Here is a 71,851-nt window from a genome sequence, read left to right as displayed (position 1 = left end):
TGTAGTGGGTGGTGGAATACAGTGTAGTGGGTGGTGGAATACAGTGTAGCGGGTGGTGGAATACAGTGTAGCGGGTGGTGGAATACAGTGTAGTGGGTGGTGGAATACAGTGTAGTGGGTGGTGGAATACAGTGTAGTGGGTGGTGGAATACAGTGTAGCGGGTGGTGGAATACAGTGTAGTGGGTGGTGGAATACAGTGTAGTGGGTGGTGGAATACAGTGTAGCGGGTGGTGGAATACAGTGTAGTGGGTGGTGGAATACAGTGTAGTGGGTGGTGGGATACAGTGTAGTGGGTGGTGGAATACAGTGTAGTGGGTGGAGGAATACAGTGTTGTGGGTGGGGGAATACAGTGTAGTGGGTGGTGGAATACAGTGTTGTGGGTGGTGGAATACAGTGTAGTGGGTGGTGGAATACAGTGTAGCGGGTGGTGGAATACAGTGTTGTGGGTGGTGGAATACAGTGTAGCGGGTGGTGGAATACAGTGTAGTGGGTGGTGGAATACAGTGTAGTGGGTGGTGGAATACAGTGTAGTGGGTGGTGGAATACAGTGTAGTGGGTGGTGGAATACAGTGTTGTGGGTGGTGGAATACAGTGTAGTGGGTGGTGGAATACAGTGTAGTGGGTGGTGGAATACAGTGTAGTGGGTGGTGGAATACAGTGTTGTGGGTGGTGGAATACAGTGTAGTGGGTGGTGGAATACAGTGTAGTGGGTGGTGAAATACAGTGTAGTGGGTGGTGGAATACAGTATAGTGGGTGGTGGAATACAGTGTTGTGGGTGGTGGAATACAGTGTAGTGGGTGGTGGAATACAGTGTAGTGGGTGGTGGAATACAGTGTAGTGGGTGGTGGAATACAGTGAAGTGGGGGGTACAGTGAGGCGACTTGTCGAGTACTATGAGCTAGGATATGGAGGTACAGTGAGGACAACTATGGGGGTACAGTGAGGACAACTGTGGGGGTACAGTGAGGACAACTGTGGCGGTACAGTGAGGACAACTGTGGGGGTACAGTGAGGACAACTGTGGCGGTACAGTGAGGACAACTGTGGGGGTACAGTGAGGACAACTGTGGGGGTACAGTGAGGACAACTGTGGGGGTACAGTGAGGACAACTGTGGAGTACAGTGAGGGACAACTGTGGAGTACAGTGAGGACAACTGTGGCTTACAGTGAGGATAACTGTGAACAACTTACGCGTATGGGCCTCGTGGTCGGCTATATCCGGAGGTGTAGGTGGGGCGGGGGCGGCCGCGGTCGGGGAGGTGGGGGCGACGCACCCCTTGCCCCCCACCTCCCTGGAGGAGGAGGAGACCTTCTTGACAAGGTAGCAGCGAGGCATGGCTGCGGCGTCGGCAGCCTGAGGGGAGGACTGCCGGCACGAGGCAGCGTGAGGGGCAGACATCTGAGGGGTCGTGGGGGGTGTAGAGGGGTCGTGGGGGGTGTAGAGGGGTCGTGGGGGTGTAGAGGGATCGTGGGGGGTTGTAGAGGGGTCGTGGAGGGTGTAGAGGGGTCGTGGGAGGTGTAGAGGGGTGGTGGAGGGTGTAGAGGGGTGGTGGAGGGTGTAGAGGGGTCGTGGAGGGTGTAGAGGGGTCGTGGGGGGTGTAGAGGGGTGGTGGAGGGTGTAGAGGGGTCGTGGAGAGTGTAGAGGGGTCGTGGAGGGTGTAGAGGGGTCGTGGGGGTGTAGAGGGGTCGTGGGGGGTGTAGAGGGGTCGTGGGGGGTGTAGAGGGGTCGTGGGAGGGTGTAGAGGGGTCGTGGAGGGTGTAGAGGGGTGGTGGAGGGGTGTAGAGGGGTGGTGGGGGGTGTAGAGGGGTGGTGGGGGGTGTAGAGGGGTGGTGGGGGGCGGCTTGAGGACACGTCAACACGCTGCTGGGGAGGGGAGAGTGGGGGAGGGATGAGGGGAGGAAGAGGGGAGAGGTTTTCTCTCACTCTCTCTCCTCTCACCAGGACTCGAACTCAACACCGATATGCAGCATATCCAACATGTTATCTAGCACTGAGTGTTGGGGTCACATGATCTATCCGGACACTACAGCAGCGGCTGACGGAGGCGCCGACGCGGGGCGCCTCGCATCTGGCATAGCAACAGTATTGTAGCTTTCTTCTTCGGCGGGGCTGTCCAGAGGGCCTCGTCAGGAGCGGGGTGCCCTCGGGCCAGGTGTGTCGTGCATGTTTGGTGGGGGTGAGGTGCCCGGCCACCACCCTGCAGGGGCCCCCAGCGGTCACCACCTCACTACCACCTGTTTCACTGGAAGCAACAATTGTCAGCAGCCGTCGAGGCCAGCCAGCATGGCTCCCCCCGTGTGACTGTGGTGTCTTCCTGTCGGCGTGGCTCCTGCCGGCGGTGGCAGCTCCCGACGCCGCCTAGCTGGCCCCTCCGCCGCCCCTTACGGCCGCCGCTACACCCACCACAACCGCGATCCTGGCCGTAGTTTCGCCCGCAGAAGTACGAGTCTGCTCCCCGGCCTTGTTCGCTCCGACATTACCACCACCACCTCCCTGTTCCGTGGACGGCGCAGGCGCCCCGGACGCCCCGTCCCACAATGATTCACACGTTCCAGATCCTAAGTCAGCCTGGAACACTTGCACAATTCATTGATATATTTATACCCTGGTCTTAGACGCTTCGCGGGTTTCTGTTGTCTCCCGCTAGCTTCTGCAGCTGGGATGTTTATGGAGAGGTACTCTTGTTTATTTTGAGGCGATCAGGAAGACGCTATGGAGTAAGCTAAGCGAAAGAGTTAATAGAATTTTCTTTGGATTTGGTTCCAAATCGCTAGTACAATAGAGACTCGTTCTGGAACGTAGCAGAGCTTATAGGACGGAAAGGAAGCCATGAAATTGTGTATTATTATTTTCTGACTGTAGGACGGACAGGCGGATGTATCGTTGCATATCATAGTATGCTACATTTTATAAATATGTCAGTTAAATGGTTTACTGTTTTAAAAAATGTGCTGACAGCGAGAGAGCAGAGTCATAGCTGTATATTCGAGGATCAATATTTGGGGAGCGCGTCACCTGTTTCTCTGAGCTGGCGCGTGAGCCTACAACACGAGAGACAGTTTAGCCACTCTTGCAAGTAACCCTGCTGTTACCCATTCATTCACAGCATTCACAAAATTACCATTCCAAAGCTTCTCATCTTTTCGAACGTTCTAAAACAATTATTTAAGCTATTCGAAATGCAAGTTTGTGTCATTTATATCCGCGAAAGATATTTGTGTATCAGAACTTGTTGGTAAAGTTGGTTTGGTAACTGTGACTCCGGACCCAAGGAAAACACTAGGTTGCCGAATGCCGCAGTAAAACTTCCCCTCCCCCCCCCCCCTTCAGATGCCACCAAACTTTTAAGATTCAAGCCTTTTTATACCTCTTATTCTCCCTGTTACTAACCCTACGAGGCTGCGAAATCAAGTCTTGACAGCACCGTAGGAGAAGGAAAAGAAATAAGCGACAATAGCCTAAACCCAAAGACATGAACATTACAACTTTAAAGAATCATTTGTGATTATTTTAAAAAACGGACTCTGTGACTTCCGACACGTGCTGTAACAAATACTCCCACTACTAAAAAACCCAAAACAAAAAAATACTCGTACTACTAGCCTAAAAATTTACAATTAATCGTTGTTCGTTATGGAAGAGAAGAAATTGTGGAAAGGGCTACAATTCTCCCTTCGACCAATATAATTGTTATACATGGCTAAGTCAGCGCTATAATGTATCCAGAGGTGTATTATTACTTAATTAAAGTGGTATTAATAGCATCTCTAATGGGGTTCGGTCCGCAAATGAATCTACGGCAGGAACACTTAACTGATTTTTGCACCCACGAAGCCAAGAATGTGAGAGCGAATGTTTTGTAAATGATTGTCACATGGGACAAGAACATTGTATGTGTGTGTGTGTGTTCTGCAACAAATTGTTCTTTTCCAAATTTCTGCAGTTTTTTTCTATTATATATCTTGTTTTTTGTGTTCCTTCTACATCTGTCGACATTCATTTTCTCTCTCTCTCTCTCTCTCTCTCTCTCTCTCTCTCTCTCTCTCTCTCTCTCTCTCTCTCTCTCTCTCTCTCTCTCTCTCTCTCTCTCTCTCTCTCTCTCTCTCTCTCTCTCTCTCTCTCTCTCTCTCTCTCTCTCTCTCTCTCTCTCTCTCTCTCTCTCTCTCTCTCCACTCTCTCTCTCTCTCTCTCTCTCGCGCTCTCTCTCTCTCTCTCTCTCTCTCTCTCTCTCTCTCTCTCTCTCTCTCTCTCGCTCTCGCTCTCTCTCTCTCTCTCTCTCTCTCTCTCTCTCTCTCTCTCTCTCTCTCTCTCTCTCTCTCCTCTCTCTCTCTCTCTCTCTCTCTCTCTCTCTCTCTCTCTCTCTCTCTCTCTCTCCTCTCGAGTTGCTATGAAAAACGTGTATTTTGACACAGGACCTCCAGGTGCTGGTAATCGTTCCATTATGATCCATCAGTTGGTGTAGAGTATGGTGCCTGACTGTGTGGGTGTAGAGTATGGTGCCTGACTGTGTGGGTGTAGAGTATGGTGCCTGACTGTGTGGGTGTAGAGTGTGATGCCTGACTGTGTGGGTGTAGAGTATGGTGCCTGACTGTGTGGGTGTAGAGTGTCGTGCCTGACTGTGGGTGTAGAGTGTGGTGCCTGACTGTGTGGGTGTAGAGTGTGATGCCTGACTGTGTGGGTGTAGAGTATGGTGCCTGACTGTGTGGGTGTAGAGTGTGGTGCCTGACTGTGTGGGTGTAGAGTGTGGTGCCTGACTGTGTGGGTGTAGAGTGTGGTGCCTGACTGTGTGGGTGTAGAGTGTGATGCCTGACTGTGTGGGTGTAGAGTATGGTGCCTGACTGTGTGGGTGTAGAGTGTCGTGCCTGACTGTGTGGGTGTAGAGTGTCGTGCCTGACTGTGTGGGTGTAGAGTGTGGTGCCTGACTGTGTGGGTGTAGAGTGTGGTGCCTGACTGTGTGGGTGTAGAGTATGGTGCCTGACTGTGTGGGTGTAGAGTGTGGTGCCTGACTGTGTGGGTGTAGAGTGTGGTGCCTGACTGTGGGTGTAGAGTGTGGTGCCTGACTGTGTGGGTGTAGAGTGTGGTGCCTGACTGTGGGTGTAGAGTGTGGTGCCTGACTGTGTGGGTGTAGAGTGTGGTGCATTTGTCCTGAGGATTTGTTTCAAGTTGAACATTTTAAAAACAACAGTCTTTACATTTACGACTTCGGCGGGTAGGCGGTTCCGTGGGTTTATAACCCTGTGGGTTTGAAACCATTGGTCCTTGTTTGTGTTACATCTGATCTTTTTAAGACGTGTTAAGACGGATCAACATCTTCCATATTGTTAAATATTTTTGAACGCTTCGATGAGATCAGCCTTATCATGTCCGGTTTGTAGTGTTGTGGTCACTGTGGCCGTCAAGCTGTCCTTCTTCTTGAGAGGTTATCTTGAGATGATTTCGGGGCTTTAGTGTCCCCGCGGCCCGGTCCTCGACCAGGCCTCCACCCCCAGGAAGCAGCCCGTGACAGCTGACTAACACCCAGGTACCTATTTTACTGCTAGGTAACAGGGGGCATAGGGTGAAAGAAACTCTGCCCATTGTTTCTCGCCGGCACCCAGGATCGAACCCAGGACCACAGGATCACAAGTCCAGCGTGCTGTCCGCTCGGCCGACCGGCTCCCTGGTCCTGGTATAAGAGTTGACTTAATTCTGGAATTATTTTTATTGCCTGGTGTTGAATTTTCTCCAGTGAATCTACGTCTTACTGAAGATCAGGGGCCAGATTCACGAAGCAGTTACTCAAGTACTTACGAACCTGGGGCCAGATTCACGAAGCAGTTACGCAAGTACTTACGAACCTGGGGCCAGATTCACGAAGCAGTTACTCAAGTACTTACGAACCTGGGGCCAGATTCACGAAGCAGTTACGCAAGTACTTACGAACCTGGGGCCAGATTCACGAAGCAGTTACTCAAGTACTTACGAACCTGGGGCCAGATTCACGAAGCAGTTACGCAAGTACTTACGAACCTGGGGCCAGATTCACGAAGCAGTTACTCAAGTACTTACGAACCTGGGGCCAGATTCACGAAGCAGTTACGCAAGTACTTACGAACCTGGGGCCAGATTCACGAAGCAGTTACTCAAGTACTTACGAACCTGGGGCCAGATTCACGAAGCAGCTACTCAAGTACTTACGAACCTGGGGCCAGATTCACGAAGCAGTTACTCAAGTACTTACGAACCTGGGGCCAGATTCACGAAGCAGTTACTCAAGTACTTACGAGCCTGGGGCCAGATTCACGAAGCAGTTACGCAAGCACTTACGAACGTGTACATCTTTCCTCAATCTTTGACGGCTTTGGTTACATTTATTAAACAGTTTACAAGCATGAAAACTTGCCAATCAACTGTTGTTATTGTTATAAACAGCCTCCTGGTGCTTCGGAGCTCATTAACTGTTTAATTATTGTAAACAAAGCCGCCAAATTAAGAAAAGATGTACAGGTTTGTAAGTGTTCGCGTAACTGCTTCGTGAATCTGGTCCCTAGTCATCATGCCTGGAGGCAATAATCCACGTAGGAGTTCACCGGAGACCTATATAGGCTCCCGGACGCAAGTTCGAATCCTCGTCACGGCCCTTGTGGATTTGTTCGGAGACTTATACAATTCAATGACTACCTGCTTTTCCTTAAAGGTAAAGGTACGCTTCATTATTCCCATGATTTGATTAGCTTTTTGGGGGAAGCTGCCGCTCCCAAATGTTGTGCAAGTTTCAGTGATTGATGGAGTCTGACTCCAAGGTCCTTTTCGTCATCAATGTGCTGTAAGGTAATGCTGTTGATGGTAGTTGTGGCGTGGGATGTTATGCCCCACATGCAAGGTCTTGCTTTTAGTGATATTAAAAAGCATTTGCCAGTCTTCTGACCATTTGTAGAATTTGTTTTTTTGAGATATATAGAAGAGTTGTTACATTCTTGTAGAGCCACTAGTACGCGTAGCGTTTCGGGCAGGTCCCTGGAATACGATCCCCGCCGCGAAGAATCGTTGTTACAACCAAGTACACATTTTACTGTTGAGTTAAACAGAGGCTACAGTTAAGGATTTGCGCCCAGTCAATCCTCCTCCCCGGCCAGGATACGAACCCATGTCAAAGCTCTCGCGGAACGCCAGGCGAGTGTCTTACCACTGCACCACGGAGACTGAGTTCGTGTAGATGTCTTTGTAAGGCCTCAAAATCATTCTCATTTCCCACTTTACTATAAATCTTAGTGTCATCTGGAAATTTGATGATGTGGTTTGTAATATTCTCCACTGTGTCATTGATGTATATAACAGTCTCCGTGGTGCAGTGGTAAGACACTCGCCTGGCGTTCCGCGAGCGCTATGTCATGGGTTCGTATCCTGGCCGGGGAGGATTTACTGGGCGCAAATCCTTAATTGTAGCCTCTGTTTAACGCAACAGTAAAATGTGTACTTGGTTGTAACAACGATTCTTCGCGGCGGGGATCGTATTCCAGGGACCTGCCCGAAACGCTACGCGTACTAGTGGCTCTACAACCATGTAACAACTCTTCTATATATCTCAAAAATATGTGTACTCATCTAGTTGTGCTTGCGGGGGTTGAGCTCTGGCTCTTTGGTCCCGCCTCTCAACCGTCAATCAACTGGTGTACAGGTTCCTGAGCCTATTAGGCTCTATCATATCTACACTTGAAACTGTGTATGGAGTCAGCCTCCACCACATCACTGCCTAATGCATTCCACTTGTTAACTACTCTGGCATTGATAAAGTTCTTTCTAACGTCCCTGTGGCTCATTTGGGTACTCAGTCTCTACCTGTGTCCCCTTGTTCGCGTACCACCCGTGTTAAAAAGTTTATCCTTATCTACCCTGTCAATTCCTCTGAGAATTTTGTAGGTTGTGAACATGTCTCCCCTTACTCTTCTGTCTTCCAGTGTCGTAAGGTGCATTTCCCGCAGCCTTTCCTCGTAACTCATGCCTCTTAGTTCTGGGACTAGTCTAGTGGCATACCTTTGGACTTTTTCCAGCTTCGTCTTGTGCTTGACAAGGTACGGGCTCCATGCTGGGGCCGCATACTCCAGGATTGGTCTTACATATGTGGTGTACAAGATTCTGAATGATTCCTTACACAGATTCCTGAACGCTGTTCAGGAACCTGTGTAACCCGCCTCTCACTACAGTATTTGAACTTTTGTGCAACCACTTTATTATTTGAGTTTATGCTTTTAACTTTTGCTCTAATATTAGTTTTCTATAAAGGTCCATCGAGTCACAGAACACCGAGCGTATTCCTAAGGCAGACTTAAGAATTGTACAAAACTTTCATGCATAATTCGCTACATACATACATACATACATATATATATATATACGATATATAAATACATATACTAATATCACGCTTCCTCCCCACCATGGTCGAACTACTCACCCTCCCTAGGATACACCCCGAAAGATCCCAGGTACCTATTTACTGCTTGGTGAACAGAAGTATTAGGTTAAAAGGATGGATGCCAAACCATTTGTCCCACCCGGCATTCGAACCCAGGATCCCAGACTGTGAGTTGAGAAAGAAGCCCTCTGTTCTACGAGATCCTACATTAGGTCCTGCGCCGTTCGTCTTAGGGATATAGGTCACATTGTCGAAGACGGTTGCACTGTGACTCAAGTGTAACAGCTACACTAGAAACAATGTAGTAGCTTCTTAAAAGGCCCAGGGATTCCACGAAATACCAATGAGAGCCAATATGCAGGCGATGAGTCACAATAACGTGGCTAAAGTATGTTGACCAGACCACACACTAGAAGGTGAAGGGACGACGACGTTTCGGTCCGTCCTGGACCATTCTCAAGTCGGTTGTGACTTGAGAATGGTCCAGGACGGACCATTGACTTGAGAATGGTCCAGGACGGACCGAAACGTCGTCGTCCCTTCACCTTCTAGTGTGTGGTCTGGTCATCGATGAGATCCAAGTTTCCTATCAACTATCTTACGAGCAGCCAGGATCAAGACACAGGTGGACGGGGACATGAGGCCGCCAAAATCACAGCATCGACTTCACGACTGAAGATCACATTCACTCCAACAAATCTACCACTTACGGATTATTCATGCCCGTGCCACCTCTTGGCTAGCTTAGTCTTCAATCACTTCAATCACAGCATCGGCAGTCACACGGAAGGCAGCAACAGCAACACCCCGGACTTACCACCAGGGAGGGTAGGGGCTTGCATGGTAGCCTGGTGGATAGCGCGCAGGACTCGTAATTCTGTGGCGCGGGTTCGATTCCCGCACGAGGCAGAAACAAATGGGCATAGTTTCTTTTACCTTGATGCCCCTGTTACCTAGCAGTAAATAGGTACCTGGGTGTTAGTCAGCTGTCACGGGCTGCTTCCTGGGGGGGGTGGAAAAAAAATAGTTAGTAAACAGTTGATTGACAGTTGAGAGGCGGGCCGAAAGAGCAAAGCTCAACCCCCGCAAACACAACTAGGTGAATACCATCTAGGTGAATACTTCTAGACCTCACCATCATCATCACCATCATCTTACGACTCGTTCTGTCACGACTCTGTCGCACCATTCAAACAGAATGGATTCATTAGTAACAACGTCAGGAATTTAAATTGCTTCAAACACAAAAGCCAGAAGCCTAGTGAATAACTTTGGTGTATTATGTACATATGCGTAGGCTGAGAATCCCGACATCATTTGATTGATTGATGAAGATTAAGCCGCCCAAGAGGTGGCACGGGCATGAATAGCCCATAAGTGGTAGAGTTTTTCGGAGTGAATGTGATCTTCGGTCGTTAAAGATTGGCTGTGGGTGTAAGGATGAGAGTGGGTGTGAGGGTGAGATAGTGTGGGTGTGAGGGTGAGAGTGTGGGTGTGAGGGTGAGAGAGTGCGTGTGTAAGGGTGAGATAGTGTGAGGGTGAGATAGTGTGTGTGTGAGGGTGAGATAGTGCGTTTGTAATGGTGAGAGAGTGCATGTGTGATGGTGAGAGAGATGGTGCCACATTAACACGCTGCACTGTCGTTGCCATGACAATGAATTACCCGTAAGTGACTGAATCAATGTAAACAAACCCGCCAATGATAGTTGCAAGACGTCCAGCGTTCGTAATTGGAGGAATACACGCTTAATGACACCCTTGTAGTTAAGGCGACGTCGGTGAGCGAGGGGTCAAGCTCGGCCTTGTTGAGCGAATATATTATTCAGCAGGTGAAGGTGGTTGCTAACACAGCAGGTGTTCAAGTCAGAGTGTAGGCTGTCTCGCTCCCTGCTAGTCACCTCACCCTGTGTCCTCTCTTCACCCTGTGTCCTCTCTCCACCCTGTGTTCCTTCCCCACCCTGTGTTCCCTGGTTGTTAAAAATCGCCATCACTGCTCCTTGAAGCTGTGAGTTTGTTTCTCCTATCAAACCCAGAACTGACTAAGCTTCTCTGAAGGCGGCTTTAACGTGGATTAATTACGTGTTTAGGTGAAAATTGTTCATTTAAAGTTTGTGAATTAAAAATATTTAGCCTCTAGTTTGTCTAGATACGCTAGAAGACACCTCTAGAGCCCTCGACGTGCTCTATGGGGGTGATCAGTGCTATGGAATGTTTTCAATCTCTAGAAAAGCCTAATGAAGTATTGTAGGCATTCTAGAATCTTTAGTATCATTTAAAAATGTGTATAACTTCTAGTTAGTCCTGCAAGCTTCGTAGATCTAAGACTCTGTGATTATATTAGAAGCTTGATCATACTAGAATCTCTTTGTATCCTAGTTGTCTTAATATTTTGTATCCACCAGTAGCTCTATAAGCACTTTGATAATCTGTATCCACTTCATTCTCTGTAACCACTTGATATGCTGAAACGACTCTGTACTCTTAATCTATTTATTTATTTGTTTATTTATATACAAGACGGTACATTGGCTTTATTGAGAGTACATAGCATTGATGTTTTTTCATTCCTGTAAAGCCACTAACAAGCCTAGCATTTCCGTCAGGTCCTTAATCTAACACTTATTTTAAGTAGCTAATTTCTAGTAGAATTGCAGAAATCTTAACAGGTATGTTGTAAGAAAATCTGACAAAGATTAATAAATACATTAATAAAGTAAAATTAGAGATTTATCAACCGGTATATTGTAGCATAATTTTAGCATTATTTCAAGGTATAATGCAGTTAAATATGTTTTCAATGGAACAACCATGATATAAGGTGATGACAATGATTACAATGGTGAAGTTGTATGGCTTAGGTACATATATTGGGGGATTGGGTAGCACTAGATACAGTGTGAGTTTAAAGCATTTGGTAGGAAACTATGAGGATGAAATTAGGTACTGTTTGGTTTTATTTTTGAAGAAGGCAAAAGTTGGACAGCTTTTCAATTCCTTGGGGAGTGAGTTCTATAGACTAAGTCCCTTTATTTGCATAGAGTGTTTACACTGATTTAGTTTGACTCTGGGATATCAAAGATATGTTTATTTCTGGTGTGGTGATTATGGGTCATATTACATCTGTCTAGGGAGAGTTTCAGAACAGGATTTCCATTTAAGAACGGGGTTTTGTAAATGTATATGGCACTAGAGAATGTGTGGAGTGAGTTTATGTTTAGGGATTTAAGCAAGGGGCTGAATGTTGTCTGAAAGCAGAGTTTGTTATTGTTCTGATAGCAGATTTTTGCTGGGTGATAACGGGCATGAGATGGTTTGCAGAGGTTGAGCCCCATGCACAGATATCATATGTAAGATAGGAATAGATTAGCGCGTAGTATAGCGAGAGGAGAGCAGAGTTTGGAACATAATATCTGATTTTAGAGCGGTTTACCAACCGTTTTTGAGACTTTCTTGGGTATGTATTGTATGTGGGTGCTGAAGTTGAGTCTCTTGGCTAAGTATAAGCCAAGGAACTTTCGATCATTTTTAATGCTGATGTTAACATTGTCTTCTTTGTGCATATTGAAGCGTTCGTTCTGTAGCAGATGGTGGATGTGAAATGTGTTGGGTTGATAGGAGTGGCAGGCGTCGTCATTCCGGGCCTGGTGCTGCTCCTGGCCCTCAACCACCCTCACCCTCGCCTTACGAACTTCACCTACCAACTACAGGTATACACCTACCCTTTGTTACACGGGCTCGCCATAGCCCGTGCTGCCTGGAACGTTTTGTTCCGAGTAGCGAATCTTAAACAACAACCCTTTGTTAATATATTTTATTTATTTATTTATTGATATACCAGAAGGTACATTGGGTTTATGAGAGTACATGGCTTATTTTTTTGTAAGAAAATTTTTAAATCGTGCATTGGGAGTATATTTGTGTCATATAAGGGGGGTAGAAATAGCCTAAGCTACTCTATCCCTTTGAGATGTATTTATTGCTTATCTCAATAAACATACTTGAACTTGAACTTGTGTCATATAATATAATATTTACATGCTTATCGTCGTTAGATAACATGTCTCTCACGTAATGGGAATCAAATTAATGTGCAATTTCAATAGTAAATTAAATCATTGCACCAAGATACAAAAAGAAAATTATACATTTTAATCTCTACTTCTTTTTATGTCAATTAATAACACGTTTTAGATACATTGCTTCAAATATATATTAAATTTTCACAATTTTAGGTCCTTATCTCTTCTGAAGTTCAAACCACCTGGACTGGTTGGTATAGCGACGGCCTACACTCTTGCAGGTCGGCGTTCGATTCCCGACGGTCCAAGTGGTTGAACACCACTCCTCTCATGCGTCCTATAACAGTTCCTTGTCCTCATATCCCAGCTCCTTGTCCTTATATCCCAGGTCCTTGTCCTCATATCCCAGCTCCTTGTCCTCGTATCCCAGCTCCTTGTCTTCATATCCCAGCTCCTTGTCCTCCTATCCCAGCTTCTTGTCCTCGTATCCCAGCTCCTTGTCCTCGTATCCCAGCTCCTTGTCCTAGTATCCCAGCTCCTTGTCCTCGTATCCCAGCTCCTTGTTCTCATATCCTATCTCCTTGTCCTCGTATCCCAGCTCCTTGTCCTAGTATCCCAGCTCCTTGTCCTCGTATCCCAGCTCCTTGTCCTCGTATCCCAGCTCCTTGTCCTAGTATCCCAGCTCCTTGCCCTCATATCCCAGCTCCTTGTCCTCATATCCCATCTCCTTATCCTCGTATCCCATCCGAGTGCTATATGATTGTGCTGGTACTGTCTTCAGAACTTACCATCTCCGAAGATATGGATGCTGCGTAAGGAGATAAGCGGCCTCGAGAAGGACATCGCGGCCCTGCTCGCCAGGATGAAGAGGCTAGATGGTGAGTTACCGCGGACGGGGAAGGAGGTCGAGCTCCTGAAGAACCTTGTGTTGAGGGTCGAGATGCGCCAGCGAGAGAAGAAGATTCTTCAAGACATGTGTGGAGCTTTGGTCCCTTGTGTCGGGGATCTGGGGGCTGCTGGAACTACTACTCCTGCTACTGCTGATACTGCTGCTACTGGCTCCAGTAACGTTACGTTCCTGCCATGATCCGGTAGCTATGTCCGCCTTCTGTTGTGATATCGTGGGCATTCACAACCATCTGTTGTGATATCGTGGGCATTCTTCACCATTTGTTGTGATATCGTGGGCATGGTTCACCATCTGTTGTGATATCGTGGGCATACTTCACCATCTGTTGTGATATCGTGGGCATACTTCATCTGTTGTGATATCGTGGGCATACTTCACCATCTGTTGTGATATCGTGGGCATACTTCACCATCTGCCAGATTCTTGGCTTGCAATAAATGTATACTCAAGCAATCCTCTTGTATACTTGTAGCCTCGTTCCTGAGCTACAGCCAACGATATACTGGGTATATCATTGTTACTGGTATACTGGATATATCATTGTTACCCTGATATTGGGTATATCAATGTTACCTTATACTGGTTATATTAATTACCCTTATACTGATTTAACTTTCCGCAGAATGCAAGCCACAATAGTTGCCTAACTCCGCGGAACCAATTTTCTGCATTAGTTCAAACGGAACGTGCTCAGTCATTTCCACCTCGCCTGGGGATCGAACCTGGGATCACTGTTTTATCTTTATTGGATGGCAATGCGCTTCTACGCATGCGAGTACAGAACACAGGACATTTAAGCGGTGACATTAGGTTTAGGCAGCGTAGTGCGTGGAGGCGTCTCTACGCCCTCACACAACACCTGGGGCCAGATTCACGAAGCAGTTACGCAACCACTTACGAACCTGTACATCTTTTCTCAATCTTTGGCGGCTTTGTTTACAATGAGCTCCGAAGCACCAGAAGGCTGTTTATAACAATAATAACAGTTGATTGGCAAGTTTTCATGCTTGTAAACTGTTTAATAAATGTAACCAAAGCCGTCAAAGATTGAGAAAAGATGTACAGGTTCGTAAGTGTTTGCGTAAGTGCTTTCGTGAATCTGGCCCCAGTACATCTTTTCTCAATCTTTGGCGGCTTTGTTTACAATGAGCTCCGAAGCACCAGGAGGCTGTTTATAACAATAACAACAGTTGATTGGCATGTTTTCATGCTTGTAAACTGTTTAATAAATGTGACCAAAGCCGCCAAAGATTGAGGGAAGATGTATAGGTCGCGTATCTGCTTCGTGAATCTGGCTCCTGGTTCTCGCGTTCTGACAATCGTTTAGCGTTACCAGAAACGTGCGAACCTCAACATCTCGTCCAGTCTATCAAGGCCGATGCTTGGAAACTTCAATATTACGGTATTTATACTTTTCCGTAAATGCTTTCGGCATTCTTGACAGATTAGGCGATTTAGTTAATAGGAAAATGTAATGCATTGGTGAGAGCCTAAATTGTATATTGACAATGCTGATAGGGTGCTGGTCGGCCGAGCGGACAGCACACTGGACTTGTGATCCTGTGGTCCCGGGTTCGATCCCGGGCGCCGGCGAGAAACAATGGGCAGAGTTTCTTTCACCCTATGCCCCTGTTACCTAGCAGTAAATAGGTACCTGGGAGTTAGTCAGCTGTCACGGGCTGCTTCCTGGGGGTAGAGGCCTGGTCGAGGACTGGGCCGCGGGGACACTAAAGCCCCGAAATCATCTCAAGATAACGTCAATGTTATTGATTAAACCAAACATTATCCTGTACCTTGTGGTTCACGCGGCTCCTCATCTCGAGATAGACGTGACCTCAGTTCCTCCAGAATCATGTTTTGTTCACGAATCTGGCCGACCAGATCCTCGACTAACCTGTGGGTCTGCTCGGACATAACATTACAGCAGACTCTGCATGGGGAGTTGGTGCTGGTCAGGCTGCTGGAAGCACCGGAGTCCACATCCTGTATCTTATCCTGCTGGACTCTCTCAGTCACCCAGCCAACAGTGTAGCGCTTCCTTAATGCTGGAAACCACGACTCAATAGCAAGCAGCAGGTTGACCCGACTAGACAAATTTATAAGCTGGGCCTCATCCTTAGCCTTCTCCAACTCTCCCTGCGGAAGGTTAGTGACTAGATTGATCATTCCAATGACCATAACCGCCAGGAAACACAAGAGGAGAAGGTTGCTGATGGTCGGGTATGGCAAGGGACTCTCTGTGTTGCTGAAGTGGTCGTCGTAACTCAGATCTCCCAGCATCATGGTCAGGATCTTCATGATGGCCCGAGGGAAGTTATTGAAGGCATAGTTCCCTCTCATTAACATATGGAAGGCAAAGGTGAATGCCACCACTTGAAGAAACATGAGTCCAAATAGCTTTAGGATGGTTTTTAGGAAGTCGTTTAGAATGAAGAGGTAGACACCAAATTGGGGCATCATGCCCAGCAGGAGAATGAGTTCATACCATGCCAGCAGCACCGACACAACACCACAGCACCACTGCCAATCCTGAAAAGTATAAAAAACAAAAAAGTTACATTTCGCATATTTTGGAACAGATTTCAAGGGTGATAAAAAACAGCTTGTATTATATGCAGAACAAATAAATGAATCTTGGATCATTATAAAAATCATATACGAACTTAGTATTAATACTAATAACATTTTAATATCAGAAATTTATATTAATTTTGTCTTCATCGTCGGCATTAAGGCAGGCAGCTCTGTCAAGTGTGGTGAGGAAGCCTATTCCTGAGGAGAGAAGAAAAGCTCCACATATATATACGTACAGCGGGTTAAAAATATAATGATACCAGCGTACAATACTTCCATTCACACACTATCACATTCAGCACCATCATTAAACCCAGAACCACCACCAAACTGTCAAATCCCTCACATCGGCCATTACACAGCCTAGGTAAAAATTATCCCTCACCATTTGCTCTTAAAAGACAAGTAAATAATTCACTCCTAACAATTTGCTGCCACTAACCAATATTTACTAACACCTCAACCCGTCCTCTTAAACATAACGCCACTTTTCGCTGGTATGCGCGGCGCTATGTCCAAATTTGGACGTAATTTGAAATGAAATCGACTCACAAAAGTGACGTTCTGTTCCATTTTCTGTTACCTTGATATGTATATATATACATTCCACTCTACCACTCAACCACCATCTATTCATTCAACATGACCCTAATATAGTACATATATGTGTGCTATACTACGCCTAGGAATATTTAAGTTTGTTTTTTAGCTACATTTATATTAAAACAATGCCTTACTAGTCAGTATACTAGTATCTAAAAGCTAAGAACGTACGAATTCTGACTATTGACGATCGTCTCAATAGGTACTATCAAAACAGGTTTGGTTACCATACCACCATAGCAGAGCAAGGCAGTGTCTGGGATGCTCCCAGACGCAGGTTCGAATCCTCGTCACGGCCCTTGTGGATTTGTTTACCATAGCAGAGGCTTGCACTTAACCCTTAAACTGCGCTACATTTCACGCTTCACGTCTTCCAGCGACATTAGGATTGACATTCTATCAAGCCTAACACAAGATATGCTCAATACAGGTTGTTCATCTCTCACTACTTAATTAACACTCGAGGCATAAAAGAATTACCTTTTATTATATATTGACAAAAGTGCTCTTTTATAGGGCCTTTAAGGCACATTTCCTTGTTTATAAACTTTGCAACCAGGGCTTTCATTGTACCATCAACTTTTTAACAGATACTTTCATTGTACCACCATCTTTCTAACAAGGGCTTTCATTGTACCAGTAACTTTCTAAACAAAGTTTTCATTGTACCAGAGACTCTCTAACGAGGACTTCTATTGTACCATCAGCTTTTTAACAAAGACCTTCATTGTACCAGCAACTTTCTAACCGAGACTTTCACTGCTCTAAAATGCTGAATTTTATCTTTTGACTGTCACACTGTCATGGTGTGATGTCAGTGTACACACTGTAGCAGCATATATGTGTTGTCAGTAACTGGATCATAACAGAAAATGGGCAGACGGTAATTGGATCATAACAGAAAATGGGCAGACGGTAATTGGATCATAACAGAAAATGGGCAGACGGTAATTGGATCATAACAGAAAATGGGCAGACGGTAATTGGATAAAAACCAGAAAACGGGCAGACAGTAGCTGTATAAAAACAGAAAACGGGCAGACAGTAGCTGTATAAAAACAGAAAACGGACAGACAGTAGCTGAATAAAAACAGAAAACGGACAGACAGTAGCTGTATAAAAACAGAAAACGGACAGACAGCAGCTGTATAAAAGCAGAAAACGGGCAGACAGTAGCTGTATAAAAACAGAAAACGGGCCGACAGTAGCTGTATAAAAACAGAAAACGGGCCGACAGTAGCTGTATAAAAACAGAAAACGGACAGACAATAGCTGTATAAAAGCAGAAAACGGACAGACAGCAGCTGTATAAAAGCAGAAAACGGGCAGACAGTAGCTGTATAAATACAGAAAACGGGCAGACAGTAGCTGTATAAAAACAGAAAACGGGCAGACAGTAGCTGTATAAAACAGAAAACGGACAGACAGCAGCTGGATTAAAACAGAAAACGGGCAGGGTGGACTAAAGCAGAAAGCGACCTAGTAAGAACTGACCTCCCGTACCCCAGTGGCAGCGGTACACTCCGTCCAGTCCACGAGCAGTACCGTAGCCGTGACGTAGCACACCGCCTGTACCGTCTTCTCAGTCCGAAGATGCGTACCCCGCAGCTGCATAAACAATGACATCATTTAAATTAACAAGCACAGGATAGCGTAAATAATAGTCCAGGAGATAACAGCCAAGATATAACGGATAGACGATAGAACCAGTCTTATAGTGACTGGTTTTTCCCACAAAACCAGTCACTTGCCGGCCAGAAAATACGTGGTAGGCAGCAGGCATCACGTGAACATCGGAATGACCTCGTCAGGAGCTCAGTACTTCCTATAATCAATATATGTGAAGTATATATGTTGATCGCTGCATTCTCTCCATTTTCTGTGGAAATATTTCAGGGTCTCCGCGGGGGAGTGGGAATCACGGTATGCAGGGATGACTCAGTTAATTAGGGAATCATCATTTGTTATACACACTGATGTATAGGTATATACATATACACATATATAGGTATAGGTATACCACTCTTCTCTGTGTATATACACTGCGTCTACTTTAGTCCTGGATTAAAGTAGATTTGCTGATTGATTAATGAAGCATTAAGCCACCACAAGATGTTTTGTTATTGTTTTAGATCCAGCTACTCTGAACAAGTTTCAAGTAGCACGGGCTATGGTGAGCCCGACGTGGACGTTTCACATACACAAGAGGTGGCACGGGCATGATCTAGTAGCCCGTATGCAGACCAGACCACACACTAGAAATTGAAGAGACGACGACGTTTCGGTCCGTCCTGGACCATTCTCAAGTCGATTGTGATGAGGACAGGTAGTATCCCGTAGATGGTAGATGTTTGGAGTGAATGTGATCTTTGGAGTGTCTCTGGAGCCTGTCTTTAACCATCTATATTTGCTGTTTATGGTGGGGTGGATAACCCTCCAGAGGTTGACAAGACCAACACCATACCAGCGACAGCTGGAGCTGGGTTGATGTCCACTACGGGATCACCATAGCCCGTGCTGCTTGTTTAATAAATTTAGGGGGAATAGAAGGCTTTTTGTTCTTATAGACATTGAGTCTATTGTATAATTGACTTATTTGTTTTATAATTATCAACAAAGCCGAAAATATTCTCAAATAATAAATCTATATGAGAAAACTTATATATATATATATATATATATATATATATATATATATATATATATATATATATATATATATATATATATATATATATATATATATATATGCAGAATAACCACATATGAAAAATAGAAAATGCTTAACGCGTTTTCGGCTAATTCGCCTTCATCAGAGCAAAGTAGAATGTTTCTACTTTGCTCTGATGAAGGCGAATTAGCCGAAAACGCGTTAAGCATTTTCTATTTTTCATATGTGGTTATTCTGCATACTTGGATCAGTGTTTTTGTGATCATTGTTGCATATATATATATATATATATATATATATATATATATATATATATATATATATATATATATATATATATATATATATATATATATATATATATATATATATACTAGTTGATTTTATACCCGCATTAGGTCAGGTGATAATATAATGAAGGTGAAAAACATGGGGGGATACATAAGGGATAAATGTGAGGTGAAACATAGAGGCTGCAGAAGGCTTATTGGCCCATACGAGGCATCTCCTATCTAAACAAAGATTAATCCAGTGTAATTGGCCTGTTATGTTGGACATTGTCTTCTGTGTTGGCATCGATATGTTCTTGTCTTGTCCTTACTCTCATGGTGGGTAGAGTAAATAGTTCCGTGATTTGGGTGTTCATGGTAGGTCGCTCTATTCTTATGTGAATTGCCTCAAGAATTTGTAATCTTCTTGAATCTTGGGTTTTGTCTATTATGCAAGTATTCTTGTTCAACATTTCTCTTGTTAGAGTAATGTCATGGGCTTGTCTCATGTGATTCCTAGGGGCACCAGATTGAAGATGACATGTCAAACGCCTCGTCAGCTTGGTCGACGTCATACCTATGTACTTACATTGAAGCTTACATCCTTCGTGGGGGCAAGTGTACATGTATACAACGCTTGACTGCTGTAGAGGGTTCTCCGTCGGCTTCGGGCTGTTTTTGATAAGGAGTTCGGAAGTCTTCTTGGTTTTGTAGAATATTATCAGGTTTATGTTTTGGTTAGGAGTAGTGCTTTTTACTCCTTTACGGATTATTTCTTTCATTATTCTTTCCTCTTTTATATGTTCACTGTGCATGGTTGATTTGTAATATAATTTTATTGGAGGTGTTGTGGTTTCTGTTCTAGGTTCTGAATTATACCTATAATTCCTATATAATTCCTAATTATATAGGAATTATAATTCCTATTATAATAATTATAATAGGAATATAATTATATTATAATTAATTATAATTCCTAATTATACCTATAATACGAATAGACATATTCGTAATAGTAAAAGACTCAGATGAACTAATTGACCTAAAAAGACACCTAGAGAGAGAGTCAGTACTCCGATTTACACATGAAAATAGTGAAAATAACAGTCTGCCATTCTTGGATGTACCAATAACAAAAACAGGAACCTCTTTAAGCACCAACGTATATACCAAGCCCACCAACATAGGATTATGCCTGAACGGTAGAAGTGAGTGCCCCCAAAGATACAAAGCCAGTGTTCTCAATGCTTATATTCGTCGAGCGCTTACCCACTGCTCTGAATGGAGCAACGTGAGTAGAGAGTTTGACAGAGTAACTCAGGTATTGGTGAACAACGGATATAGCAACGCGGAAATAAACGCTGCTATAAGAAGACACTTGGACCGTTGGTATAATTCAGAACCTAGAACAGAAACCACAACACCCCCAATAAAATTATATTACAAATCAACCATGCACAGTGAACATATAAAAGAGGAAAGAATAATGAAAGAAATAATCCGTAAAGGAGTAAAAAGCACTACTCCTAACCAAAACATAAACCTGATAATATTCTACAAAACCAAGAAGACTTCCGAACTCCTTATCAAAAACAGCCCGAAGCCGACGGAGAACCCTCTACAGCAGTCAAGCGTTGTATACATGTACACTTGCCCCCACGAAGGATGTAACCTTCAATGTAAGTACATAGGTATGACGTCGACCAAGCTGACGAGGTGTTTGACATGTCATCTTCAATCTGGTGCCCCTAGGAATCACATGAGACAAGCCCATGACATTACTCTAACAAGAGAAATGTTGAACAAGAATACTTGCATAATAGACAAAACCCAAGATTCAAGAAGATTACAAATTCTTGAGGCAATTCACATAAGAATAGAGCGACCTACCATGAACACCCAAATCACGGAACTATTTACTCTACCCACCATGAGAGTAAGGACAAGACAAGAACATATCGATGCCAACACAGAAGACAATGTCCAACATAACAGGCCAATTACACTGGATTAATCTTTGTTTAGATAGGAGATGCCTCGTATGGGCCAATAAGCCTTCTGCAGCCTCTATGTTTCACCTCACATTTATCCCTTATGTATCCCCCCATGTTTTTCACCTTCAATATATATATATATATATATATATATATATATATATATATATATATATATATATATATATATATATATATATATATATATATATAACGTGGTTATTTTTCATATATTCACAATTTGGAAGATAACATTGTTGCCTCACGTGTTGCAGCTTGCATGCTTCTATGACCACTCTAAGAAGAAGGAGGAAGAGAGTGATGAGTCTGATGAGGCGGTGGGCAGCACTCTGTACCAGTACAGTCTCCTGTTGGACACCAGTGTGGGGTAATAATTAGTGTTAGGTTAGGTTAGGTTAGGTTAGGTTAGGTTAGGTTCGGTCTGCCCGAAACGCTGCGCGTACTAGTGGCTTTACAAGAATGTAATTGCTGTACTATCCAATGTATTCTCACAAACCCAATGTACCTTCTTGTATATATATAAATAAAATAAAATAAAATAAAAAAGGTTAGGTTAAGGTTAGGTTAGGGTTTAAGGTAGGTTATTTTTAATTAGGTAAAGTTAGGTTAGATTAGGGTTAAGTGAGGTTATGTTAGGTTAGGTTAAGGTTAGGTTAGGTTAAGGTTTAAATTAGGTTATTTTTAATTAGATAAAGTTAGGTTAGGTTAGGGTTAAGTGAGGTTATTTAAGGCTTAAAGTTAGATTAGGTTAAGGTTAGGTTACGTTAAATTACGTTAGATTAACACTAGAGTAGGGGTAGATTAAGGGTAAAATACATTATTACTACATTGGAGGAAAGAAGGAATAGGGCAAACATGATAACGACATACAAGATACTACGGGGGATTGACAGGTAGATGTAGAAACAATGTTCAAATTAAGGAACGGTAGAACGAGAGGACATAATGAGAAACTGGAAACACAGATGAGTTAAAGATATGTCAGAAAGAACTTTTGTCAGTCTAAGAGTCGTATATATAAATGGAACGGAGTTGATCAGGAAACTGACCCAGTCAGTTCGATACACAGTTTTCAATGTAAATATCATTAGAAAAAAAGAGTGAAAGAATGGCCACTATATTGAGCTAATGATAGTCGTAAAAACGAGGCTGACGAGGTTGTGTAACACACACACACACACACACACACACACACACACACACACACACACACACACACACACACACACACACACACACACGAGATCAGACTCCATACGCAGCTTCAAGTGTAGATATGATAGAGCCCAGTAGGCTCAGGAACCTGTACACCAGTTGATTGACGGTTGAGAGGCGGGACCAAAGAGTCTGAGCTCAACCCCCGCAAGCACGTGTGTATGTGTGTACTCACACATACACACACACACACTCTTCACCAACGTATATATATATATATATGCTGATTAATTACACATAATAGAATGAAAACCAATACGTCTCCATGTATGCGATTGAGAAGTAGGGAAACCTATTGTCACGACTTACCGGAACAGAAGTGGGAGAGGAGGTGGAGGGACAAGCAGAGGCCCCAAGATCAGCCGCCAGAACACGTCTCCCACGCAGGCACCCGCACACCATGTCCTGCGACACCTTCATCGCCTTCTCCACGTAGTCCCAGTCACTATCAAACACACCCTCACCATATTAATATCTTCCTGCAACTCTTTCCCGATATAACTGTGACAGTTAAGGCTATAATGGGAGGAAGCTGGGACAAAGAATGGGAAGACACCCATTAAATGGGAAAATATGGGATAGGATGAGGCTGTGGAGTGTAACCTTGGGATAGGTAACCTTGGCAAGCTGAGTCCCTCTATTCTTAAAGTATACTCGTCCCCACCGAGTATACTTAAAGTATTACTCGTCCCCACCAGTTGGTCAAGAGGACAGTGGTGCAGCCACAGAGGCAACATAGTAAGGTGACAAATGGAACACAGCCACATGACAGCTCGAACACTTACTAAAGTGACAGTAAGTGATACTTACTTCCTTACTATTCTAAGGAAAATTGGTAAAGTAGACCAAACAGTATTATTCAGTGCAACGAGCAATAAATTGCTGTGCAGTGCAATCGAGAAGGTGAACATAGAGGCTAGGCCATGTAAGTCACTGTGCTGACATAATAAAAAAAAATTAATGTAGTTATATACAAAAAATGACGATTCTCTCATACATAAAGCTGACGATGTAAGATCAGTGTTACGAGATTGTAACAAGGAATCCTTCGGAATACTGTACACTAAATACATAAGACCAATATTGGATTATGCAGCGACAGAATGATCACATATTATTAAACACAAAAACACTTGGGATAGTCTTGAGATTTTCCACCAGACAAGGAAGGTTTAGACAGGTCTAATTCACATCGATAGAGGACAGAAAACACAGAGAAGAGATGATCCAGGCCGTCACCGTGGCCACGGTGACGTACCAGGCCACGGTGACGTACCAGGCGACGGTGGAAGACGTACCAGGCGACGGTGACGTAGCCGGAGAGAGCCAGGACGAATGCTGCGGAGAGGAGGAGGAGACAGTAGAACACAGTAGCCACGTAGCGGTCCCACTTCTCTCTCATCAGCCGCTGACACAAGCGGTGCTTCAGCAGCTCCAGCTCCTGGCACCTGTCAGGCAAGACTCCACTTGTCATTTCTTGGCAGCTGTATCTACCATAGGTAGGCAGCTGTACCTACCATAGGTAGGCAGCTGTACCTACCATAGGTAGGCAGCTGTACCTACCATATCTAGACAGTTGTACCCGTCTGTCATATTTAGATAGTTGTACCCGTCTGTCATAGGTAGGTAGTTGTACCCGTCTGTCATATTTAGATAGATGCATCTGTGTTATTTCACATATATACTATACCCCGTAATCAAAAAAATTTTGTTGTAGTGCTACAATTAGTTCATTATTTAGACCGAAAATCGTATGTGTGTACAGAAGAGAACGTCTGTTTTTCTCTTTGTCCAAGGCTGAAGGTCAGACGCTCGGGGCTAGCCTCACACAACTGTTTAAGCTGACACATAGGTGGTCTGTGACTGGCATAGGCTGGTTAGGGGTTGTTGTGTTGATTTAGGGGCGACGACGATCATGGGATCGGATGCGCCCTGGCTGGTTAGGGGTCGGCCATATTGCAAGAAATGTCGTACGCGTGTGTGTATATGCCCCCCTGACATTATGTCAACACCCACGTACTCGACCATGATGTTGAGAGGGTGGTGTTGCCTCCAGTGATCTTCGTCAGGGGCCTTCATGAGGGCGTCTGGTCTCAGTGTCCCGTCATCACAGTATGGCAGCCTTCTGCGGTTCCCTTCCCCAGAGAGGTTTCCTGTCAAAGAAAACGGCCGTGACAATCATTTTTGACTTTAAAACTATTGTCGTTGTTATTAAATTTAAATCTATCCTCCATTTCTCTCTGAAAATTTAATATTACGATTTTTTTATTTTTTTTTTATTAACACATTAGGTACATCTGCATTAGTGCAGCTGCCCTAGACAATATGAAGTGGAGTACAGTGTGTCAAAAAAGCTAACTACGTGATGCTAAGAAATCCCCATCACACAGGATGGTTAGTCATACAGAGGCATGTGATAAGCGGTCTGCACTGGCAGACTCCGGATGCATTTTGAGGATATCATCAACACAAGAGTGAATAAGGTAGCAGTGGTAATACAAGTCCCCATCTCGCAGGATGGTTAGTCATACAGAGCCATGTGTTTAGTAGCCTGCACTGGCAAATTTTGGGTACACTGTGAGGATATCTTCAAGAACACGAGAGTGAATAAAGTAATTGCAAAGCTCCAGGTACCTCATGCCAACTGGTCTGAAAGGTCTAATAACTGGGCATTCAGTGATGTAGTGCGGGAGATCGTCCCGTAGTTCCTGCTCACAGAGTTTGCAACTGGAGTGCTCAGGATTGGGAGACCCGTCACCTGCAGCCACCTGCCACAGGTAACGGTAACCCAACCTGATCCTTGCAACCGCTGTGTCGCACAGTCTAGTGGACGTTTTGTGCTGTCCATAGATGTAGCTTTCAGGTCTGAACAAATCATAGCTTTTTATGTTTGGTTTGTATTGATCATGAACTGGGATTTATTAGCACTGTGTTACAGTTATTATTCACAATAGTGAATAAATGCTCGTATTATAGATAAGTGTATGATTCATTCAGCAGTTGTTTAAATAGTTACAGCCTAATATGACACACATATATTTAAAGCAGACTTGTCATACACAGCAGTTATTTGTATGAATACCATTATTCATATGTTATACATCGTTGCTAATACAAGCACCGTGTCAGCCAATTGACATGTCTTGTATTTATGTCATCAGGGTCATTTATATCAGAAACTCGTAACTTTGTAAGTGACACTCGCTTGAACATCACTTGAAGGACAATTGTTGTTTCAGTCATTGTAGCTCAGAGTTATGAGAGTGAGAGAACACATACACATACAATCTGAATGAACTTTAGGGACATTTAAAATATTTAAACTAAAATGGAGTTGAAAAGAAACAGAATGAACTTAGAAATCAACCGATAGAGGTAGACTCAGTACACAGATTCAAATATCAGAGCGTTTTAGTACCTCGTATTTTGTCCTTTATGGCAAATCGACAAATCGAGCTGTATACCCAGCCGCTCCTCCTAAGATTTCCCAACGTCAAGAAATTGTCGTACTAAAATTCCCGTATGCAACCCGTTCTCGCACTTGCTTATAGTCAATATTGGCTTATTTAATAAGTGCATATGTGACATACTAATTGATTGTGAATATTTTAGTTTACCTTGAAAAGCTTCATAGAAAACACCGACCTTACCTATCCTTCTTAGTATGTTAAGATAAGCATCTTATTGCTTCTTAATTACAATTATTACTTAACCTATACCGTTGATAGGTATAGGTTAAGTAATAATAATTGTAATAAATTATAATAATAATAATAATATTTGTAAATACGAAGCAATAAGATGCTTATCTTAACATACTAAGAAGGTTAGGTAAGGTCGGTGTTTTCTATGAAGCTTTTCAAGGTAAACTAAAATATTCACAATCAATTAGTATGTCACATATGCACTTATTAAATAAGCCATCCTAATCTCCCAGAGAACCCCAAAACAGAAAACGGTACAGTTCGTCAACTTCGCGAGCCGCTACCATATTTCTAGTACGACAATTTTAGGCTTTAGCTAGAGTATACGTCAAAATGCGACGTGTTCTATTAGGAGGACGGGTTGCACAGCTAACTGACTGTTGGAAACACAAGCTTAGACCCAGGTAACCCCTCTACCCTTCAAGCACAACACACAAATACATTCCTAAAGTGAGCTAAATCCTAGTGATGTTTATACACAAGCACAACACAGAAGCATTCCTAAAGTGAGCTAAATCCTAGTGATGTTTATACACAAGCACAACACAGAAGCATTCCTAAAGTGAGCTAAATCCTAGTGATGTTTATACACAAGCACAACACACAGAAACATGCCTAAAGTGAGCTAAATCCTAGTGATGTTTACACACTTACCTTCCAGACTGTAGTAGGTGTCATCAAGAAGGTAGAACACGAAGGTCTCTTGATCACCACCCACGCATTTGATGCACTTGTCCAGGACTACCTAAGCGCGGGGGATGATGTATCACTGAATGAGTATATAATCAGGTGTATGTAACATATTCCATGAAGCACTGTAACCTTCTTTTATCAGTTATTCCTTTTAGCATGTTGGTTTAGCTTTGGTTTTGCCTTTACATGTTAATGCAAATGTGTCAAATAACTGAAGGGATTTTGTAAGATGAAATGGAGCGAGTCTGGCAGACAGACAGTTAGACAGCCAGCCAGGTAAGCAGACAGCCAGTCAGGTAAGCAGACAGCCAGCCAGGTAAGCAGACAGCCAGCCAGGTAAGCAGACAGCCAGCCAGGTAAACAGACAGCCAGTCAGGTGAACAGACAGCCAGTCAGGTAAGCAGACAGCCAGTCAGGTAAACAGACTGCCAGTCAGGTAAACAGACAGCCAGTCAGGTAAAGACAGACAGCCAGTCAGGTAAACAGACAGCCAGTCAGGTGAACAGACAGCCAGTCAGGTAAAGACAGACAGCCAGTCAGGTAAACAGACAGCCAGTCAGGTAAAGACAGACAGCCAGTCAGGTAAACAGACAGCCAGTCAGGTAAAGACAGACAGCCAGCCAGGTAAGCAGACAGCCAGCCAGGTAAGCAGACAGCCAGCCAGGTAAGCAGACAGCCAGCCAGGTGAACAGACAACCAGCCAGGTAAACAGACAGCCAGCCAGGTAAACAGACAGCCAGTCAGGTGAACAGACAGCCAGTCAGGTGAACAGACAGCCAGTCAGGTGAACAGACAGCCAGCCAGGTAAGCAGACAGCCAGCCAGGTAAGCAGACAGCCAGTCAGGTAAGCAGACAGCCAGCCAGGTAAGCAGACAACCAGCCAGGTGAACAGACAACCAGCCAGGTAAGCAGACAGCCAGCCAGGTAAGCAGACAGCCAGCCAGGTAAGCAGACAGCCAGCCAGGTAAGCAGACAGCCAGCCAGGTAAGCAGACAGCCAGTCAGGTAAGCAGACAGCCAGCCAGGTAAGCAGACAACCAGCCAGGCAAGCAGACAGACATATAACAAAATTAGTGCTTCCCTATGCATGGCTGCATGTTTTCATATGTAAAGGCAATTGTGGGTAACATTTGATCTATATATATATATACTGTATATATTTTTTTGGGTTGCGTCCTTACTGTAAACTCTGCCCTTGCTATAAATTCTTATACGTATATTGGAATCTATAATTACTGGCGCCTGGTGAAGTAAATGTCTATTTTTATACTTAATTTCTGCGCCTATTTATCCAAAAACAGGTTAGTCTATTATTGTACTTAGCTTCCTCAGCATAGATCTGAATCTGGGCCACTTGGGAGATTGGAATGGGCCGACTTGAAGCAGGTGATAACAGGAGGATGAGATGAACATTAATAATATTATATATCAGACATATCCTAAAATCAAACATGTATATTAACCAAAATCTTGAGTCATTGTGTTTTTGGATCATTCACCATCCCCTATGTGCAGTTGCTTCTCTAAACAAGTACGCTTGCCAAATTTTAAGTCAAAATTAAAAAAATGATTTTATTATTTACTTCTCCTAAACCAATTATAACTCCTAACAATTTTAAGAATTTTTTTATAAATCTATTTTTAAAAAATTAGTCAAGTTTCCACCCCCAAGTAAATTTATATCTTAAAGCATTGCTAAAATAATTCTATTTTATATAAATTTGTATTGCATCACTGTAAATGCATATATATATTATATATTTAGAAGTATATACATCGGGCTACCTCATTTACAGCTACCTAGACTGTCATTCAAATATTTAATATTGATAAAATAGATGCTAGTTAGATAATGGAGACATCGTATGCAATCTTGACATACCTTTACTAGTTAGATAGTGGAGACATCGTATGCAATCTTGACATACCTTTACTAGTTAGATAATGGAGACATCGTATGCAATCTTGACATACCTTTACCAGTTTCGGGAACTTTCGGATAAGCTGTTCAAGGTTCATGCTTCTCTCCTTGGCTTCAGTCGGAGCGAATGCTTTCTCCCACTGTTGACTGTTGACTATCGCCTCCGTGGCTTTGCTGAGTGGAGAAGATACATGTATATAAGTATATAATCAGGTGTATGTAACATATTCCATGAAGCATAGTGGCCTCGTAGCCTAGTGGATAGCGCGCAGGACTCGTAATTCTGTGGCGCGGTCAATGGTCTCGCTCGTACAGTTGGGTTAAATCTCCACTCACTGTCGGGAATTCCGGGTGAGACAGAAATGGTTGGGCAGGTTCCTTTCACCCCTAATGTACCTGTTCACCTATAAGTAAATATGTACGTCCACTGAGGGGTTGCATCCTTGGGAGGGTTAGTAGTTCGACTGGAAGGGGGGGGGGGGACCTCGATACCAGTATATCGTATATCTATACACAGGCTGTATATATATATTCATTTCGTCCCCCCAACAAAACGAATTATTGATCCCAAGAAATCTAATTTATACTGTTAACAATCAAATGAATTATTTACATAGATTTTATTGACGAAAATGGTCACTGCTTGCATCACAAGCGGGGATGTTTCTGGCGGGGGAGAAAGAAACAATTGCGCAGCGCGTCCCGCGGCGTTGCGCGGGCAGTTTGGGGCCGTATAAATACGGGCGCACAACGGGGCTCCGCCTCACTCCGCCTGCCCTCGCCGCTGCCCTCGCAAAATTTATTTTTTTAATTCTTCCCGAACGCAAGTTTTGACACCTGAACCCAGGACATGTCCTGGAAAATACGGACGAATGGCCACCGTACTGTGGAGACAGGACGCCGCGGGTTTCCACACAGGAGAGGCAGTCTCTCCCACAGGAGAGGCAGTCTCTCCCACAGGAGAGGCAGACGAGTAAGCGTGAGAGCCATAATCGACTTCAGACAGCACCATGTAAATAGAGGAGCGTGCATCTATCGGCTCCCTAAGAAATATGGAACCAAACTTTAAATTCAAAGTCCACAAACAAAAAATTCCAAATCCACCAACCAAAAAAAATCAATTCCATCAACAAAATAAAAATCCTAAATATATCTGTACTTATTTCTTCTTCCCGGACGCAAATTTTGACACCTGAATCCAGGACATATCCTGGAAAATGCGGACATATGGCAGGCCAAGTGGTTGGATACATCGCAGTGTTAAACTCAATTATATTATTCTGCTCATTCACAATATTTATGCATCTTACATCTTATGTATGTTAAACACTTACTTGCGTTTATCATTGATGCTAGTAGTGAGAAATTCGTTAAGACAGCTGAATTTATGTGCTTCAGATCGTTTGGATTTCTTGGGGTCACACATCTTTTGAAGTAAGTAGCAAAATATATCATCATGTCGTTTTGTGAAGGCAATAACTAAAGGAGTCTGGCCTTTGTCATCCATTTTGAAGAGTTGCCAGTAGTTTTCTTCTGTGATCATCTCTTTGCAACAACCTAGGTGCCCCTCAGAAGCTGCCCAGTGAAGGGGAATCATCCCGTTCTTATCAGTTGCTGAAAGCTTTGCATTCTTTTTAATTAGAAATGTGCAACATTCAGCTACGCCAATTTTGGCCGCGATGTGTAGGGGCGTCATCTTGTCACTGTCAGAGAGATTGACGTTGGCTCCTCTCTTCTGGAGCACTTGACAACACAACAAGGAGCCACGCTGTGCTGCTAAATGGAGAGGTGTTCTGTTCAGATTGTTAACAGCATTAACTGAAGCTCCTTTTTGTATAAGATGTCTACAGCATTCATCTAGGCCTGCATAGGCTGCAAGGTGCAAAGGAGTATCACCACTCAGAGTCGGAAGAACCACTTTGGCTCTCCTCTTGAGTAGCAGCATACAGCATTCTACAGAACCTTTCTCAAGAGAATAGTGAAGTGGAGTCTTACCTTCCTTACTTGTAATATTCACATCGGCTAGCCTAGTGGTGCTCATACTATCAACGCAATCATTGATGACATTTCCTCTGTCCTCTTGCTTATCACAGGCTTTCAACATGGAAGACTGATAAGGGTCATCAGTAAAGGGTAAATTCAAAATAGCAGCACAGCACTCTGGAAACTTTTTCTTTGTAGCATAATGGAGAGGAGTGAGGCCGGCTTGGTTCCTGTAGTTGCAGTCTGCCCCGGCGGCCACCAGCAGCCAGCACTTTTCGTGGTAGCCTCGCTTAGCAACAACGTGCAGAGCATTGTCCCCGTTAGAGTTAGTGATGTTCACGTCTGGTTTGTACTGCAATATCAGCTCTAATATGTCCTTAGATGAATGTTTCTGAGATGCAGCGCTACATATTAAAGGTGTATCGCCGTTATTGTCTTTGCTGTTAATGTTTTCACATTTGCTTAATAACATTTCACAGGTACTTTTAAAGCTTGCCCTGACCGCTAGGTGCAGTGGAGTTTCTTTCAGTTTATTACAAGCAGCCATGTTTGCCCCGAACTTCAAAAGCACTGAACAGCAATCTCTATGACCTTTCTCAGCAGCCAGATGCAGTGGCGTGTTGTCCCTATTGTCGATAATGTTCGCTGCATCAGGGCAGTGTCTCAGCAAGAGTTGCAACACCTCCGGATCGCCAATGAGAGTCGCTGTATGCACCGGCGTGTGGCCAGACTTGGGTTCCTTGTCCTGTAGGGAGGCTCCCTGGTCAAGCAGGACAGCCACCATACCCCCGTTATCTCTACTCTGCTCAACCGCCACCTGAAGAACGCACTTCTTGTCTCCTCCAACCGCACGGACGTTTGCACCCCTGAAAGAAACGAAATAATTTTCTTTTTTTTTCTTTTTAAATGTTTTTGTCAATGCAACGCTTAATTACCTTCTTAGTATGTTAAGATAAGCATCTTATTGCTTCTTATTTACAATTATTACTTAAACTATCAACTCTCATGGCAGTTTCTGAAACTAGATGAGTCTTACTTTTCAATGAGGAGCTTGAAACATCGCTGGGCCTGCCTGGTGATGGCGCAGATGAGCGGGGTGACGCTGTGACTGCCTCCCAGCGCCTCTATATCAGCGCCCTGACGGATAAGCACCTCCATCACCCTATGGAGAGACAGTAGCCTAGCATCATAACGGCGACTTCCTTCCTAGTAATGTTCTGATTTAGGGAGTAGTCACTTTCATAAATTTCTCGTTACGTAGAAAATGCAGGACTCTGTTTTTAAATTCTTAAATTAATTTCCACACAAAATTCATGCCTTAGGGTCCCTCGCTGTTAGTCTGAATATAAAGCTTCAGTTCATCATGGTGGGGGGAGAGGAGTCGCTATAACCATTTCACACAGAAAATTCCACTTTATCCTTGTAAATGTTTTTATTATTAAGTGAACACCTATAAAATGATACAAGTTGACGAACTTCTATAATTGTGAGAATTTGGTGTGAGCTGTGAAGCCTCAAGTCTTTTCACTTCCAATGTATAGCTTCATACAGAAATTTAAGTCTTCTAATTTATCCAATTAATCTTTCGTTCATGCTAATATAATAACAGCCTTGTAAGTGAGTTCGCCCAAGGCAGAACAGTGTGGCGGCCTCCAAAACGGCGAGTTTGTCTGGGTTTGAGTCCTGAGCAGGGAGGATTGACTGGGCACCAATCCGTAACTATTCGCCCCTGTTCACCCAGCAGAAATTGGGTCATGGTTATTAATCGACTAGCGGATCGTGTTCCAGGGAAAGCTAGTGGGTAATTACCATAAGCTATGGGATGGGAAAGCTCTCAGCCTGCTAGCAGGAGTCAGAAGTCCTCTGTTCAGTATTCAAAGTTATCATGAAAATAATAGCAATTTCTTAGCTCAAGGTATTGCATATTATCACTTATTATTGTCATTATACAAGCCATATACGCCAAAGTTTGTATCTACATCAACTAATTTTCCTTATTTCAGCCAATACAGTGTAAAGGATTTAAATACATAGTGTGAAGACAGGCGAAAGAACTCACTGATTGTTGACCAGACCACACACTAGAAGTTGAAGGGACGACGACGTTTCGGTCCGTCCTGGACCATTCTCAAGTCGATTTGAGAATGGTCCAGGACGGACCGAAACGTCGTCGTCCCTTCACCTTCTAGTGTGTGGTCTGGTCAACATACTTCAGCCACGTTATTGTGACTCCTCGCCTGCATAACTCACTGATGTTCGTCGTTCTCAGCTGCCGTGTGTATGGCGGGATGATTTCTGCTACCACGTTGGTTTATAATCCCCGGGCAGCGCTGCAGCAGCTCCTCCACCTCCTGCAGCCGGTCCGCTACTGGCCCGGACGTGGTCGTGCAGAGCTGGTGCAGCCTCGCCACCAGCGCCTCCGTCTGGAGATAATATTTATGAGCTAGATTAAGGTAGTGTCTCGGATGCTCCCGGACGCAGGTTCGAATCCTCGTCACGGCCCTTGTGGATTTGTTCATTTGATGCATCACGTTAGTGTGTTATTAATGAGCTCTGTGTGTTAACGTGTGTTATTAATTAGCTTTGTGTGTTATTAATGAGCTAGATTCACGAAGCAGTTGCACAAGGACTTACAAACCTGTACATCTTTTCTCAATCTTTGGCGGCTTTGTTTACAATTATTAAACAGTAAATGAGCACCGAAGCACCAGGAGGCTGTTTATAACAATAGCAATACTTGATTGGGAAATTTTCATGCTTGTAAACTGTTTAATGAATGTAACCAAAGCCGTCAAATATTGAGGAAAGATGTACACGTTCGTAAGTTCTTGCGTAACTGCTTCGTGAATCTGGCTCAGTGTTGCCAGAGTACATTCAGGATCGTGTTGACGTGAGAGAACACAAATCAGGACATTGAGAGAGAACTATCAACATCAGAGGCCCGATTGGTTAACATTGTTTTAGTTAGTTACATGGTCTCTTTACCCGTGTATGCAGCTGGGTGGACTATACATATAGCCTACTAGTTAAGTGGTATAGAAATCCTGCAAATTGCACAATATCTCGCCTGACTAAATAAAATATTGAGTATCTCGGAAATATTGAGAATCACTAAAATTTTACTTGCAAAATCAATTTTAATAAAATATTTATGGAAATATTTATGTTAATTGTAATAAAATATGTCATAATAAAGGCAGTGTTGCCAAGTAAAATAATAAATAAATAAATAAATAAATAAATAAATAAATAAATAAATAAATAAATAAATAAATTTTTATTCAGGTAAGTTACATACATACAAGGTAAGATACAAAAGTTGATGGATTTATAGACAGTACAACAAATATATATTTACTTTTGAAGGTCTGAAGGCCATTGATGTTTGGGAACATTACGCATTCGTGTTAGTGGAAGCCTAATGTGGTAGGCTTATAACGTGGCCATTCGTGTGGGAAACAGATAAACGAACAATAAGTGCCTGAAAGAGCCGTGAAAACAGTGATAGAAGAGTTGGGGCAGGTCACTCGAGACAAGCTGTGAGATTACCTGAACCTATTAATGCGGATAACACGGTTAAGTATTGTAGAAAAATTATATATAAGAGTTGTTAGTGATTGATTGATAAAGATTAAGCCACCTAAGAGGTGGCACGGGCATGAATAGCCCGTAAAGTTGTTAGTGGGGAAGTTTCTTCATATGTACCCCCCCATGGCAGCTACCTTGTAGGGAAGGTGGGACTTCAGTGGCTCTGCTGAAGAGTTCCTTCAGGCGCCTGCTGCCGTAGAAGCACGACCATAGGGTCTGTAGCTTTGTCACCTATGGATTCGTCGTACCTTCCAACCTGTCCTCTTACAAAGAACGTCGCTTTTCGCAAGTATATGCGTTACATAAGGCTAAAAATTGTCATACTAGAAAATGGAAGCGGCTCGCGAAAGTGACGTACTGTTCCGTTTTTTGTTTTGGGTCCTCGAGTAGATTAGGAGACTTTTGCAGGCGATGAGTCACAATTACGTGGTTAAAGTATGTTGACCAGACCACACACTAGAAGGTGAAGGGACGACGACGTTTCGGTCCGTCCTGGACCATTCTCAAATCGACTTGAGAATGGTCCAGGACGGACCGAAACGTCGTCGTCTCTTCACCTTCTAGTGTGTGGTCTGGTCAACTTAGGAGACTCTTCTTTTAATTGACCGTTTTATTGACGTTGTGAAGTGTTAGGCGGACGGGCTTCACGGAGACCCGTGTACTCCCAGTTTCCCGTAATCTGGAAGTTGAGTCTGCCCAGCAGCTGCCTCTACAGGGGCGCAAAACACTTGTTTGGAGGAGAGACTGCAAGGTTCAGCGTGGCCCAACCGAATCAATCGGGTAGCAGGTTAGCACTTTGGTCAAACAGGCATTGGAAAGTCAGCATTCCTTTCGGTCTCTAGGTTACCATTCAGACTACTAGTTAATTCAATTCAATTTCTTTCTTTATTATGCACCCAATACCCAACCCGTGGTAGGTGGTGTAAAGGATTACAGAGGCACATAATCGGTTCAGGAACTGAACCCTCTAGTTCGTTTAGTTAAGCAAATAATAATCTTTTGACGCTAGTTACACAATTATTAATGTTATATATACATGTACACATACTCTAGTTACCTGTGTATACTGTTACTCGCGGGGTTAGGCTTGGATTCTTATGACTTCCCTTGATAGGCTTCGTAGTGGGTGGGGGCGCTGTAAAGTGAAGCTTGCTGTATCGCTCTTGTGTATTTACTAGCCTCAACCTCGAGCGAGTAACCTGGTTCTCGAGTTGGCTTCTCTGTAAAACCTGTTTCCTCTTCTCCCTAGAGGAAGCCCTCTGACTTAGCAACACCCCCTGAATACCTTATTGGTCGGCCAGACCACACACTAGAAAATGAAGAGACAATCGACTTGAGAATGGTCCAGGACGGACCGAAACGTCGTCGTCCCTTCACTTTCTAGTGTGTGGTCTGGTCAACATACTTCAGCTACGTTATTGTGACTCCTCGCTTGTACCTTATTGGTCCTTCCCCTCCCCCACACCACACACACTCATACACTGCCCCACGTTGTGACTACCACTAAGTCCCATAGTGTGACTGATTCTTCGTTGCTCACAAGTTCTTTGATGATTGTTACAACGTCCCCGTAAGCCTCACTCACTGCCTCTGGGTGACCGCGGCATCGTACACCACCTCGACTCTTCTTGTACCTTATGTGCTCCTTACATTGTGCAGTTTTGGTCCATCCACTTGGCCCAAATATTTCATTCTTAATTTTACTGAGGCACATACAGTTGTTTATCTCCTTCTACTTGTACAACTAGTTCAGTCCACTGCATCTAATTTTTACTTTTTATTCATCACAGTCTGTCTCCGGAATTTGTTATGGAGGCTTATCTCGGGGGACCTTGTAATAGTCTTATCTCAGGGGAGAACTTGTAATGGAGGCTCTTTGCTCCACGTTGAAGTGCCTGACACGGTAACTTCAAATTTTCGTCTGAATGTGAAGTAGTACCTTTGGTTTTCCCACCTCACCTTTCCATTAGCGGCAGTGATCTTTGTCTGCCATGCCGATATTAAAGCAATAAATATCAGGGACACACTTTCCCGCCTCCATCATGGTAAACGTATTGGGACGCCCGCCTTCCCCTCCATATCTCAAAAATTACATTTGATATTGAAACACTTCTGGCTCGGCTATTATCAAGGGGAATATGAGTTGTTGTTGTTGTTATAGATTCAGCTACTCGGAACAAGCTCCAAGTAGCACGGGCTATGGTGAGCCCGTAACTTACCTGGCACAGGAGCGGGGCAAGTAGCACGGGCTATGGTGAGCCCGTAGTGGACTTACCTGGCACAGGAGCGGCGCTGTGTCGGGGATATGAGTGCATGTCAAATATTATGTACAGAAATACCTCCTCCCCGTGCCAATGCAATGCATGTTGGACGTTTGGCCATGTTTCCTCGGGTTTCAGAAGTTAACTGTGTTATTGCCTGCTGTGTGACGAGTCCGGACATGTGTTCACCTACTTGTGCTTGCGGGGGTTGAGCTCTGACTCTTTGGTCCCGCCTCTCAACTGTCAATCAACTGGTACTCACCTAGTTGTACTCACCTAGTTGTGTTTGCGGGGGTTGAGCTCTGGCTCTTTGGTCCCGCCTCTCAACCGTCAATCAACAGGTGTACAGATTCCTGAGCCTATCGGGCTCTGTCATATCTACACTTGAAACTGTGTATGGAGTCAGCCTCCACCACATCACCCCCTAATGCATTCCATTTGTCAACCACTCTGACACTAAAAAAGTTCTTTCTAATATCTCTGTGGCTCATTTGGGCACTCAGTTTCCACCTGTGTCCCCTTGTGCGTGTTCCCCTAACAGGTTCCTGTACAGGTTCCTGAGCCTACTGGGCTCTATCATATCTACACTTGAAACTGTGTATGGAGTCAGCCTCCACCACATCACTGCCTAATGCATTCCACCTGTTGTACAACTAGTTTAGTTAACTGCATCTAATTTTTACCTTTTATTCAACACAGTCTGTCTCTGGAAGGCCGCTTGCACAACCCATACGGTTCACGTCTGCATTGTACTGATGGCTATCCTGAATGTACACGTTCCTGTGCTCACTATAAAAAGAAGCAGTTCATCCCTCAGCTCCTTACGGGCTATTCATGCCCGTGCCACCTTTTGGGTGGCTTAATCTTCATCAATCATCAATCCCTCAGCTCAAACACAAGGACAGTATCCCCTATACTGACGATGTATCGTGTCACGTCACGGCATGGGTGTCGAAAGTCTTCCAGCGGGTCTTCCAGTGTTGGGACGTGAGGTCCGACGCTTGCTCCCATAAGGGGACAAGTCAGTATAGTCGCCATGGAACCATTTCACAGCATTACGGGCTATTCATGCCCGTGCCACCTCTTGGGTGGCTTAATCTTTATCAATCTTCACAGCATGTTTATCTACCGTTAGAATCAATAGTCATTTAAAATTTAAATCACGTGGGGTGAAAATTAGACGCACAACCCACGTATCAGAAGTGACGACGTTTCGGTTCGTCCTGGACAAGTCATCAGTTGACAAGTGACGATTAACCGCAAGGCTTTGCGTTTTTCCCCATAAAGGGAGCGCCGAGGCTCGTCCAGCACCGGGGAGAGCGCCGAGGCTCGTCCAGCACCGGGGAGACATCTCCCGTCACGCAGGGTACAGTCGCACCTCCACAGATCTCCAGTATCAGCTCTTGATACTGGTAATGGCTCAAAAGGGCGGCCACTTACGGGCTATCCATGCCCGTGCCACCTCTTGGGTGGCTTAATCTTTATCAATCAATCAATCAATCGGCATTCTGTCCAATGGACAGACGCTCTCAACTTGAAACAGAACAGGGGGCCAGATTCACGAAAGCAGTTACGCAAGTACTTACGAACGTGTACATCTTTCCTCAATCTTTGACGGCTTTGGTTACATTTATTAAACAGTTTACAAGCATGAAAACTTGCCAATCAACTGTTGTTATTGTTATAAACAGCTTCCTGGTGCTTCGGAGCTCATTAACTGTTTAATAATTGTAAACAAAGCCGCCAAAGATTGTACAGGTTCGTAAGTGTTTTCGTGAGGCCTTCCCTTCCCAAAGACTGAAAATAAAACAGAACAGCAGAAAAATAAATAAATAAAACAGAAGTGTTTTTGTTCTTCACAAACCTTCCCAAAGACTAACCTAACCTAACCTAACCTAACCCAACCTAACCCTTCCCAAAGACTGAAAATAAAACAGAAGTGTTTTTATCCTTCACAAACCGTGTATGGAATCTCCTGGTCCTCCATATCGTCTACCGTCCCAGTGTTCTACAGTAGCTGTGTGACAAATAATTTAACAGCTAATAGTAGTAGAACTGTTCGTCCAGTAACGTGACAATATTATACAGCTGGTAAATGCATTAAAGCAGCTGTCACGCGTCACCTCGATGTCACGCCTCTAGCTACACTGAAGTACGGGAAGTCTAGCATCCGTTCTTATCGTATTGTATTTGGTCACTCTCTTATCGTTTTTGTATCTTCACACCCCTACAATTGCCTGCAGGAAACCGTATCTGCCAATATTTTGTTCACTTTAAATCTATACAGAATTCGTCCTATAGCCATTTCGATTCATTGTCCATTTTATTAATGTTGCTGTTCACTCCTGTGTGTTATTTATATTTTTACCCGAATTTACCCGAGGGCCACCATCTCTATTGCCCTCGATCATGACAAGTTGAAATTGAATTGAAATTGAAATAAGTTTATTGAGGTAAAATACACACAAAGGGATGAGGTAGCTCAAGCTATTCTCACCCCGTTCAGTCCATCGTGTTAATACATACATAGACACACATCACAAACAATAAACATATTACCAAACATTCTGAGAGATAAACATCTACATTTCCTATGACAAGTTTTCCAAATTCCTGATGTCTTTTTTTCAGCTGAATTATAAACTTGTATGTGTTGCATCTGACCTTTTTGTGAAATGGTATGGATTAATACCCTCCAACTTGTTCAGTATTGTAAAGGTGTGGATAAGAGTAGCCGACATTATTGTATGGGTGGCGTTGCATCCCATCCTCCGAATTGACAGTACGGTTTAATACTAAGTGTAATAAGTACATTTCCTTACTGTTTCTCCAAAGCAGATATATTTATCTACCTGATTTTACCTGAGGGGCCACTAACACACTAGTGGCCTCGACGAGGACAGGAAGCCGGCGGCTTGTCAAAGTTTCACCCCCCCCCACCCCCATTTGCCCTGATGAGTTTCCAGTTGGATTTTAAAATGACTTTTTTTTTACATTTAAGGTTTCGGCGGGTAGGCGGTTCCACTGGTTTATAACACTGTGGGTGAAAAAGCATCTCCTTTTTTCAGTCCTATATTGTGTCTTGTTGAGCTTGAACCCATTGTTCCTTGTTTGTGTTCAATCTGACTTTTTAATGACGTGGTCTGAATCAATGTCTTCCAAATTGTTCAGTATTTTAAGTTTCGATGAGATCAGCCCCGTCATGTCTGGTTTGTTGTGTTGTTAGTCCTGTGGCCCTCAACCGTTCAACGCCCTTGTCACTAACGGCTGTCGACCACAGTCTACAACCCCGTCTCTGACAGGGGGTGTAGACACTCTTGACCGATTTCATTTGTTGCATCGTGTCAATCAGACCTCAACCACCCTTACCAAAACTGTATTTGAACTCAAGCATAAGCGCTGTCATCATCCCTGCCCATGCTTCCACGAAGGAAGAAATCTCAGGTACTGTGACAACAATGTTAAAACCATTTTAGAATGCTAGGGGCACTCCATCGTCCAGTTTGACAACAACCAGCCCCGTCATGGAAGATATGTTCTTCCCCTCTCTGTGACCAACAGTCTATATATTTATCAATAGGATGTCTGTCCAAAGTTGGAGGCTAGATGCTCAGGGCTAGCCTTACTCAATTTTGTAGGGGAAATGGTTTAGGGTACAGGACGGACATAGGCTGGTTGTGGGTAGGCCTAGTTTAGGTAGGCAAATGACCTTTCTGTTGGGCATTTGCCCCCCTTTCTGTTGGGCATTTGCCCCCCTTTCTGTTGGGCATTTGCCCCTTTTCTGTTGGGCATTTGCCCACCTTTCTGTTGGTTGATTTAGATTTTTTTTTTTAGCATTTTGGGAGCGCAAAAAAAAAAGGCCAAACGGCAAACAAAAAACTGCCAAATGCCCAACAAAAAACTCCCAAACATCCAACAACATATTTCCAAAGGTCCAACCAAAAAACTCCCAAAGATCCAACTAAAAACTCCCAATTGTCCAACCAAAAACTCGCAAATGTCCAACCAAAAACTCCCAAATGTCCAACCAAAAACTACCAAATGTCTGATAAAAACCTCCCAAATGCCCAAGAAAATACTCGCAAATGCCCAAGAAAAAAAGTGTGAAACGCCCAACAAAAAAGTCCAAAATGCCCAACAAAATATTGAAAATGCCCCCTCCTGCCCCAAAAAAATTCAAAATGCCAAAGGTAGAAAATAACAAAATGTGCCCCAAAAAAGCGGCTAACACCCACCAAAAAAGTGGCAAACGTCCAACAAAAAAGCGGCAAACGCCCAACAATAAAATCTCTAATGCTCCCCCTAAAAATCCAAAATGCTCAACAACAACAAAAAATCCAAAATGCTCAACAAAAAAATTCTAAAACACCCAACAAATAAATTTCAAAATGCCCAAGAAACAAATTTCAAAACAGCTAACAAAAAAATTCAAAATGCACAAGAAAAAAATCCAAAATGCCCAACAAAAAAGTGCAAAATGCCCATCATAATTGGTTGAACTGGATAGTTGATGATCTTGTATGTCCACTGTCAATTTAGTATCCCTCCTCTTCATATCTGGGAAAAAGGTTCTTCCTGATGTACACCTCTTGTTCATCTTCATGGTTCCGTTGTTTCCAAGCCGGTGCTAGTTACACATGAACTGTGATCACACTTTTCTGCCATTAGCACCAATAAACCTTCCTCTTGTACCTTTAATTTTGGATTTTAACATGCAAAACATTTTAAACAAGTAAACATTTTAACATGTACATTTAAGTACAGTATTAGTAATACTAAAGTAATCCTTTGCTCTTTCTGAACTTTAATCTGCTTTGTTCCTTTGGCACTCAGTGACAGTGGGCTCAGATGGTATTCACGACGAGGTGCTTCTGTTTCCTTCCATGTCCCTTACAGTATTGAATAGTTAAAACAAATCTGAGTCACTGGGTCATCAGTGATAACAGTAATGTCATCAGAATAGTACTGGAGAGCAAGCAGAGAACACGACTTCCAAGATTTCGGGGTCAAAGGTGTTGTTGACTCAACAGGCAGTATGACGGAGGCAACAGAGGTGATTGTCACCCTGAGACAGGGGCACACAGCAACCTTCGAATCCGCACAAGGCAGGCTGGAACTTGGAAGACGCACCCATTGGTCCACCGAGCCCCAACAGGGTTTTCCAGGGCCAGTACGCTTACTGCTATGGGAAGCCCAAGGCAAGGTGTTGCTAACCAGTGGGAGATCAAAACATTGAAACCCCTGCGACATGTACAATCATGGGGGCATAGCAGAGAGCTACCAAAATATTATAAGTGGAACGATAGTCACACCAGGCAAGAAAAACAAAAGAAAAACCCAGCAAAAGTACGTCACCAGAGGAAACAGGAACCAGCCAACGCATAGGTAGGCAGGTAGCACAACACTTTGACGCCCCAACTAGCATGATACCACTCCCTACCCAAGGTCAAACAAGGGCCACGAAACCACAGCTGGCCCCAAGGGCAGGGTAAATGCCGAGCAGCAAAAACCCCTACGGAAATGGTTATCCCGAAACCACCAGGGAAGGGAACCCTAACATGCAAGGGCAGTGCTCACAGGATGCCAATGAAAGGAAGCCCCATGAGCGCATGCAGCCTCGGCACGGATGAGGAACACCTGGCCACCACACACAACAACACTGAAGTGGTCATCACAAAGGCAGAACACCGCCTTGGAAATTGAGACCAGAGAAGACGTCCGCCCCGGACCACGTTAGCCAACAAACCGGAGTGCTGGATAGCCAGCACGGGAAGGGGAGGGCTGTGCGGATGAGCGGGGAGAGGAGGGCTGTGCAGATGAGCGGTGCGGCAGTGGAGTGTGACGTTTGCTCTTTTCCTAGGGATTGGAGGGAGTTCTACCTCTCTTTTCAGTTTTTAGTTGTAATTTTCTTACCATGTGGGGTTTGTTTTGTTATGTACAGTATACCTTTCTGGGTGCCTAACCCTGGTTGATGGCAGATAAGGAAAACCCCAACCACAGGGGGGTTTTCCAGGGCTATTGCTCCCTGCAACCTCTCTAGGGGGCCAAGTTCTAGCTCGTGGTCCCCAGGAGGTCGAACTCCTTAGACTAATGCCTCAGTCTAATATATCACACATTAGCCCGATAGCTCCAGGAGCCAAAGGGGATCCCCACAGAAATATGTATTTTTCAAATAATATTTAATACTACAGACAAAACTATTTAAACTTTGAACAGATATGATAAGCAAGTGTTAACAGTGTGGAGTCAATTCAGATTTTATACACATTTGACAGTTACGATCCCTATTCGCAACTTTTAAACACTGCTATAGAATTTAAATCTTTCTGGATTTTAATGATGTCTGTTATATCAAAATTGAATTTTAGGTTTCACTGTATTGACTGTAATATTCCAGTCTTTTAGTTCTGAATGTCATCTTTTCAATATAATATTTGTTTGGTTCAATTAATAGCCCACTGGTATCAAGTACTATTTTGAAATACTTTATTTTTCACTTCTTTGGCTAATGGATTTTTTAAAAAATAAAGAAATTAAGGACTTACAGTATTTTCCTTCTCATGCATAAAACAACTCGGAGAAATTATATTATCATAATTTGTTGATAAGAGTTGCAATGTTATATAAAAACAAAATTAAATGCATCAAGACAAATGCCACGTGATTTGTGCTGCTACACTTAACGTAACTATATCAACCAACATCACCTGCATACAGGTCTGAACATTGTGAAGAGTGCAAATCATCATTTGTTGCACCTGCATGAAAAAAAAAATGGTCTAGTGAAGGTGAAGGAAAAACCCATCACTATATATGCACAAGTGTATTAAAAATCAAATTTTCAGATGTAACCTACATCATTTCTCAAGGTACTGTACTACATTTGTACTGTAATACAATAGTACAGTACTGTAATACAGTACAATGGTACCATAATACAATGTTAGAACACTATACAGTACCTTGAGAAAGGATGTAAGTTACATCCAAAAATAAGATTTTTAATACACTTACACATATATTGGGTCTTTCCTTCACCTTCATTCAAGCACTATGACATTGTAGTAAGTTTCTCCACTTTTCTAGTGATAAGTACAGGCTATGATAACAGTTTTAGACTGTGATGGATACAGTGTAAAGTTGCACACACGAGGAAGCAATATTTAGAGCAATCACACTTCCTAAACTATGCCTCATTTTATGAAAGAATTGAGTTTTCCTGCATTTCAGCTACAGCAGACATGTGCCCTAACACAGAGGCAACAAAATGGTTAAAATCTCTCCGAACACTTCCACTCTCCTCGTCCAGCTGTGTGTCCATCTTCGGAATCTGGTTGAAGGAATTTGCTGAAAGAAAATTGATCTAGTTAATAATACACCTTAAGGAAAGAATACTGTAATTTATTAGATTAAACTAAGACCAAGAAGCAAGTTGCTTATAGACATAAGCCTATAATGGTTTATCCAAAATCCTCCACCTCACCATTAATCTTGACAGTGAAAATCCAGATTTGCACTGTTGGAAGCATAATCAAATCATCATTGTATTTGGTTGTTTATGTTGTAGCTTTCCCTCCTCACCTTCCTCCACCTCACCATTATTACTCTGAACAATCTCATCCACAGGCATTGTACCCTAACCTGGCTCAATAGCACCTTTGGGCTGCTGCTCCTATACATCTTGTTCATTAAAAATTGAGCTACGTTTGTTACAACAAACTTCAGTTAAGGAAATCCTTCACATAGGTGTCATCTTGCATGACACAAGTGAGCAGAAACACATGGCTAGCTCACAGGGTTGAGACAGGTCCAGTTATTACAGCAAGGAAATACAGGCACAGTATTTCTTACATTCATTACTGTAATGGTTTTTTGTAATATTCTATACAATTTTTTTCTTTAATTTTGTGCTAATAAAGCAATATTTGAATATACAGTATTTGTGTATTTGTAAACATAAGCTGCTAATTGTCATTCAGTAACCCGACAGCTAAGCGCCGTAATTCAGATTTTGTCTGACTCTAGAGGCTGTCAAACTCTGCTGCAATTTTGGCACAGTTACATCAGAAACTTGCGCTACTGAAGTCTGAATTGGTGAGTGATCACTGAGGGGTGAGGGCTAAATTAGTGTGTTTAATGTACACGTACACAGAAAATGCCTGTAAAAAGTTAAATATTTAATGTAAATGTATTGTAACTACTGTAATGTGCATACAGGTACATGGGTATATCAAAGAGACTGCTCAATATAAATATACTCACAAAGTTTAGCTCCTTTGCCTTGAAATCCTGGCTTATAATGGCAAAATACCACACATTGAGTCTCTCGAAGGCCTTGTTGCTCCACAAAGTGGGTATACAAAGTGTCAAGGGTACGTGCATGGTCTTCCCGCCCTGGACTGTAGACAAACACAATTCCATTGACACCCCTTTGAATTGCTGGCCAACAATTTTCAAACCTGAGTAGAGCAAACAGGGATATATATTATATCATGATTAGGCTCATTACATATACAGTACTGTATCTGTACTACTAATGCATGTACAGTTCTATTAATATACTATTAATCAACAAATTTTCCCATTGTTGGGGATAGGAAGCAAGTAAGGCTTATCAAGGTCTCCCTAAGCCAGTGACTAACTTTCCCCAGGATGCAACCTACAACAGTTGCCTAACTTCCAGGTGCAGTACAGTACTTATTTACTGCTAGGTGAACAGGCACATCAGATGGAAGGAAACATTTCCCAACTGCTTCTGTCCTGCCTCAGGAACTGAATCCAGGTACAGTACTTACCTTCTGTCTCCACTAACATCCCAGAGTTCAACTTCAGCCTTCGTTGTCATACTGTTGACAGTTAGGTTAGGAATTTCAAACTCAACAATGCGACTTGCTTTAGTTGGTCGATATTCACCACCTCCCACTTCACCCGCCTCGCTGAGAAAATTGGTTAGAGTCGTCTTGCCACACTTTAACAAGAACAAAACAGAAACAAGTTATTGTCGTGAAATAATCAGATTGTATCACTTAACTGGTATCTATGTTTCACTTCGACGAAAGTGAATATACAAATTACATTTACAAGATCAGTGAGAAAAATTGAAAAAACACAGTAGGTATAAGAGAAACACTAATGAACCATAAGTTTATAGAATAGATGCATGACCTCAGTGCCACTATAGACATATACTGGGTGGACACTGCTGAACTGCTTTAATAGCAAGAATCTCAAGATATCTATGGTGTGCCACAGATGAAGATGAGTACAACCTGTAATATGGCTCTGATGGTGGTCTGTTATAGCCTGCAATGTGGCTTTGATGATGGTCTATTATAGTCTGTAATATGGCTCTTAGGATGGTCTATTATAGTCTGTAATATGGCTCTCATGATGATCTATTACAGCCTGTAATATGGTTCTGACGATGGTCTATTATAGCCTGTAATATGGCTCTTATGATTATCTATTATAGCCTGTAATATGGCTCTTATGATGGTCTATTATAGCCTGTAATATGGCTCTTATGATGGTCTATTATAGCCTGTAATATGGCTCTTATGATGGTCTATTATAGCCTGAAATATGGATTTGATGATCATCTCTATTATAACTTGTAATATGGCTCCGATGATGGTCTATTGTAGCCTGTAATATGGCTTTGATAGTCTACTATAACCTGTAAGTAATTATCAGAAAAATAGTAAATAATTATCAGGACTATATAGCATTTGGAAGAGATATGAAAATAAGAATCTGGGATAAGAATGAGGAAAGGAAAAGTGCCTAACAACTTGTGGACAGTCAAAGACTAAATGCCAACATGCTGAAAGTGAGACAGTCACAGTACAGTGCCATCCAGTCCAAGTGGTTGGACTATTATAGCCAGTAATATGGCTTTATGATGAACAGTTATAGCCTGTAATATGGTTTTGATAATCGACAATTATTGCTCTAATATGGCTCTTTGATGATGATGGACAATTATAACCAGTCATATGGCTTTGATGGCAGATAGTTATAGTCTGTAATATGGCCTTGATGGTGGACAATTATAGCCTGTAATATAGTTTTGATGATGACCAAATATAACCTGTAATATGGATTTGATGATGACCAATTATAGCTTGTAATATGGCTTTGATGATGACCAATTATAGCTTGTAATATGGCTTTGATGATGATCAATTATATTCTGTAATATGGCTTCGGTTATGATATATTATTCCCTGTAATGTGGGTTTTGGTGATGATTTATTTAAACCTGTACTATGCTGAAGATCTATGATAGCCTGTAATATTAATTTAATCTATTATAGCCCATAATATGACTAACAGATCAAATATGATATTACAAGCTATATCATCAGTGGTATATTACAGGCTATAATAAATCATCAAATCCACATTACAGACTATAATAAACTTTGATGGTCTATTATAGCCCGTAATGTGGCTTTTGTGATGACCAATTATAGCTGAAAATATTACGTTTATCTTGACCTATTATAAAGTGACATTTTTACCTCTGCCCTTTTTTCTCACCTCAGTTGGCCCAACCATGAGCAACTTCACCTTATTCGTCATTACTGGCGAGCGTGTATGTCTTAATATACTCTGAAGGTTTAATGTTTGAGTATATCACATTCACTCCAAAAAATATATATACCACCGAGCCACCTCTTGGGGTGGCTTAATCTTCATCAATCATCAATCGATGTTTGAGTAAATGACAAGAGGGGGACCTTTGACAAGCCGCCAGCTTCCTGTCTCGTCCTGTCCTCGTCGAAGCCACTAGAGAGATAAGTGTGTCTCAGGTAAATTCAGGACTCCCGGCTCGAAGCCAATGTTTACAAACTAGGAATGTAAGGATGTGTAATGTAAAAGATACCTGTATGTTCATCAACTTTATTCCCATGTTTCGACTCGTATTTTGATAACTAAATTCTTTATTAACTTTTTTAAAGTTTTATTAAAGTTTATTAACTTTTTTAAACACATGAGTAAAGTATACGCGTGTTTATTTTATTTTAATCTTAATGTATTAATCTTAATCTTACCCTTTTGATCAATGTATTGGATCAAAAAGTTATTTTGCTCTACGTCATCGCCACACTTTAGAAAAAACTCTTCTAGTCTAACTGAAGTTATTCTAAGTTATCCAAACCTATCTTAACCTGGTTAACGATATAAAAGATTTAGCTTTTTATATATATATATATGATGCCCGAAACGCTTTGCGTAATAGTGGCTTTAGGCATTGTATGTACTAGCCCTATCTATAAATCCGTCACTCTTTGTAAAATCTCTTGTATGTATGTACCTTACCTAAATAAACATTTGATTTGAAACATTTATATATTTTACTGTGAAGGGTTGCTGCTCTATGAGAAGACGAGCCTAAACAAATTAAACCCAACAAAATCAAATATTGTACATTATAAATTAATCTAAAGAGAAAATAATAAAGTAACATAATTGAAATTGTCAGTTGAGTGTTATAGCAGGCACATAAAATGTAAAATGTTGTTGTTATAGGGTTAGGGGCGGTTAAATGTCAAATGACAAGGCACTGCAATGTTAAATGGGATTCTTGTAATGTTATTTGTCTATTTGTACTCACTGCATTTGTGCGCCCTTGAGAGACTTGAAGTAGAGGGGGGGTAGAAATAGCCTAAGCTACTCTATCCCTTTGAGATGTATTTATTGCTTATCTCAATAAACGTACTTGAACTTGAACTTGACAAGGCACTGACAGAACTGGTGAAGTGCACGTATCCCGCGCGTAAACAGTATCAGGTCCCAGCGGTGCTCTGAAGAAACACATTGAATTCATTGATTGAAGGACTTTAATAGATATACAGCAAGAAACTTAACCTTGAATTTGTTGAATGGGCATCAAAGAATGTTGTACGACATTCCTGGCAGGACTGCCAGACCCTGCTCTACCCTTCCTGCCCTCCCTCATACTTGGGACCTGCTTCGCAGCGTTCTTTCTCCTCTTATTTTACAAGAAAAGCACAAATTTACCATTGAAGATCATACTTATACACATACTTAAGAAGGTGCTTTATTTACTACCAAACCAAGATCATTCTGAGAGTGAAGCTTGTCACAATCCTGATTGTGTACGCTGTCATAAATATGCAGAACTCAAAGTACAGATTGTTAATAAATGGAAGAATATCAGAGCAAGTAAATCTAAATTTGTGTCAAGTCAGCTAGAAGAAGCTGTCAATAAAATTGTATGTGAAATTAACCCGGCACAGAAGCTAGATGTGAATGATGAACCCACCAAGACAAAAATCAAACCACCCAATATCGAGCTTCAAAATCCAACCATCTTCAAAATGGACCTTACCGCAAACCCATACTGGAATGATTTTATGGTTTACCAGAAGGACCTCAGGTTTTTAAAGCTGAATTTCTCAATAATTTTAAAGGAATTTATATCTGTCTTTGAGGCTCTGCAAAAAGGTGACAACTGGGGCTGGAAACTAAACGATATTGCCGAGGGACATTGGTGCATTTTTCCATTTATCGATCAGGGACTTGTGAATGAATCAAACTGTAAAAGATGTCCAAATGTTGCAGCGATACTGGACACGCTGCCGTCTCTCATGAAAGACTGCGTGTTTGGAAACGCCTGCTTTTCCATCCTCTATCCAGACTCCAATATTAAGGCACACCATGGTCCTAGCAATATACGACTGAGGTGTCATTTGGGTAAATAAAAACTAGTTTTGTGTTTTACATACATAATTTTTCATGTACAGTATATATTTGTTATATAGTGGAACCGTTGTATTCAATGAACCTTGATTCGGTGAGTCTCTGGTTGGAACACATACTTTCCATGCAAAAGTTACTTGCATGGAAAGTAAATTCAATGAACAAGAGTTCACTGAAGCAGGGGATATGTGGATTTGCTTAGGATGTTGGGATTGAGTTCACAGATGGAGGCAACATTACAAGAAATAGTTGGGGCCTTAGGAAAGCAACTGAGTATATAAACAGCAAAATTCTAAAGGGTTTTTTTTTTTTTTTCCATTTCAAAGGTTTTTGTTCAGTAAAATATGGACCCCTTTTTCCTTTGACAATGAGATTCCGAGGCTTGGGCATGGGAAATAATGCGGTTAAATCTCTTTACAGACAAGGTCTCTTGATATGTAGCCCATCATATAAAAAGTTGAAATTTTAATTTTGCTCTGTGAAATTGGCCTACAGAGCATTGGAATTATTAAGTATGAATGGTAATACTCTTAATAAGGCTCTAATCATGTTTTTAATAACTTTCAATTTGCATTTTTTGTTGGGCATTTTGAAATTTTGTTTTTATCATTTTAGAAATGTCTAAAACTGAAATGCGAGTTCATTCAGATACTGAGAGATTCAAATTACTGTTGTAGAATCCGAATTACCAATACTTTCAATTACAGTACTTTCCATGCCCCTTGGGAGGAAATTAGATACTATAATTTTGTAAGATCCTTGTCCTGGGTGGGCACTGAATAGTATTGGATCCTGGTATACCCAGAATCTCTCTTAGCATGCCAATGTAATCCAATGCTAAAACTAGTCTCTTTTTGCCAGGTTGTATGTTGCCTCCCCCCCCCCTGGTCTAAAGAATTATGGTCTCCAGTTGTTGGTGATAGGAAATTTGTTAGGTTTATTAGTATCCCCCTAGACCAAAGGCGGACTGTCCCCAATATGTAACCCACAAGTTTCTTAACTCCCGTGAACCTGTTTACTGCTGAGTGAACAGAGTCGTCAGGCATACGAAAATGTGCCAAAAGGTCTCGTCCTGTATGTGAATCAAACCAAACAACCATTCAGTTCCAAGCTGAGTACACTGATTACTGTGCTGTAGGGGTGTATGTATGTATGTATAGAAATCTACTGTGTATCGTTATGCCTCTCCCAATTTGTTTATAGCTTACAAAATTTCAGGACTGCGCATTCCAGATGGCTGTTGGTTAGAAGTTGCTGGAACTCAGTACAAGTGGAAGGTGGAAGAGACAGTGGTCTTTGATGATTCTTTTGAACATTCTGCTACATTTGTGAACCAATCGAGCTCCTCACATGCCTATCCCAGGGCAGTACTCATGGTTGACTTTTGGCACCCTGATCTTACGTCAGAAGACAAAGAAGTATTATCGGAGTTATTAGCTCCATAGAACTGTATCTGATGTAATCTCCATGTCTAGTCTGAGTCAGAATGCGAAAATAGCTGAAAATTTTGATTAAATAATCTTGACAGCATAGGCCTACTTCTTTTTTTAATACTTTTCACATAACACCATTCCAAATTTTGTTAGTTAAAATAGTAGTAGTAGAAGTAAAAGTAAGTAGAAGTAAAAATAGTAGTAGTAGAAGTAGAATATATTTATATATTTAGTAGAATATTTTAGCAGAATACAATTGTGTAGGTGTTTTATTGTTGAGTGGAGTACTGTACTTTGCATTATGACTTATTTAACAGTACTAATTCTGTCTCTCAGTGTTGGCTGTTCATAAGGAGCTACACAAATTTTACAGTATTGCTGAAACACGAAGAAGTAAAGATAGTTTTGGAATTGATTTTGTAAGCAAAATGAATGGCATTTTAATTTCAGGCTTTTCAGTGGATGATATTGGCCACATGCAGCTAACTTGAGGACACTTAAATGAGCAAAGACCTCCACCTTACTGTCAGAACTACATTGTCCAGATAACAGTCACTCAACACCAACAATGTCCTGATTTTCTGGTTAATTAAAAATCATTTATTCCTCACTAATATCCTTGATGAATCAGCTTTGACACTAAACATGTGATGTCTTTATGCTCTCATACTGCCATCCCGAATGATTGCTAGGAATTATTTAATATTCTCCAACGTAGACGGTGCTAAATGGTCTTCCAGGCTTGACACACCTTCTTTGGACACTTACTTTTCATCGGATGTAATGAACAATTATAATTGTTAATTAATTATAATTGAACAATTATAATTGTTCATGCATGTCATTATACACAGTATTAGGCTAATACTATAATGCACAGAAATACTTTATATCCAGTTTACAGTGGCACCTTGTTCGAATGGACTAAATGGAACTGGGCCTATTTTACCAAGGATTCCTTGTCCAAGCATTCTGCCAATTTCCTGTCATTTACTGCAAAATGTTTTATTTCTGACCCTAATGATAGAATACATCCCTGAATATATTTAGACAACAAAATTACATATAAATTCTTCAATTCATTTTAAATATACTGTGCTGGAGAGGCAAATTGAGTCAGAAAAGATAATAATTTCAGAAAAAAAGGACTGATACCTTAGAGAAGTGTAGATTAATTCTTCTACTCAATTTTGCTAAATGAAATCTTATATTCAACTTTTTATATAGTTACCACCTGGCTAAAAATTTCACCATTGCCATTTTTCCCATACTCAGCCCTAAAACATTGTTTTACAAAAAGCTCCTTGATCCTCCAACAGTGTAATGTACAGTATTACTAAAACGGAACTTAATGAATGATCCCTCTCGCTTGATTTTTTTTTTTTTTTTTTTTAGATCTATTACAAGTATTGATGTTAATTTACACTTCAATGAGCTTGTGATCTGAATATGTCGTATCTGAGATTGTAATGTCCCTGATTATTTCTTCATTGTTTGTAAAGATCAGATCCATAATATTTTTGGTTCTAGTTGGCTCTTGTTACCAGGTGGCTGAGCAAAAATTTATCACAGACTTTTAAGTAGTTCTCCGACCTGTAATTGGTTATTTACAAATATATTTCCTGGTATATTATTGGTATTGGGTTTGTCAGATTATCAAGGCTATTCTGTACTCACCTAGTTGTGCTTGTAGGGGTTGAGCTTCGGCTCTTTGGTCCCACTTCTTGACTGTCAATCAACTGGTGTACAGATTCCTGATTTGTATTCATTATGTTCTGTGAATTCCTCAACTGCTGCATCTGGCAGTTTGTATATCAGAATAATAACTTAAATTCATTTTCTTTGTTCTTACTCAAAGTACCTCTGCCACCTGATCTGTAGAACTAAGGGGCTTTGAACATACAAGGTTCTCTCCAATATACAAACCTACTCCTTCATGTGACTTATTTATCCTGTCACATCTATTTAGATCATATTCTGGTATCGAGCTGTCACTGTCCCCCTGCATGAGAGTACAGTACATGGAGCACAACATTTAGTGCCATTGCTGACATAAACTCAGTGACATTAATCTGCATTTGTCAAGCTTATGTTGGTCAGCAGCTTATGTTGGTCAACAAGCTTATGTTGGTCAACAAGCTTATGTTGGTCAACAAGCTTATGTTGGTCAACAAGCTTATGTTGGTCAACAAGCTTATGTTGGTCAGCCATTACTGTGGTGAAGTCACAAGAAGCCAGCAACTAATTGGCGAGTTGCTGGCTCCAACCGAGTGGAGTCGGATATAATACAGTATTAGCATTCTAGGTTAACAGAGTGCAAAGGTAGTCATCATACTAAAAAATCATGTGTTATGTGGGTATTTAGGATGTTTGTGATCTTGTTAACCCCTATAAATATAAATAAAAACAAGTGTGATCATGTTAATCCTTACACATGGACAAAGGAGGAGTTGGATGACAAACGAGATGGCCTCATAGCTATCATGAGATATTATAGAAAGAGCATGTAACGATAAAGATTTGATAGCTCTTTCTCTGATTCTTTTCAACAATACGAATGTGTTCCCAAAGATAGTGTTCTGAGCACTACTCATTTCCCCGGTTGCTCTCAGTGGTCATTCTTCCTGCCTTCTGGCATTTTCTTGGCCCTTAATGTTGATTATCTCGCCCCTCTGCTGTTGGGGTAATGACTACCCTTTTCTTCAACATCAACTTGCGATTGATGCAGTGTCATCCAGGGCCACCAGTTGTGGTTTCAATATCTCTTCAACTAACATCTGTGCTATGATTTACTCAGAAGCAGGTCATTCTTCGTTCCCCTTTGTCACTATGGTAGTCCCTTCTGTATAAAGATTCTGCTAAACTTTTGGAGTTACCATTTGATGCTTGTCTTGATCTCATATATCTAACCTCAGAGTTGAATGCTTATTGAAAGTCTTGTCCCATACTTCCTGGGAAGCTGATAAGACACATGCTCATCTACTTGCACTCTTCACTTGTTTTATGTAAACTGGTTTATGGCTGCCCTGCCTCTCCTTTGGTCCTTGATGCTCTGCACCAAGCTGGGTTGTGCTCCAGCTCTCATGGCTTTCGTTCGTCCCACATCCAGAGCTTGTATGTTGAAACAGGCATCTTGTCACTCTAGGTTCATAGTGATCGTTACTGCCTGCATTACCCCACGAGATGCTACATAGCCTTCCCAGTTTGGTGCCTTCTATTGATAATTACTTACTTACCCCACGAGGTCTCTGCAACATTCTCATTCTCACACTTGCCGTGGTTTGGCTGTTACCACTCCAGTGGTCACTGTACCCCTGCACCAACTTCATTTTTCTGTTTGGATATCTTGCTTACAAGGCTCCCTTTCAGTTTATGTTGGCAATGCCTATCATATCGCTCCATCCCTATCACCTTGGAGGGTCCTACTTGTGAAGCTTTGCAAGTCTTTGACCCCATGTGATGAAGGCTTCTACACCACCTCTTGTTCTGAAACAGTTTCCTGGAACATTTTTCATCACACTCACATTCTGTTGCCAACTGTGTTAGATACTCTGTTGTCTTTCCAAACCAAATCTATATGAGCCATCTACCTCCAAAGGTTAGCATCTTTACAGTCAAACTGTGTGCTATCTTGTATGCCCTTCATCAGTTGCTTTTCTGTCATCAGTACTTGCTTCTTTGTCATAGTGGTTGACTCTCGTAGTGCTCTCATGGCTTTGGACCCATTTAACTCTATACATCCTGTGGTAGTACAAATTCAATATTGACTGTTTTTAATCTCTTAGCTGGTTGAGTTTTGCTGGGTTCCTAGCCATATTGGCATTTCCTTATATGAGTGTGCAAACTGCCGCTAAGGAGATTATCTGCACTTATACTATTTCCCGAAAAGGCATTCGTTATTCTGATTTCTTCCCAGTCATTCATTTCTTGATCCATGCCCATTGACTTGGTCAGTCTGTTACTAGTAACAAACTGCGTGCTCTTAAGGGTTGCCTGTCCCCTTGATTATCTTCCTATCACCATAACCAGTGGTGGGAAATAGTTCTGATGAGGTTGCGTATTGGCTATACACATTTAACTTGCGGGACATTTAATGGAGCGCCGCCCTGCTCTTTATTGTCCGAACTGCAGTGTCCCTCTTACAGTCATGCATATCCTCGTTGAGTGTCCTGACTTTCAGCAAGACGTGCACGCACACACGTGTGCATGTCTTTTGCTTTCCACCTGTCCCTCATGGTCATTTGTCCCTCAATAGAATCCTTAGTGAATCCGATACCTTTGATATCTCTCACCTGTGTGTGCTTTTATTCTTGTATTGACATCCTTAGGTATATTTAGCACCTTTTTAATATCCTGCAACTTAAATTGTTACATAGTCTCCTCAGCTTGGTGCCTTCTTTTGATAATTACTTACACTATTACTTAAAAACAAATTTCTTTATGCATAGTAACACACCTATATGCACAGTAACATGTCTGTATGCACTGTAACACATCTGTATGCATATTACAGTAGCTGTAGGCATTCCCATGAGGTGAGGGTGGTTGCTAGGGCCTAATGGATCACACGAAATCCCAGAGGCAACAAATTAGTTTTGCCCCATATACTTCATTCAAAGAATTCCCTGTGAATTCACACTTACTTTCCAGTGGGAAATAATAAACACTAAGGTGTGCTAAATTTCAAGACACTAAACTGTACATTAGATATCAAATCACATAGGAATAAAAATTTGTTACTCATGATCATTTAGCATTTAATAATGTATTTAAATTTTAATATAATGGTGCCTATAAATAAAATGTTATATTAAAGTTTCTTTACAGAATGATTGACAAAAGTTTTAGAAATATCTTCCTTTTAGGAATGTGTTCAGTGATAATGTACAATGATACAAATTGATGTTAATAGCAAGTGTTGACATTTCTACATTAAGTCTGTCCCTTGCTGATGTTTGCATAACCAACTCCAATACATGTCAGCAATAACTTATCAGCTCCTGTTCTTGTTTCTGGAGTTTCATCAGAAAAACTGAAGTTCTTCTCTTTGTATTCATCAATTTTGAATGTCACTTGAAAGAAGTCTCGCAGGTGGCGAAGGAAATGCATCCTGAAAAGCAAGAGAAAATCGTCAGTAAAATGAGGTTTACAAATATATAAATCCCGTTGTCGGGGACATTAAGCTTGCACTTAAGACTTATTGAGGTTCTTCCCCACTAGGTCAAATACTAACCTTCCCACAGAATGGAATGGAACTATAAGGAGAAAGTGCCAAGCCATTATGACTATGTAGCACTGGGAAGGGGTCTGAATAAGGATTTGGGAATAGGATGGGAGGAAGGAATGGTGCCCAACCACTTGGACGGTCGGGGGATTGAACGCCGACCTGCATGAAGTGAGGCTGTCGCTCTACCGTCCAGAACCTTCCCACGGATGCAACCCACAATAATTACCTAATGCCCAAGTACCTGTTTAATTGCTAGGTGAACTGAGGCATCAGGGAAATGAAATATGCCCAACCGTTTCTGTCCTGCCCAGGCACTGAGCCTGGGTCTCACAATTATGAGCAAGGATGTAGATGAAATATGTCCAACCGTTTCTGTCCTGCCCAGGCACTCAGCCTGGGTCTCTCACTTATGAACAAGGATGTAGACCCCTGTACTACAAGACCCATATGATACAATAGCATGCAAATGTTTCATTAATACTGTACTCTCATTTTTTTTCATGGCGGAACCAGAATCAGACAACTTCTGGTAACAGGCCAAGAACTTTCCTATCCCATAGCTCATAGAAAATATAATATATAAATTCAAAACCAAATATATTGACTAAACCATGTAGAAAACAAATTACCAATCCAGATCATAATATCTAACAGTGATGCTAAACATAAAAAAAAATCACATCTACTGTGATTGTTGATCCATATGCATACTATGTGACTAGTTAAGAAATTTATTCATTTCTTATGTGAATATGTATGTATATTAGTTCATTTAACAAATAGAATATTAAAACATGTTTCAAAGCTACAGTGGTACCTCAGTTTTCGTATTTAATCCATTCCCAGAGACAGTACGAAAACTAAAAAATACGAAAACCGAAACAAATTTTCCTATAAGAAATAGTGTAAACTGAATTAACTGAATTAATATATTTGGGGGTGTGAAATGGATTAACTAAAAAATACATTTCTACAGACTAATACTCTTAGGTACTTTACCTTTTTTGAGGACTCTTGTTGGCGTATGGAAGATAGTGAGGAAGGAGGGAAGGGGGGGGGGGGGGGGAGAGTCCCCCTTTCATAATAACAGGAGTGATGACATTTCTGGGTTACACTCTCTCTCACATTTTGCAGGCATACCACTAGGACCTAGTTGTGGCTCACTGCTTGCTTGTCTTATAAAGAATCTGTCTATAGACACTTGTTTTCCCCTACGTTTTAACACTTGTCTGTAGCGAGACATCAAATTGTCTCACTATGAATGACCTCTTGTTTTTCCTCTATTGTCATCCTCACAACTATTTTCCTCGGTTGAACATTGCCATCAACTTTCTTGGAACCCATGGTGTGATATATAATAAAAACCTTTATGTATAGAAACCAAAAAAGCATGAAAACAATGAAATTCGTCACAAAGAATTAAAACACGATGACCACTAGGCGGGAGACACTGGTAAACTGGCGCCACGCACTCGGTGGACCCATATGTGTATAAACAAACTCTGAAAACGAAAATGGGCATACGAAAACCGAGGTTCCACTGTATATGGCTAAATAAATTAACTAGGGTTGCCTGTTGATCAATGAGGACATGGCCTGCCAGTAATTTCTTGTTTTAGCAGTGTGTAATTACGTAAGTGTAGTTACAGGATGAGAGCTACGCTCGTGGTGACCCGTCTTCCCAGTACACTACTCTGTGTCATGTAATGCTTTAAAACTACTGACGGTTTTGCCCTCCACCACCTTCTTACTTAACTTGTTCCAACTGTCTACAACTCTGTTTGCAAAAGAAAACGTTCTAATATTTTTATGGCACCTTTGTTTCCCTAGCTTGAATCTGTGTCCTCTTGTTCTTGAAGTTGCTGATTTTAGGATTTCCTCTTTGCTAATTCGGTCAACTCCTGTTATTATTTTGTAAGTGGTGATCATATCACCTCTTTTCAAGTGACATGACGGGAGCACCCGAGTGGTGCATCCAGCCAAGGGTGGGTGGAACTGCACTTTATCGTCATGTGGCAAGGATGCACTGACTACAGCTCAAGCCAATCAAGGATTTTCACAAGATTATAACGTCTTATTGGACACATTCAAGAGTAATCTTAGGAGTGACACTGTGAAGCAACTCAGATTCTTGGTGTGCTCAGATTCAACTCAGATTCTTGGTGCTCACACAGATCACCTGTGTGAGCCGGGCAACTGGGCTGAGGAACTGAGTGATGGTTCTCTCATAGTCTTTCACATCCTCTGTGCAACCAGGTGAGAGTAGGGAGTAATCCTGGTCAACGTTCAATAGCAGCAAGAAAGGACAGGTGAACAGTATGAACACTAACGTGCAGTCCTGTCATCCAGAAGAATTCAGAGACCATTGGGCCCGCATGGATGGACCAGGTGTCTGGGAACCCTATAATTCCAAGAAGGACCCAAAGCTGCAAGCAAACTCCAATTGAGAGAAGCAAGCACCCAGGGTGTGGAGAGTTAGAATATTCACCTTGCCTTCCTGACTTTAGGTGAGGAGGTAATGAAATTCTGTGACACAGCACAGAGAGGACTTCCAGTGCTGCTGTGGCAAGTGAGGCTCATAATCTGTGGCAAGAAGATGACATCATAATAACTCCCAGCTTCATCCCACTCCTCAAAGTGGGCGAAACGTGGCAAGTGATCCCTCTGTGCTTGCGTCTGAGGTCCTTTTTGGCGACAACGGTCCCCCAAGAAGGAGGAACGCATGTCACAATATGTTAAGACAATGTCTTGTAGGCCACCTTACAAAAAATATAATCTATTTCCTGCCAGTGTTCTGTTACAGATGAAGGTTCCCTGTGATAGGCGAGCCCTTGTTAGTAATACATTCATCCAGACCAAGACTCTAGACTGTGATTTTGTTCCTCACTCTCCCAGGGTTGAGTTAAAACTATCAGTCCAGACTAAACATGCCTAGGTTTGAGGACTTGCGCATGATGCCCGCTACTAGACAGTACAGTTAAGACAGAATTATCATACAAGTCCAGTCAGCTGCAAAGTGAACTCCTAACGTACACCCTATCTAATCCTATAGAGCACTTTGGTGCCTGTCTCAATTAGCCGGTCACAAAACAAGAGAGCACCTTATCTTGCATAAAAGTTAGTGTGTGATCACATACACATGATTAGTCCCCAGGATAAGATTTAGTAGAAGCAAGTCAAGATGTATACTATGTATTAGCCACAAGGACATGACACTGGTATGAATCTCCAAATAAAGAAGAATATAACAAATTATTATAAGAGCTAAATAACTGATATGGAAGTGAACATGCCATGTAGGCTAATAAAAACATTATAGCAATGTATATGCATTCATTCTCACTCGATAAGTGGGAAAGGTTTAGGGCATAATATTTCTAAATGTATAAAAGATCCTTTAAGAAATATGTTTGATGCATGCTGTCACTTACAGTACCAATAAGACAAAGTAGATAAATACACAAATGTCTTTATTCATACATACGTGTATGGAGCAAGAGGTCCCAAGACGATTTTGGACACATCCTTAGGTGTTAGTGCCATACAAAGAAGTACAAAAGGTTGGCAGAGAGTATCCACACAGCCACCACGGTAGATCTCCTCCAGCAATCCCCATGCTGCCTCCCGACCAACATCCTCCGGGAGCTTGGTTTCAGCCTCTTCTCCCGGGGCATTAGACATGGCTTCAGCACATATGAATGATCCCGTGTTTGTTTCTGCTACTGCACACAAGCCAAACCCTATAATATGAATAACACATTTACTAATATTCTTAGACTTAAATCAGGTTAGTTATCCCTGTGTAGACACTTGCAATGTGAAGACTAAACCGCACACCGTGAGTTGGAGACGACAATGTTTTGTCGTCTCCAACTCATGGGTGACTTTTGGTCCAGGATGGACCAAAACGTCGTCGTCTCCTCATCTTTTGGTGTCTGATTTAGTCTTCATATCTTCAGCCATGTTACTGTGATGCATTGTCTGCACTTGCAATGTATTTTCTCAACTTTGTGCTTTGATACAGTGACCTTTTCATTAACTTTCCAGTAAGCCCTTACATTTATTTTTTAACTCCATTAATGAAAATATATTTTTGTTCTCTTTTCACTAGTGCTGCATCCAATCCACCTCAGTATCGCATCTTTAAACATTAATAATTCCCAGCAATGATGTATCTCATTCTAAATAACCTAAGGAAAAGTACAAAACATAACTACAGTATACTACATCAACATTATACTATGTACTCTTGGTACAAAATTCACAGGTCTAACCTAAGGAGTATGTAATTTTAAATTTGAGAAAAAGCAATGTGGGCAAAATGTAATTTGTAATTAATATCTTCTGCTAATTTGGAGTTTTATTTTTTGAAAGTTAAGACTTGTATTGATTTGGAGTCATTGTACCATGTTTCAAATATCAATTTAATACCATTTTTTTATTATTAAAGCAAAAACCACTTGTCATAAGTACCGAGTGTCCCTAAAACTTGGGGACAAAGTCACTTGTATGAGTGTTCTAAAGTAGTGAAGTTATGTATTTTCAATACTAGCAGTCTTTTTCTGGAGGGAAGGTCCATATGGTGGCTGCCTGCAGCTAACAGCACTGAGACAGCTCCACACCTGTAAGTCACATCAACCCTTGCGAGTCCTTCAAAGCGTATGACCACAGCCAAAACCTGGTCCCCCTCAGAGGTACAGGGAAGTGCACTCATGATCAGCCTCACAAAGAAAAACACCCCCAGAAAGGAATCAAAAGCAAAGCAATGCAAACAGTTGCAAGGCTCACATAGTAAATAAACAATGCAGCAAATGACTTAACCCAGTAGTTAGGACATACACTCCCTAGTAACAGCTGACCACCAGCTCACCACCATGGGTCTAAGACAACAAAATGATAAACTAAAGAACTCTTTCAGGAGTCAACCATTTAAAAAAAACTCACCAGAACTGAAAGAACTAAACCCACACTTCTGGAGGAGAGCAAAAAGCTCCCCAACCCCACAATGGGAAGGAGTCACAGACTGAAGGGGTTATCTTCTTGAGGTTATCTTGAGATGATTTCGGGGTTTTTTTTAGTGTCCCCACGGTCCGGTCCTCGACCAGGCCTCCACCCCCAGGAAGCAGCCCGTGACAGCTGACTAACACCCAGGTACCTATTTTACTGCTAGGTAACAGGGGCATAGGGTGAAAGAAACTCTGCCCATTGTTTCTCGCCGGCGCCTGGGATCGAACCCAGGACCACAGGATCACAAGTCCGGCGTGCTGTCCCTTCGGCCGACCGGCTCCCGACCAAGGACAGGAAATAAATTGAAACCAACACTCGATCCAGAGACCATGACAGTCCAGAAGGAGAATAAACAGGCTAAAGGGAAAAAACTACAACTTTTGAAATGGTGTTTAGTATCAATACTGAGAGCCAACAAAAGGCTGAATGATAAGAGGCAATAGTACTTAGCATAAGATGCTGAACAACAAACAGCCAAGACAAAAATAGCATGGCCACCAAAACTGAAATAGAAGGTAAATGATGAAGAGAAAAACGAAAAGAGTATGCGGAAACCGCATATTGATGCAGCAAAGAATGATGCAAGAGAGAGAGACCAAAAGTGCAAATAATTGATCCATATCACACAAGAAAAAATTACATTAATAATATTTATTGTGAAAAGTGAACTATAAATGGCGATGCAATACGTTAAAAGTGCACAGTACTCGGCTCTGATTTTCAAAACTACTGTATTTAAAAAGAGAACACTGATATTAATATCAATATATTCAGAAATGAATGATCTTAAGCATATATATACATATATAAGAAATGCCTAAGCAATGTTTGGTGCATAAGGTGTCATAATGATTCATAAATAATGGGTATCTTCAAATCCTTTTACTATTTGAGATTGTATGGTGTTTTAATGCTCCTTGAGCCAGATCCAACTTCTCACAGGCAAGAACATGGGCAAGGACTTGTTAACACTCAAGAAAATAACATTAATAACATTAACATTACACACCTGGAGAACTGCCCTTTGAATTTTCTACTGTCAGGTACACATCAGTAAGGAACTTGAGAAATTCACCCTTGGCTGCATCAAGCATGCGGTTGGCAACGGTTGGAGCCACACGACTAGTGTAGGATATGCCTCTGATACGCTTGATCTTTCCACTTTCTTCCCACTTTCAAACAAAAAAAATTGGCGATATAAGTTTGATTCACATATTATAAATACAATACAGTATTATGCACAGCATTAAATATATTCGGCTTTGATTGAATATGAAAAAGTGCCTCTCTGAACATTACACATGGAAGCTCCCTAAAGCAAGCTTAATGAAGTCTCACCGGACACTCATAATAATTAGGACAGTGTGACAAACAACAATGGTGTATATCTGTCGATGATTCCGAGGATCAACGTCCCCCTGGCCCATTCTCTGACCACGCCTCGTGGTCGGAGGTCTGGTCAACCAGGTTGTTTAATGCAGCTGCTTGCAGCCTGATGAATGAGTCACAGGCTGGTTGATCAGATATCCTTTGAAGTTGTTTATCAAGTTCTCTTTTGAAAACTGCAAGACATCACTCCCATATGTGTAGAGAGAAAGTGTTGAAAAGTCTTTGCCCTTTGATGTTAACTATTCTTTTTCAGCATGCCTATTGTTCTTCTGCTTTTCAACGGGGCTACATTGCACATTCTGCCATGACTTCAGGTCTTATGTGGTGTTATTTCTGTGTTAGAGATTTGGAATCAGTCCAAGTATTTTTCAAGTGTAAATTATTATGTATCTCTCTCTCATCTGCACTCTTGGGAACTCATTTAAAATTTTTAAGTGGTCCTAATAATTTAATGTTTTATTGGATGGATTCTGGCAGTAAGAGATCTTTACATGCTCTTAAGGTCAGCAATTTCTCCAGCTTTGAATGGGCGTGTTATCATGCAACAATATTCTACTCTAGAATGTCTTAAAAAGTATCATCATTGGTATGGCATTTCTTGTTTGAAAGTTTCTTGTTAAAACCTGTCGTTTTCTTGCAGTTGTGACAGCTACTTATTGTACTCGTTAAAAGTAAGGTCTTCTGACCTTACTCTTAAATCTTTTACACTGCTTTTTCTTTCAATATTGTGGTTTGACTGCATTTTATATGTGGTTTTTGTTTTGACCTTTTGAGGGCACCCTGTTCTGAATCCGTGTTGCCCAGGGTTATGTAGACACTGAGTCCATGTGTTTTGTGATCTAACTTCTCAGCATTCTTTTGACGATTTTTATAATGTGTGATTTTAAACCTATTGTTCTATAAGTTCTTGCATCTGCCTTACTACCTCCTTTATGAAGTGGTGCAATCTTTGCTATTTTAAGTACTGTATATCAGGAATAACACCAATATCTAGGATCTGTTTCCAAAAGATGTTTAGATCCTGTGATAGTGCTTTTTGCAATTATACTGTAGATGAATATAGAATTCCACGAGTCTGAGCCTGGTGCAGAGTGCATGCTGTCTATGGCTACTGCAAAGTCCCGTGGAGTTAGGGTGACATCTGATACATGCTTCGATGCTAATGTCACATTCATAAAGAATTCATTTAGATCATTGATCTTCAATATATTCAGGGGTTCACTGAAAACAGAATTGTACTGTAGCCTCAGTATTTCACTCATTTCTTTGTTGTCATCTGTGAAAGTTCCATCACCCTTGCACAAAGGCTCAATGCATGATGTAATTTTTTTCAAGATTTTGCTCAGGAGAAAAAGAAGTACTGTATTTTGGATTTCGCTCTCTTTCACTTATGGCCTTTTGCTCTCTTTATATCTCAACCATGAAGCAAGATTTAAATAAATTTAGTGTGTTTTAAAACAAAGCAGCAAAATAATGTACAAGAAAAAAAAGATTGTCACAAATATAACTGTGTTTAAATGAACACTTATTTGATTTACCTGGAATGGTCTCAATGTCCTCCTAACGGGACATGTGAAGACTACCACGCCCCCTCCACCAGGCGGAAGACCCCGTCGAAGCATCTTCAAACTCAGCCCATCATCTACCACCAAGAACTTTTTCAATACTGGCATCAAGGATGAACGAATCATGTCAACAGATGGATCCAACTGGAAAACGAAGCATTATCTGATATATTCTGTCACTTATATACAAAACATATGTTGTCTTTTTCCCTAAAATCATATTACAGTACAATATCCATAATTAAGAAATCAGGAAGTCTCTGAAATCCAAAAATCCAACATTGAATATAATAAAAGCCCTTTCCTAGCAGTTCCTCAGGGGCTCCCTGAGCTACCGACTTGAAATCTTCTAAACCTTTGATATAACACCACGCTCTAACCAATCTACAAAAATTGGTAAAAGTGTGATCATAGCCATATTAAAAGTTACTAATATTTCCCATGCTCTATGGGAAAATTTCACTAAGAAAATTTGAATTTGAACTTATCATATGATAGACAACTACCAAAAAAATTTTTTCTTTAACCACTATGATGCATTGCGTTTATTATGAAATTCTTCCTGTGCGCAGAAAATCCAGTGTTCGCAAAAAAAAAATTCTTTGTAAAATGATAAATTCTCTTCCCTGAACATATACATGTAAAAAAAGGGTTGAGTGTAATGAAACACCATTTTCTGAGCGAGCCCTGGAGACTCTTTGTACCTATCGGGCTATGTGTGATATATTAGATCGGGGCATTAGTCTAAGGAGTTCGACCTACTGGGGACCATGAGGCAGAACCTGGCCCCCCTCAGAGAAGTTTCAGGGAGCAATGGCCCTGGAAAATCCCCCTTGGGGGTTTTTCCTTATCTGTCATCGACCGGGGTTAGGCAACCCAGAAAGGTAGGCAAAACAAAACAAACCCAACATGGTAAGAAAAGTGAATGAAAAACCGAAATGAGAGGCAGAACTCCTTCCATTCGACTATCAAAATCCCAGCGCCCAAATATCAGCCCAGGACATATTGCCAAACACAGCAGCCAATGCTGCAAATTTCCTAACGTCATGGGCACAAGAATAGACTGAAAGCTGGCTAGACTTAATAACCCTGGGAACGACCTGGGAAACCCGATCCCTGGAACAGGGAATGAGGGAAACTGGATCAACCCAAAGCACATCCCCAGCCACAGAAGCTGAAGTGCGAAGATAACGGCAAAGAGCCGCAACTGGACACAACACATGATGCACACCCGGCTTGACCAAGTATTAATGACCCAAGGACCCCTCTGGAAAGTAGCCGTCTTGTTCTTCACCAGAAAAGAAGGAGAAGGCTGCAACCGAACAAACCGACCACAGGACCGAAAGAGCAGAAATCCCTGCACCGCAGGAGAGCATGTAGCTCACTGACCTGACCCCAGAGGCCAATGCCAACAGAAACAGAGACTGGGAAAAATAATCTTGAACTGAAGGGGGCACCACAAATCAAGTCAAGGAGAGGAGAGATAGGAAAGCACCCTGCAAATTAAATGACTGTCCTGAAAAAGCCAAGACAGAAAGGACAAGACAACCCAATGAGAAATAGAAGAAAACCTACGAAGAGAGAGAAAATGGCTGGAAGAACGCCAGGAGACATTATACTGACGCCAAAACAAAGCTCTCAGGTGGAACACCAACGAAGACGCCTGATCACCATACAAATGAGGTGATAAACCCGCATCAAAAAGACCAAACGCAAAGAGGGGAGGAGAAAACCAAACCAGCTGTGTACCGGACAGGTCCGACCTGCTGGAAGAGGTGCAGCCACAGAAAACACCCCGGGTTTGCACACCGAGCAAGCAGAGCCAGGAACCAAGACTGGGCTGGCCACCAATTGGCAACGAGGACTACTCTCCTGTGGTAGGTCTCCAACCAAACCAGAACCCAAAGCAACAGCTGGACCGGGGGAATTAGAGGGTAGAGGGACAGGTAACCCTCCCTACACCAGTCCTGTTGAAAGGCGTCCACCGCGACAGCCTCGCAGTTGGGGAAGGGCGCCACATTTACCGGGAGACACCGAGACCATGCCAACACAAAGCGGTCCACGTTCAGGAGTCAGTACGCCCGGCAGAGTCAACGGAAGGAGTCGGCATTGATCGTCTATTCTGTGGACATGGGGGAATGAACCAAGACAGGCCGTCCGCCAAGACGTTGGACACTCCCCGGATATGAACCGCATGGAGAGCCAAACCCCGAGAAGCCAGCTGATAAGCCACTCGAAACGACTAATCCCAAAGAAGCAAAGACCGAAGAGAACCCCCTGCGATTCAGGCAATGAATCACCAGAGAACAGTCTTAATGGATTCGGATGGTCGAACCCCGAGCGACCCAAACCCTCCAAAGTGACAGCCAAACCGCCGCAAACTCCCGCACCGTGCTGCGAGCCCGATGGAAGGACGGATCCCATCACTCCTGGCCGACCTGGTGAACACTGGTCACAAATCCCGAGCTGAGAGAATGCTTCTGTGAAAACATCGAGCCAGGGGCTCGTGTAGGCGCCAAAGCACTGAACCCCAAAAAACCCGAAGAGGAAGCTGGCAACACAGTAAGATGCAATGCTCCTTGAGTACGAGTCCAGCGATCACAAGAGAAGCAGAAGGGGCGTCCCCGATGGAACCAGAACAGACGCAGAAGCCAAACCCGACCCAGCGGGTAGACCAGCACGGCGAAGTTCAAACTCCCCTACCACTGCTCAAGTAACCGCTGAGTGACCATCACCCCCCCCCCTTCCCCCCGCCAGAAACAGCCAAAAGCAGGACCGCAGCCTCAGCAACGCCTTTGAAGGAAGAGACATGGAAACGGTCCACGAGTCCCAAACAAGACCCAGCCAGGTTCGAACCTGGGACGGAACCAGATGGGACTTCCTCCAGTTCACCAGGAACCCGAACCTGGCGAGCTGGGAAAGAACCACACTCCTGGAAACAAACGGACCAACTGGGAGCCAAGCAGACACACCAGCCAGTCGTCGAGGTAGGCCTCTCCCTGGCCTACCTCGACTTTCCTCCAAGAAAGTTTGATATAAAGTACAAAATAATTCCTTTAATTTGCATCACATACCTTATTATTTGTGACGCCCTTGAGTGTGATGTTCAATGGAGTCTTGCAAAATGGTGCCAGCATGAAGAGAGGCTCTAAGAAGTATCTGGAAGAATTATAATTAATAATCAGTATTAAATAGCTAAATAGGTTACAAGATGTTTTGACTGAAGCCAATCAAGAGAGGTATCTTCAAACTGTCATATCCAAGGATAAAAGGAAATTACAGCACAGTAGAATGAAATGCTTCTTGCATCTGTTGGTGTCTGCAGCCCTGCTTCAGAGTCCAAACCAATGGAGGAACTAAGAAGTAGAGCAAACAGAAGCTGGACAAACTAGTCCATAAAACAGAACTCTGAAGCACACCTTAGGGAAAGGGAACCATATAGTGCTTGGAAGGGATAAGGATTTGGAATGGGACAAGTGGAAGGAATGGTGCCCAACCACTTAGACGGTCCGGGATTGAACACCGACCTGCATGAAGCAAGACCATCGCTCTACCATCCAGTCCAAGTGGTTGGGCACCCCTTAGAGGAAATAAATCTGTAGGAATAACTACTTAGGTTTTGGCACAATACCTAGCCTTGATCAAAGAGGATCCATTGTCTTATCTACCACAATACCAAACTCCTAGACCCCACCTCCTCAAAAAAAAAAAAAAAAAAAAGTGGGGGGCCTCGGATTGGAAGGAAAGCGGCATTCATTATGGAGACCTCTAAAGACCATTAAAGGGGTGCTTCTAGTAGGCTTATATGGAACTTGGAGGCCTTGTGCCATAACTAGGGAAGCAACCTCGACTGAGAGAGGGCTCTCTCAGTCTGGTTCATTCTCGCCTCGCAATTGGGAATTCCGGGTTGAAATCCTGGGCAGACAGAAATAGTTGGGCATATTTCCTATCATCTAATGCATCTGTTCACCTAGTAGTAAACAGGCACCCAGGAGTTAAGTCAGCTTCTTCTGAAGGTTACATCCTGGGAATAGTTAGTAATTCAACCCTAGGGAGGACCTCGATATAAGCCTAATATGTATATATACATTGGCTTCCTGTCCCTCACCACAATGAATTATTATTTTATTACTATTTATTAAAGTTATATTTATGACATGAACAGATTAATTATCCAATAATTAAAATGTAAAACAAGAGACTGAACTACCCACAACATACCCTATCCCGCGCTGGTTTGAACAATTGTGATCCAAACGGCCACCAGCTAATACACCAGGCTTGTATAGCACTGCTGTCCCTGTTTCGTTTACTTCAATGCTGCTGCCATTGCTGATACAATCAAGGAGACGAATAAAGTTAACTTCATGCTCTGGAAAGAATTTAAAATAAGAAGATAAGAGCAAAATACTTCCCTAGTACACCACAATCATGCCATTTTTCAAGCCTTTTAACCTTTAGACAGTGATCGTCATGTGATGATTCCTGGGATGTTGCAGTTATCATCATATGATGATTTAAATAATTATTGACTGGATTTTACACATATGATGCAAATAGGGATATAATAGGTCTATGTGGATGTAATGGAGTTTACCTTGACCCTTGAATAAAATCCTGCTACCATTTCATGGTTATGAATGTGGTTATCAACATGAACGTTACTAGGGGGAATGTGACGATTAAAACAATTATTGTCATGTGACAATTAAAACAATTATTGCCTGGGTTTTACATGTATGATGCAAATATGGATATAATAGGTCTCTGTGGATGTAAATAAAGAAAAACAAGTGATAAAACAGCGAAGAGTATATATCAGAAACCGGCAGTAAAGTCGAGCACCAGGCGTTGACAAGTACCAGACACAGCCTTGCAGAGCACCTCCACCCAGTGAAATGATAAATATTCACTTACTTTCATGTTTTTTTAACATTTTGCATAGAAATTAATAATTCTATAATGACAAATTATTTTTTTTTATTTTTATATTATTTCCATATTTTTGCACATAGGCAATTTGACTATTTTTTCATACTCGTTGTCCAAGGGTTAAAATTTTGTTGCAGCTAATAAAATGCAACACTGATCACTAAACACTGATCATTTGTATGCGGAAAAACCACAAAGAAATGGGGAAGAGAGATGAACGTTTCGGCCTGTTAAAGCCGTTGTCAACACCAGACAGTCTGGTGTTGACAACGGCTTTAACAGGCCGAAACGTTCATCTCTCTTCCCCATTTCTTTGTGGTTTTTCCGCATATATATATACTGTATATATATATATATATATATATATATATATATATATATATATATATATATATATATATATATATATATATATATATATATATATATATATATATAAATAGGGTAAGCACTTAATACTAAATGAGAAGTAAGCTATGTTCAGGAAATGTAACAAATGATATACAGTATAAAGGTGATACTTTATAATGACAGGCATAGACTACTACATTATAGAATTTGTAGCTTTAGCAACCATACAGAGGTAGTTTAAACATTATTAATAACAGCAAGATATACAAAGGATCATTTTAGTAAAGTCATTAGAACGATAGTGTTTCAGGCACTACAGAATAAACCAGCCTGGGTAAAAATATTCAAAGATGATAACCAAAGCATCTGACAATTGTCGTCTTTAGATATCTGTATACACTTTAGATTTATCATTTTATATACAAGAAGGTACATTGGGGGTTAACAGAAAACATAGAAATTAAGTTGATTTTACATCTTGTAAAGCCACTAGCACGTGTAGCGTTTCGGGCTAGATATCTGTATACTGTACATTTTAGGTATCTGTATACACTTTAGGTACCTGTATACACTTTAGGTATCTGTATACACCTTAGGTATCTGTATACACTTAAGGTATCTGTATACACTTTAGGTATCTGTATACACTTTAGGTATCTGTATACACTTTAGGTATCTGTATACACTTTAGGTACCTGTATACACTTTAGGTACCTGTATACACTTTAGGTACCTGCATAGACTAAGCCAGTATGACTATACGTTTTGGAAGGGAGTTATGAGGAGAACGCGCTTGGCTAGTACGAGTATAGAGCACTATACCTGCAAGCCCAGGGTCCTCAGATGCAGCTCTAATGTTTCTGATTCTGACGGCCTTCCCACTTAATGTTGCTAGAATCAACCTCTGACGAAAGAAATTACTGCCTTCGTATGTTAAAATCCCTCCCAGCTCCATTGTAGTCGGTGCTGGTGTCAGTAGCGAGGGTAGAGACAGGGAGTAGCAACACGTGGAGGCGGTGCTGCCCCACAACACTCAAATGTAAACAATGATACGTCATTGATGACGTCACGTCAGTCATGAACGACTGGACGAACGCGCGATTCTTGCGGATTCATTTCTTGTAGCTTATTTATAATTTGTGTATCTAATTGTTTATTTAATTCATTGTTTAATTATTGATTTAATTGTGAATTTAATATTAATTTAAATATTTATTGATTATTTATTCATTTAAAGGAATTTATATATTCGTTGATTATTTATTCATTTAAAGGAATTTATATATTAATTGATTTATTAATGTATAAATTTATTTATGTTCTCTAACAATGAACCTTGCGATGATTTCGAGGTAACATATAATTAATAGATTTGCGACAATGTGCCATTTAATCTATAAAGAAGAATGTTTGTGTGAAATTGAACACGTTGAAGCGTTTGGGCTAGCTTCTTTTAACGTGGATATCGATATCTATAGCAGATGGCTGTAGGTTGATTTATTGATTTATTTATTTATTTATGTATTTATTTATTTATTTAATTATTTATATACAAGAAGGTACATTGGGATTGTGAGGATACATAGCATAGTAATTACATTCTTGTAAAGCCACTAGTACGCGCAGTTTCGGGCAGGAACATTCCAACTGTGAACTATGTGAACGAGAGCTGGGACATACTCTCCATTACTATACCTGTGATTGTCCCTGTTATCAGTGACTTCAGACCAAATGGTATGAGGTACTTTGAGTTCTGTAATTACTTCATACACTCAGGAATATTGGAAGATATTCTTGTGGTGTACCCAGAGTTTGCTAGTGGAGGCTAATAGATCAGCAGCCTCGTATGTCATGTTCTCTCCTGACTCAATGTGTGACTATCCTGAGAGATGGGGATATTAGATGAACTTATAGCTAGGTTCTGATCTACACTTTGTTATCTTTTATATCGAATAGGATAGCAGCACATTGCTGTGCATACCTAAGCTTGTTAATAAAGCAAAATTTAACGTTACGTGATTAATGTGTTTTTATTAACATGCTTAGTTATACATTATAGTATATGAAAGATTAATAGGGTATTGGGGGATATTAATAGGGTATTAAAAGTATCAACTCAAGACAGAACACGAAACAATAGGTATAAATTGGATAAGTTTAGATTTAGGAAAGACTTGGGTAAATACTGGTTCAGTAACAGGGTTGTTGATTTGTGGAACCAATTACCGGGTAACGTGGTGGAGGTGGGGTCCCTCGATTGTTTCAAGCGTGGGTTGGACATGTATATGAGTGGGATTGGGTGGTTATAGATAGGAGCTGCCTCGTATGGGTCAATAGGCCTTCTGCAGTTACCTTTGTTCTTATGTTCTTATTACAGAACGTAGATTAAAATG

At 41.9% G+C, this 71,851-nt stretch overlaps 5 protein-coding genes across 9 annotated transcripts in view; 1 reads left to right on the top strand and 4 right to left on the bottom strand.

The window, feature by feature from the left end:
- LOC123771315 (transcriptional repressor scratch 2) overlaps positions 1-1,595 on the bottom strand; it is a 35,154-nt gene extending 33,559 nt beyond the window's left edge. The window contains exon 1 of the mRNA XM_045763805.2: positions 1,196-1,595. Coding sequence (XP_045619761.1) covers positions 1,196-1,403 — 208 coding nt within the window. The 5' untranslated portion in view covers positions 1,404-1,595. The remainder of the gene's footprint in view (positions 1-1,195) is intronic.
- A 10,601-nt stretch (positions 1,596-12,196) lies between these two features.
- On the bottom strand, positions 12,197-38,974 carry LOC123771316 (transient receptor potential cation channel subfamily A member 1 homolog). Of its 5 annotated transcripts, XR_011222854.1 has the most exons (13): positions 38,786-38,974; positions 33,227-33,399; positions 32,013-32,138; positions 30,328-31,842; positions 29,047-29,167; positions 27,035-27,125; positions 24,697-24,829; positions 23,975-24,124; positions 22,986-23,121; positions 21,707-21,808; positions 18,001-18,114; positions 13,649-15,858; positions 12,197-13,524 (listed from the first exon to the last, which is right to left on the bottom strand). XR_011222854.1 is itself a non-coding variant. In XM_069305209.1 (12 exons), the coding sequence occupies exons 1-12, from the start codon at positions 38,810-38,812 to the stop codon at positions 15,112-15,114; spliced, it is 3,435 nt and encodes a 1,144-aa protein (XP_069161310.1). In that variant the 5' UTR covers positions 38,813-38,974; the 3' UTR covers positions 12,197-15,111. The 5 variants fall into 5 exon arrangements, 4 of the variants coding, with proteins under 4 accessions (XP_069161310.1, XP_069161311.1, XP_069161312.1 ...); XM_069305209.1 differs by having other exon boundaries at positions 12,197-15,858; XM_069305210.1 differs by having other exon boundaries at positions 12,197-15,858; positions 18,010-18,114.
- Positions 38,975-43,287: 4,313 nt separating this feature from the next.
- LOC123771318 (intraflagellar transport protein 22 homolog) lies at positions 43,288-47,681 on the bottom strand. Its single transcript, XM_045763810.2, has 4 exons — positions 47,368-47,681; positions 45,621-45,793; positions 45,088-45,284; positions 43,288-44,172 (listed from the first exon to the last, which is right to left on the bottom strand). The coding sequence occupies exons 1-4, from the start codon at positions 47,407-47,409 to the stop codon at positions 44,024-44,026; spliced, it is 561 nt and encodes a 186-aa protein (XP_045619766.1). The 5' UTR covers positions 47,410-47,681; the 3' UTR covers positions 43,288-44,023.
- An 881-nt stretch (positions 47,682-48,562) lies between these two features.
- On the top strand, positions 48,563-52,823 carry LOC123771320 (aspartate beta-hydroxylase domain-containing protein 2). Its single transcript, XM_045763815.2, has 2 exons — positions 48,563-49,548; positions 50,773-52,823. Exons 1-2 carry the CDS (start codon positions 48,714-48,716, stop codon positions 50,997-50,999), a joined length of 1,062 nt encoding a protein of 353 aa, XP_045619771.2. The 5' UTR covers positions 48,563-48,713; the 3' UTR covers positions 51,000-52,823.
- A 2,896-nt stretch (positions 52,824-55,719) lies between these two features.
- On the bottom strand, positions 55,720-70,503 carry Rtc1 (RNA terminal phosphate cyclase 1). The gene is made up of 7 exons (XM_045763813.2): positions 70,281-70,503; positions 68,397-68,547; positions 67,250-67,334; positions 64,149-64,319; positions 62,231-62,393; positions 59,699-59,954; positions 55,720-56,097 (listed from the first exon to the last, which is right to left on the bottom strand). The coding sequence occupies exons 1-7, from the start codon at positions 70,411-70,413 to the stop codon at positions 55,920-55,922; spliced, it is 1,137 nt and encodes a 378-aa protein (XP_045619769.2). The 5' UTR covers positions 70,414-70,503; the 3' UTR covers positions 55,720-55,919.
- Positions 70,504-71,851: the final 1,348 nt, after the last annotated feature.

The sequence above is a fragment of the Procambarus clarkii genome, chromosome 54 (genome assembly GCF_040958095.1).
Source record: "Procambarus clarkii isolate CNS0578487 chromosome 54, FALCON_Pclarkii_2.0, whole genome shotgun sequence".
NCBI classification, from domain to species: Eukaryota; Metazoa; Arthropoda; class Malacostraca; order Decapoda; family Cambaridae; genus Procambarus; species Procambarus clarkii.
Note: the sequence above shows the minus strand (reverse complement) of the source record. Positions and strands in the feature narration are given on the sequence as shown.

Coding starts and splice junctions, on each gene's coding strand:
- LOC123771316 (XM_069305209.1), bottom strand. CDS start 38,812: ATGGAGGACCAGGAGATTCCATACACG. Junction 29,168..30,327: donor AGCATCAATGATAAACGCAA/GTAAGTGTTTAA, acceptor TTCTCCACTCAG/CAAAGCCACGGAGGCGATAG. Junction 21,809..22,985: donor CCTCTCCCACTTCTGTTCCG/GTAAGTCGTGAC, acceptor GGTGTCCAACAG/GAGACTGTACTGGTACAGAG.
- LOC123771318 (XM_045763810.2), bottom strand. CDS start 47,409: ATGACGAATAAGGTGAAGTTGCTCATGGTTGGGCCAACTGAG. Junction 45,794..47,367: donor TCATGGTTGGGCCAACTGAG/GTGAGAAAAAAG, acceptor TTCTTGTTAAAG/TGTGGCAAGACGACTCTAAC. Junction 44,173..45,087: donor AGGCAAAGGAGCTAAACTTT/GTGAGTATATTT, acceptor ATTTTCTTTCAG/CAAATTCCTTCAACCAGATT.
- LOC123771320 (XM_045763815.2), top strand. CDS start 48,714: ATGGGCATCAAAGAATGTTGTACGACATTCCTGGCAGGACTGCCAGAC. Junction 49,549..50,772: donor ACGACTGAGGTGTCATTTGG/GTAAATAAAAAC, acceptor ACAAAATTTCAG/GACTGCGCATTCCAGATGGC.
- Rtc1 (XM_045763813.2), bottom strand. CDS start 70,413: ATGGAGCTGGGAGGGATTTTAACATACGAAGGCAGTAATTTCTTTCGT. Junction 62,394..64,148: donor GGACATTGAGACCATTCCAG/GTAAATCAAATA, acceptor TTTGTTTGAAAG/TGGGAAGAAAGTGGAAAGAT. Junction 59,955..62,230: donor TTCAAAGGGCAGTTCTCCAG/GTGTGTAATGTT, acceptor TTCATATTATAG/GGTTTGGCTTGTGTGCAGTA.